At 36.4% G+C, this 72,089-nt stretch overlaps 1 protein-coding gene across 1 annotated transcript; it reads left to right on the top strand.

The window, feature by feature from the left end:
- Positions 1–20,029: 20,029 nt before the first annotated feature.
- LOC132310107 (histone H1-like) lies at positions 20,030–21,795 on the top strand. Its single transcript, XM_059808333.1, has 2 exons — positions 20,030–20,839; positions 20,997–21,795. The coding sequence occupies exons 1-2, from the start codon at positions 20,684–20,686 to the stop codon at positions 21,501–21,503; spliced, it is 663 nt and encodes a 220-aa protein (XP_059664316.1). The 5' UTR covers positions 20,030–20,683; the 3' UTR covers positions 21,504–21,795.
- Positions 21,796–72,089: the final 50,294 nt, after the last annotated feature.

The following is a 72,089-nucleotide window of genomic DNA, read 5'->3' as shown; positions in this document are numbered from 1 at the left end:
ATGGATTCCAATAAGCAACTCTTGACATCTTTGCAGCCTACTCTCCAAATGGTTCACTCCCATACTCAATCCATAGCTAAGCTCAAAAATCAAGTGGGCTAAATAGCTAATTCGGTGAACCAATTGCTCCAAAAGGACAAGGGTAAGCTTCACGCTCAACATTTTTGAAAATCCTAGAGGGATTTATGCAATTGACGAAACCCCTTCTCCGAGTGGGCCAAGTCTTGAGCATGTTCAAGCTATCACTACCCTTCGAAGTGGTAAAGTGATCGACAACAAGGTCGATGGAGACAAAAGTGAGGAAGTTTCTCCTTTGAAAAATCCAAATCCAAGCTCTTCTAATCCAAATCCAAGCTCTTCCAATCCAAATTCTTGTCCAAATACCATTTACGGAAATCCCACACATGTCACCCCAAATGTGGAAACTACTTATGAGCCAAAAGCTCCGTTTCCTCAACATCTTCAAGAGTCGACACATTTTGGGAACAATAATTGTAAAATTCAAGACATGTGGGAAGTTTTCAAGCAAGTGAAGATTAACTTGCCCCTCTTGGATGCTATCAAGCAAATCCCTCCCTATGCAAAATTTCTCAAAGATTTGTGCACTCAAAAGCGCACTTCTAAAAATCATTTGCCAAAAAAGGTGAGGTTGACTGAAAATGTTAGTGCTATCATTCAGCACAGCACTCCTCCGAAGTATAAGGATCCGGGTGCCCCCACAATCTCTTGCGTCATTGGTGACAGAAAAATCGAGAGGGCCCTCCTTGACTTAGGAGCTAGTGTGAATTTAATTCCATATTCAGTCTACCTACAACTTGGTTTGGGAGATCTTAAGTCGACTTCCGTGGTTTTGCAACTTGCCGATAGATCGGTCAAGCATCCACGAGGTATTCTCGAGGACGTTATCATCAAAGTGGACAAATTCTACTATTTTTAGCCTACCAAGGATCACGGGAATGTGCTTTTTTGGGTCATGGACCGGTTTCGTATCAAGAACCACAAATTCTACTTCCCGGTAGATTTTGTGGTTCTTGATACGAAACCGGTCCATGACCCAAAAAAACACATTCCCGTGATCCTTGGTAGGCCATTTTTAGCCACGGCTAATGCATCAATTAATTGCCGAACCGGGGTAATGGACATTACTTTTGGAAACATACAAGTCAAACTCCACATCTTTCATGCAACTCAACATCCCTCCAATGAGGATGATTGTTTTCTTGTGGATGTCATTGATGAAGTGGTCGAAGACTCTCTCCCCTTCATTCTAAGCAAAGATCCTCTTGAAACTTGTATGTCCCATTTTGACTTCTCAAACTTTGATGTTGATCAAGCCATTCAAGAAGTCAATTCCTTACTTGATATTAATGCTATCATGGATGTACCTCCTTGGAAAATTCCAAAAGAACCACTTCCCCAACTTTCCACTACTCCTCCGGTCCCATCATTGCTATCTCCGCCACAACTTGAGCTTAAGCCGCTCCCAGCCCATCTCAAGTATGTGTTCCTTGGTCCAAAGGAAACCCTTCCGGTCATCATTGCCTCGGACCTTCAAAAAGACCAAGAGACCAACCTTTTAGCGGTGCTCCAAGAGCATAAAGAAGCTATTGGTTGGACAGTGGCAGATTTGAAAGGAATTGACCCCTCTATTTGTATGCACCGCATTCATATGGAGGATGACGCAAAGCCTACTAGAGAGGTCCAGCGCCGGTTAAATCCAAATATGAAGGAAGTAGTCATGAAAGAGGTGATCAAATTGCTAGATGCGGGAATCATCTACCCTATCTCTGATAGCAAGTGGGTGAGCCCCACACAAGTTGTTCCCAAGAAATCCGGTCTCACCGTTGTTGAAAATTCGGCGGGTGAGCTCGTGCCACAACGAACTACCACCGGGTGGCGTGTGTGCATTGACTACTGGAAACTCAATTCGTTAACTAAGAAGGATCATTTCCCACTCCCATTTATTGATCAAATCCTAGAAAGGCTAGCCGACCAAAGCTTCTATTGTTTTCTTGATGGTTATTCCGGCTATAACCAAGTGGCAATCGCCCCCCAAGATCAAGAGAAAACAACATTCACATGTCCCTTTGGTACGTTTGCCTATCGACGCATGCCTTTTGGGCTTTATAATGCGCCGGCAACGTTCCAAAGGTGTATGATGTCTATATTCTCGGATATGGTTGAAAAGTTCTTGGAAGTTTTCATAGACGATTTTTCCGTATTTGGCTCCTCCTTTGACTCGTGTCTCAAAAATTTGTCTTTGGTGCTCCAAAGATGCAAAGAGACGAATCTCATTCTAAGTTGGGAGAAAAGCCACTTCATGGTCCAAGAAGGCATTGTTTTAGGACATGTCATTTCTAAACGGGGAATCGAGGTAGACAAGGCAAAAGTTGAGTTGATCTCTAATCTTCCTCCTCCGAATTCCGTCTGTCAAATCCATTCTTTTCTTGGCCATGCCAGATTCTATCGTCGCTTCATCAAAGATTTTAGCAAAATCTCACGGCCCTTGTGTAATCTCTTAGCCAAGGATGTTCCGTTCAATTTTGATGACGCTTGCATGGAAGCTTTCATTAAACTTCGCACTCTTCTCTCATCCGCCCCAATCATGAAACCGCCCAATTGGTCTCTTCCCTTTGAGATCATGTGTGATGCATCCGACTATGCATTAGGGGCGGTTTTGGGCCAACGTGTGGATAAACTTCCGCATGTCATTTATTATGCCAGCAAGACTCTCTGCGATGCCCAATTGAACTACACCACCACTGAAAAAGAATTGCTAGCTGTGGTGTACTCCTTGGATAAATTTCGCTCTTATCTTCTTGGTTCCAAAGTCATCGTCTTTTCGGATCATGCCACTCTTAGGCATTTGTTAGCGAAAAAAGAGACAAAACCCCGTTTAATTCGATGGATCCTCTTACTTCAAGAGTTTGACATTGACATCTAGGACAAAAAAGGGACCGACAATGTTGTCGCCGATCATCTCTCTCGCTTACTTATTGAAAAATCTTTCGAATTCGCAGCTATCCGTGATTCCTTTCCGAATGAGCAACTTCTTCAAGTGTCACATTTCAATCTTCCATGGTTTGCGGATATTGTCAACTATCTTGCGGTTGGCAAAATTCTAACTCATTGGTCCAAACAAGAGAAGGACTGGTTTTTCTCCCAAGTCAAGCATTTTATTTGGGAAGATCCGAAACTATTCAAGTATTGCCCAGACCAAATCATCCGACGATGCGTTCCTAAAACTGAGACCACAAGCATTCTAAATTTTTGCCATACTCTTGCTTGTGGAGGCCATTTCAGTGCCAAAAAGACCGCTAACAAAGTTCTTCAAAGCGGATTCTTTTGGCCTACCTTATTTCGGGATGCATACAATTTTTGCAAATCGTGTGAACGATGTCAAAAACTTGGATCCATGTCCCGAAGAGACATGATGCCCCTCACCAACATTTTAATTGTTGAAATTTTTTATGTGTGGGGGATTGACTTCATGGGACCATTTCCATCTACTTATGGCTATGAGTACATCCTTGTAGCGGTGGATTATGTGTCTAAATGGGTTGAAGCCGAGGCTACCAAAACCGATGATCATAAAGTCGTGATCCAATTCATTCAGTCCCATATCTTTAGTCGTTTTGGTACGCCCCGAGCAATCATTAGTGATGACGGATCTCATTTTCGAAATCGTTATCTCAAATCCGTCCTTACCAAGTATTCTGTCACTCATAAGGTTACTACACCTTACCACCCTCAAACGAGTGGTCAAGTAGAGATTTCTAACCGGGAGATTAAGCACATTTTGGAAAAAATGGTTAGACCAGACCGCAAAGATTGGTCATTAAGGCTAAACGATGCGCTTTGGGCTTACCGGACAGCTTATAAGACACCCATTGGCATGTCACCATATCGACTTGTCGTTGGCAAAGCATATCATCTCCCGGTAGAATTAGAGCACCATGCTTATTGGGCCATAAAAAGGTTCAATTTTGATCTCAAACAAGCCGGCTCTAATCGTGCGTTGCAATTAAATGAACTTGAGGAATTGCGTAATGACGCGTATGAAAGTGCAAAAATCTACAAGGCAAAGACTAAAGCTTTTCATGACAAACACATCGTCAAGAAATCTTTTGCCCCCGGACAAAAGGTTTGGCTTTTCAATTCCCGCTTGAAACTCTTTCCCGGTAAACTCCAGTTAAGATGGGATGGTCCATACATTGTCACTACTGTCTTTCCTCATGGAGCAATCGAACTTCATGATCCTGCAAAAGGATCACTCTTCAAGGTTAATGGCCAATGGCTTAAGCCTTGCATTGATGGCATAATCCCAACCCAAAAAGTTGAGGAAGTCCTCTTGACAGACCTAATTTATGAGGATTAGTGCCAACTCTAACTTCGACTAGCTATCAAGATTTTTGAGGATCAGTGCCAACTCTAACTTCGTCTAGCTATCGACATTAAATTTAGCAAAGCAAGGGAATAAATTCTTTCGATGTTCCAAGCTTCCCTACCTCCTTTCAATTGCCTGAGCCTTGAAATTTTCTGGGAAATGGTTTTGAAAAGCCAAAAATTTGATTTTTTTGGAATGCTCTTCAGTTGTGTTCCACAATTTTAGACCGGCTTCTTAGACCTTCTCAGCTTTAATTTTCATTCCCGAAAATTTCCATCACTTTCTAGCAATTTCATAGGATCTTTGGCATGCAACTCATGTGCACAACCTCTCCCTTTCAATGCATTGTTGGATCATGGTTCCCCAAAATTTTCCATGCATTGGAGATGAAATGCAAAGTTTGACAATTTTTCATCCAGGCCTTAGAAATGTTGAGCAATTTGACATTTTTTCCAAAAATATTCCATCCATGCATTACATTGGAATGAATTTACAAAGTTTTAAAATTTTTCTCCAGAAATTTCATTCATCCATGCTATGTGTGATGTTGTACAAGTTGGAAATTTTTCCATGCAATTGAAATTCATGCATGCATCATTAAAGGAAAAAAATTTACATGAAAAAAAAAAAAAAAAAAAAATTTCCATGAAAAATTTCAATTTTTCCATCCATGCAACATTTGAACTTTCAAGCCAATGCATCCAGGCAAATTGCAAATTGCATCATGTATACACAGTCTATCTATGCATAGTAATTTTACATGCATTCACAATGCATAAGAATAAAAAATTCATGCATACATCCATGATGAAAAATTTTGCATTCAATGCATAAGAAAGGATTCCTGCATGCATAAGAATAAAAAAAAATTAAAAATAAAAATAAATAAATTTTTAAGGTTAAAATTTTGCATGCATGCATGTATGAGAATGAAAAAAATGTTTGCATTCTACAATATGTATGCATAAGATATGTATGCATAAGTGCTTGGTTGGTCACTCATAATGTAAGGTTTAAATTTTGCATTCATGTATGCATAAAAATAAAAAAAAGTTTGCATGCATCCATGCATCCATGTCAGATGAAAAATTCAACTTCTATGATGCTCAAAATTCCAGCTTTCTGTGCTCATTTCTAGCCTACTGTCCTAATTTCGAGCATTCAAGATTCAAGTTAGAGTGCTCGTAGCTGCCCACCAATCTCAGCACATCATCCTGAGGCTACTGTCTCCATTTCGCGCACTCGAAGTCCATTTTCGAGTGCTCGAACACTTCATGCATCACAACCCGAGACACTGCCTTCAATTCGAGTGCTCGTAGGCTCAGTTCGAGCACCTAAATCTGCAACCCTCACCTCTCGGCACTTCTCTTTCCTCACCTCTCAACCAAACCACCCCGCAACCACTCAACCTTATTCCATGCACAACCTCACCCCCAAGCTCACCACCCTCTCGGCATTTACAAACCCAAACCTTCTACCCCTCTCAATCACCCAACTCATCATCCTCCATCCAACCTTTCTCTTTCTCTCTCACTAACAAACCAACAACCATCCAACCCCAACACAAGCCAACTTCCCAACACAAGCAACACAAGCAACCTCTCGGCATCTCTACAGCCCATCTTCTCAACACCAAACCAACTTCCTTCCCTGCATCAACCTCCATTCCCCAAACCAACCACTCTCGGCATATCTCTCTGCAACCCAAAACATCAACCCCACAACCTCATCTCCATAAACCATGCATGCATTTCAACACCACCCCATCAACCACAAACCAACCCATCCATGCAACCCCACTCATGCACACCATTTCCAACCCTGCATCCACCCAAGTCCCACCAACTCACCCTCCTTCCACCTCCAAACCAACCTCACCCACAAACCCATAACCAAACCACCACCTCAATACCATCACCCCTCTCAACCAACTCATCCCACACAAACAATGCAACACCCTCCATGCCTCAACCTCATTTCTCCTCTCGGCATCTCACACCCCATACCACCTTCACCCACGACCTCCAACCCCCATGCATGCCCGTCTCAAACAAACTCAACCTCATCTCAACCCATCGACCCCTCCCACACCAACCAACCTCCATGCCGACACACCACTTCTCTGCAGCCACCCCACCAACCTTCCCAATCTCACCATCTCTCTCTCTGCCAACATTTCGAGCACTCGAAGTGGGACTTCGAGTGCTCGAACCAAGCTCTCCCTCTCTCTTTTAAACCCCGAAGCCACACCAACACCTCACTCTCATCACCCCCTCTCAGCTGCAACACTACCCACCTCAACTCCCTCTCCTCCACCATCAACTCAACCCACATTGCCAACCAGCCACACTAACACCTCACTCTCATCACCCCCTCTCAGCTGCAACACCACCCACCTCCTACCCATCACCACCACTTATCCCACGCACCAAAGGCCCTTGGTTCTCCATTATTGGGTAAGTTTCTTCCTTCTCTTTCTCTTTCACATTTTTGGTATAAATGGAGGATGGGCTTGCATGTAATGGAGATTTGTGATTGTTTGGGAGTAGTTATTGCAATTGTAAGGCTAAAAATTTTTGGGTTTCATCATCCACCCCACTCATTTTCACCTTCTCTCTTTTGTGGTGCACGCCAGGTGCTCGCTGAAAGTCCTCAACCAAGTCCACCTCTCTAAATGTCTCGTGCCGGTCCTTCTCGCCCTCCTAGACCCTCTGCGGGTGCCCGTGCTGTCAATCGTGAGCGACCACATGATCCTTGGGATCGCAAACAACTCAACTACGAGCTTTCTTTTCCGCTCACGGATGCCTTTGACATTCTACCCACTACTTCGTGGGCTGTAGCCGAATTGACTAACCGGCGTCTGCAGCACATTTGCGCGCCCCTTGCCAGGGTTGCCTACCCCCGTGTAGTGCGCCTCTTCTACTAGAATCTCCAATGCCCTGAAGAGCCACCCATTTCTCTCACTACATCCATTGATGGCACCACCTATGCTTTCACTATGACTGACATCATTCAGGTTTCTGGTTGCCCCATTGAGTGCCCCGATGACATTGTCAATCGTAAGAATCTCCCTTTATATGAGGAGCTGGATACATTAACTGTGGAGCAGGTTGTCGTTGCCATTTGCAACGTGGATGACCCTCATAGGCCCCGGTCTTTTATCCGCAAAACCAATCTTCCGAAACGCCTCTGGTTCATTGACACTGTTTTCAAGCACAATGTTTGCCCTTTGGTGCATAGCACCGAGCGTAAGGGTCTCCTTTTGCAAGCCTTATATGCCATGGACCAAGGCCAATGGTTCTCCATCCCGGAGCTCATTTGGATAACATTTATGAAGTTTTGGCATGACGCTTATAATGCACGGGTTCCGCGAGTTAAAAATCAGAAATTGCCTTTGCCGTTTTTCATCACTCGGCTCCTTAAGCACAAGGGTTTCATTGTTCCTCCCCATGAACCAAAAGGCGAAAAGATTAAAAATTTTACCAAGCGCCGGTGGATCAATGTTCTTAGCCATTCTAGTACCCCTCAGCCTGCTGCCCCTCTGTCCCTCCAAGCACCACGTCCTCCTCCTTTTAAGGATGCTCCCATGGCAGCAGCCGCTGCAAGGCTAGCGCCTCCGGTTGACTCTCAGCAGGACCAGGCTTTCATCCGGGGCTAGCATTGCCGGTATTCATGAGCAGATGGATCGTTTTGAGAATTCTTTGTCCGCGTACACTCGGACTATGTGTGAGACTTCTTCCCGTGCCGAAGAAGATCGTCGTTTTGCTGCTAAAGACCGCCGTGTCGCAGCTGAGGAACGTTGTTTGGCTTCCGCCAAACGGCGTAAGACTCAATCTCTCCTCCATTCCATCCTCGCCCGTTTACCCTCTGGCCCGTAGCTTGTTGCGAGTGTTGGACCTTATCTTTTTGTTCATATGTAAATATTTCTCTTGTATCTTTTGTTTTACTTTTGAACTTTCAGAATTTGCTATGTATAGGTTGCTCTAGTAGACATGATCTATGTACAGCTCTTTTGTAATCATGTAAACTTCCTTTTGAATGCAAATTCTCTCTTTCTGTTAACTTTTTGTTCATTATTTTTTTCTGTATATGTGCTTGTGCTATTAATGCCTTTTGTGGTTGTTTCTTTTTGTTCTTCGTTGTACTATCCAGGTGGCGCAGTCCATTTCAAGTTTGGGGGTTTTGTCTCACCATGCTTTTTCCTCCCCCTGGGTATTTTTGTTCCTTTTTACTCTTTGTCATTTTTGTCTTTAACTTTAATCCATGTCCCACATTGAGGACACTGTGTCGTTCAAGTTTGGGGGTGCATTATTGCATTCTTGGCATAGTTTTGGTATCATATTTTTGTAAAGCAATGATAGTGTAACTTGGAACTTGTTGGAGATGAAGCATATGTTTAAAACTTTGTGTATAGAAACAATTGACATTTTTGAAAATAAAGAAAAATTTGAGTTGAAATGATCATGTGGATTCAAATTAATCTGTATAAATGTCTCAATTAGATTCTTGCTGGACTTTACACTCTTATAAGCTTCACAATGCACAGATGCACATTGGAATCTTAACTGTGAGGCATGCAACTTGATTGACCTTGATCTTGGCCTAGTTAATCTGATTTGATGAACATAATGGATGAATATCTTTGGCATGATTCTTAAAAAAAAAAAATTGAGAAAGATAGAAAATAATGACCAGTTGAAGTTCGTAGCCTTTCCAACTTGAGCTATTAAGCCCTATGGAGTGTCTCTACAGTTAGCACCCTAAAGCCGTTTGGTTTGGGAGTTGTTGGTCTAACGCTTGCTACATGGGTTGGTTAGAAAGCTTAAAAGACTTAAACATTGCACGGTCATTCAAAAAAAAATTTGTAATAAACATAGTTTGTTGGAGTTCGTAGCCTTTCCAACTTGAGCTATTAAGCCCTATGGAGTGTTTCTACACTTAGCACCCTAAAGCCATCTGGTTGGGAGTTGTTGGCCTAACGCTTGCTACATAGGTTGGTTAGAAAGCTTAATGGATTTCAACACTACACAACCATTCTATGTTTCATTTTTGAGCTTTAATAAATTGTCAGCAGGCAACAAAAGTTGTCTTGTAAATAAAATCATGCCTTAGGGACTTCATTTAAAGGGGAATTCAATGATTTGAAAACTTGTGCCTTGGAATTGGAAAAGAAAGTAAAAGCCGCATGTTGAGAATCCAATTCACTTTCACTGAAGTAGAGTTGATTTCTATTTAAGAGATGACAATTGAGTTATTTATATGGATGATGATGTTGATGCATGCATGTTGAAATGGTTTTTGTCAATTTTTGTATCAATACTTCATATATGCATGGTAGTTTTCCCAATGACACCGTCTCCAGCTCTTTGTCTGTTTCAAGTTGTATTTGAGCTATGTATATATTTATTTTTGCTATGGTTGTTATTTTTGTTTTAGCATTCCCATGTTTTTCATTCCATCAAGTTTTTCATTCTGGTTTTGCTAAGGGACTAGCAAAATGTAAGTTTGGGGGTGTGATAAGCGCCGAATATTGCATATTCAAGCGCCCTAAATTGCATTAGTTAAGTCCATTATTTGATTTTATTATGCAGATTATCTTCATTTGTGCATTTTTGTTTATTTTCAGGTTCATTGGCTTAAAAGAAGCAAGAATGATGTTTTTGTTGAAATTTTGAATGCAAAGTGCTCAATGCTGAAGCTTGGCAGCAGTGGAACCTGACTTTTGTTGCCATTTTTGACCTAGCAAACTCAAGAACTGAACTTCCATCATAACATGAAAGATTTAGAGCTCTGAATCAGCTTTCCAAATCTTTAAGCGGTTCATCATTCGGAGTTTGGAGCAGAGAGTTATGATCTTCTTATTAGAGGTGCTCAGAACTGCCTGGCAGCAATGAGTTTCTGCCTTGATCTTCAATTTCTACCAGCCATACTTGAGAATTGGATCTCCACCAAAACATAAAGTTTTTATAACCCTAAATCAGCTTTCCAAATCTTCAAACGGTTTGTCATTCGGAGTTCGGAGGACAAAGTTATAGCCGTTTTACCAAAGTAGGTCAGTGCTGAGCAAAAAGAGCATGTTGCACATTACACTAATTTCGAGTGCTCGAGGCCACCCTTCAAGTGCTCGAAAATTGACCAGAATGCAGCTCGGGGCTCCTCATTTTCAGCCACTTGCTTCATTGGTTTCCTCAATTTGAATCTCCCTCTTTTATGAAGTGGTTGGGAATGTTTTTGGAGGAGAGAGAGGACTTTGTTGAAGGATATTAGGCAACCAAAGGCCACACATATGCTATCCTTCACTTTTGGATCAGATTTTTGGAGAGAGAAAGAGGAGCAAGAAGAAGTGTTCTTCAAGCCTAAAGAGGGGAGCACGAAAATGGAGTTGGAGGCCTTGCTTCTTCCTTCATCTAGAGCTACCATGGGTAACTAACTCTTCCTCTAGGGAGGTGATGAAGTCCCTCCCTTGTAAGCATGTCCTAGGGTAGTCTATTTTGGGGGATTGCAATGTATATTTCTATAGTCTTTTTCATAACTAAGAGCCTTTCATTTGTTGTAATGAATGTTTATATATGTATGGTTGATTTCTTCAAGTTCATTATCTTGATTGTTAGGTGATGTCTTGTATGAATCTTATTGCTTGAGTTTTCATGGTGAGAATGGGAACAAGGTTATGAAATGGTTTCATGGCATATTGATAGGTGACTTTGATAGACCATTGCTTAGGAAATCCTTTGATGGTGTATGCTTAATCTCTAGCTCCATGTGCTTCATCATTTTGTCAAGAACTTGATAGTCTTTCATTTAAGTAAATGTGTATAAGCTACACCTTAGTTAGGTAGTCTAAGCATGTTTACCCTTTCGATAGATTATACTTGTTTGAGACTTAATGTACTTCTTAATCAATTACATGGCAACCATGTGTTGTTATGTAATTCTTGACCATTATATGTTATTTTTCCCCTTAATTAGTTCTAATCTAGCATGTGTATAGGGATGGAGACGGATTCATCTCCCTAGTCTTCTCTATTTGCATTTCACCTCTTTACATTCCTTGCAATCTACTAGTTTATGCATCTTTACATTTCTAGTTTAGTGACAAACAAACAAACCCTTATTACCCCTTATCATTCTAAGAATGATTCTAGACACTTAGGTTGCCATAGACTAGCGTAGTCCCAGTGGTTCGACTTACCCAACCAATAGCCCTATTTTACAATGATTCGTGCTATTGCGAAGGTTGATGTATAGTTGATCAACCGATCAGCCTAACTCGTCAAAATTCAAATCCCCACTTAATATGGAACAAACTTTGACTTATTCAAAATGGAAGCTCGTAGGCTTGCGTCCGGACGCGAGGTGTAGCTGTTTGGCATCCGGACATAAGTTGGTGTGTCGGGACGCGAGGTCCTGATACTTGGGCTTCTCATTCTCTTATGTAGTGCTGATTGTATCCATTACATATTTGGGCCATCTCTTCTTGAAAACCACTTGATATTTAGGCCCGATATGACTTGTTCTTCAAAAACCCTTAAAACCTTATTTTTATTCCTTTTTAGCAATTAAACCTGCAAAAATACAAAAACACAAAAATGAAGATAATCTATATACAAAGATCAAATGGGCTTAACTAATGCAATTAAGGACACTTAAATATGTAATATTTGGCGTTTATCAATAACTATTTGAAAATTGAATTGAAACTGATTGATTAAATTGTAAAACTGTGTATCATGCTACCTATATGTAAAGTGACTTTCAACTTGTAACTTTTTTCATTTAAAAATATATTGTCATTGGTTACTAAACCTCAGTTTTTTTGTAGAACTATATGCAAACTAAATTGTAACCAAATTGATCTAGTTGTTTAAACTGTGTACTATGCTACCTATATGTAAACTGACTTCCAACTTGTAACTTTTTTTTTCATTTAAAAATCTTTTATGATTGGTTTTTAGTAAAATAATATTTCTTCTTATACTTTTTATTTGTACTGAACCTCATACTTTTGTGTATAATTATATTGATCAAATTGTAAAACTGTGTATCATGCTACCTATATGCAAAGCGACTTCCAACTTGTAACTTTTTTTTCATTTAAAAATATGTTGTCATTGAACCTCAGTTTTTTGTAGAACTATATGTAAACTGAATTGAAACCCAATTGATCTAGTTATTTAAACTTTGTATAATGCTACCTATATGTAAACTGGCTTCCAACTTGTAATTTTTTTTCATTTAAAAATATTTTTTGATTGGTTCTCAGTAAAACAATATTTCTGATTATACTTTTATAACCATTTTGTTTGTTAGATGGATCTTAATCCCAATAATCTATATGAATATGCCAATGAAATAAGCTTGGGTGATGAGGTGCAAGTAGATATGATAGACACGGCAGATGATGGGAAATATATTTGGGATGACTATTCGGAAGAGAAATTCATTTTGCTGATGGGGGAAGAGGTTAGGCAAGGAAATCGTACAAATGCAACTTTTAACAATGTTGGATGGAAAAAGATAATAGAAGGAATAATGGTTGAAACAGGCAAAACATAAACCATTAAACAACTTAGAAATAAATTCAACCAATTGTGAGGGCAATACACAAGGATTTCAAAAAGTTGTTGTCTAAGACGGGTGTGGGCTATAATGCTGAGAGTGGAATGATTATAATGGAAGATGAGAAATGGGTAAGGTTGTCAAAGGTTAGTGATAAATAATGCAATCTATTGCAGTATTATTTTTACTATTTTTGGGATGCACATGTTTTTATAATAAGCTTATTATAACATGTACGTAGGTTCTTAATTATGGGAAAAAAAATTCGCAAGAATGGTTGTAAGCACTTTGACAAGTTGTCTGCCATCTTTGGAGACACACATGCAATAAGATCTCAAGTTCGTCCTTTTAATAAATCTCACACAACGTCGCATGTGTCCATAAATATGGCTCACATTAATTCTCTTTATAATACTATCAATGAGGAAGGAAATGATGTACAAGGTAAAGCGATGATTCCATCACCTGAACCTCGACCTAAGAAAGCTAGGAAAGATAGTTTTGCATCCACAATGTCTGCAGTCATGGCAACCATCACTGAGAATTCAAAGAGGAAAGTTGAGGCAATAGAAAAAGCCATAGCTGCTACCTCTTCCAATCATATAGCATCCCATAAGGCAGGTGATTGTAACTCTCCTACCCTAAGGGACAAGGATAGGGAAGAAGTGCAATGTTGCATTAGGATTATGACTAAATAAGAAGGACTTGTTATTGCCCATTATAATAAGGCCCTAGCGATGTTCCATGACTCACCATTGTGAAGGGATATCTTTCTTAGCATTCCTGATGATAGGAAAGCGGGATGGGTGATGGGCCTTGACGTTCATAGTTGATGTACTTCTTTAGTTGTGTGTTTGTTTTAAAACTTGGATGACTGTATAACTATTATTTCTTTTATTTTCCTAGATGACTATAATAACTATGTTTAACTTTTTTGTTGGATGACTATACTAACTGCTATGTTTTACGTATTTGCTATCTAAAACTGCTATGATGCCTATTGTTTACTTTTGCTTTAATTATCATTAGTTTTTTAACCCTTTCTTCATTGATATGTTATTTACTGCTCTTTTTTAATTATTAGCTTTGTAATTTTTAATGTTATTATCATAACTTGTATGTCGTCATGATGTGATATATTTGTTTTCCATTAAAATAGGTTTCTATATATGGATGTAAGGACATTAATTGAGTTGATTGATTTTGATGAAGAAGACAATGAAAATTTAGTGTTGATGGACATTGTGTTTAACTATTATGTAAAGTATTACGATAGACGACTATGTAGGGATTCCTGTTTGAAAGGTCAAGACTACGTAATAGAGGTTTTAACTGGTTACCCTAATAGATGTTATGAGAACTTTAAGATGTAACCCCATGTTTTCATTTCATTGTGCGAGGAGTTAAAATCTTTAGGATTGAAACATTCAAGATTTTTAACTGTATAAGAACAAGTTGCAATATTCCTACTTACACTAGTGCACAATGAAATGAACCGTGTGGTAGCCAAAAGATTCCAGAACTCAACTTGGACAATTTCAGTACATTTTCATAAGGTCTTAAATGAAGTTTGTGAGCTAGGCACAAAGGTCATTGTCCCCCTTGACTTAACTATCACTCCTCCAGAGATTAGATTCAATCCAAAATATTACCCATTCTTTAAAGATTGTGTCGGAGCCATAGATGGAACCCACATCCATGCATGCCAGCTGATATGCAAATTCTATTTTATGGGAGAAAAAATGATACAACTCAAAATGTCATGTGTGTTTGCTCGTTTGATATGAAATTCACTTATGTATTAACAGGGTGGGAAGGGTCAGCTAATGACTCAAGAATTTTAAATGAAACCATGAACAATGTGGAGCTTTAATTTCCAACACCTCCTTTAGGTAATAATAATTGGAAAGCCTTACGAGTTATATGTATGTATAAAATATATTATCTAGTTGTCTAAAAAGCTAAAAAAAAAAAATTACAGGAAGTTTTACTCGGTGGACTCCGATTATGCAAATCAACCAGGTTACTTGGCTCCATCAGGGTCAACGGTATCACTTACAAGATTACTGTAGGAATACGAGAGGACCACGTTGTTATGAAGAAGTATATAATCATAGACACTCATCGTTGAGGAAGGTCATAGAACGTTGTTTTGGTTTGTTAAAGATGCGATTCTCTATTTTGAAGTAGATGCCTCCATTTAGTTTTGATGCTCAAAAACTTATTGTCATAGCGTGTTATATGATACACAATTTTATAAAAATGTAGGGTCAGAGTGATACTATCTTTGATGATAATGAGTTAGGGGATGACCCAGAATCCTCTGCTTCGTAAAATGAGCCCTACGTAGAGGTAAACACTACGCCAGGTTAGGTACGAGCAATGGATCGCGTCCGTGATAGTATTGCTGATGCAATATGGAGGACTGTGCAACGCCGTTGAGAATATCCATTTTAACCTGATTTATATGACACTAGATGACTGTAACTTTATTAGTAATTCTAACTGACTTGATTTGCTTTTAGTTTCACTTATAACATTGCGATATGACTGTATGTAATGTTGTAGTATATTTGTTGTATTTGTGGTTTTTGTTGCATGTTAACTCTATTTGATGAATATGCAGTCATGTATCAAGTATAGGGACCATCGTGTGCATATGGTAGAGGTACCATGAATCTTTACAGGGCAGGAACTCCGAAAAATAAAGGACATTTCTTCTATAGATGTCCAGAATGGGAGGTATGGTTAAATGTATACATCATAATTGTTATGATTAAATGTATACATTATAATTGATATGATTTATTATGTTGAATATGTTATCAAATTTCTTGTTATAATTATACACATCTTTCACTATTGTTGTCACACCCACGTGCATTCATATGGTTGGATGCTTTGCACCAAGATGCACACGTTGAAGGAAATATGGATGATGAGTTGGAGGATATAATTTTAGCAATGCAAGCTGAACAAACTCAGTACAAGTACATGCTATATGGTGGTTGTGGGTGTATTACATTGACCATACTATTTATGGTGGTTGTGATGTTGTTCTTGCTCATTGTTGTTTTTGAGAAATAATGTGTGTAATATATTTACATATGATAACTATGACACTCATACGATATGTTTTATTTTGGAACTGTAATATTCTAACTTTAGTAGCTTATGCTTTTTTTTGGGTTTGTAATGTTACTTTAATAAATGAGTTAAACATGGTTGTGGTCATTTTTTACTTGCTACTGTTTGGAACAAGTCTAAAAAAAGGTATATATTTTCTAACATTTTGCCTGAAGTTGTTATACATTTATATGAGTATATTCCAATGCTCCTCTTTTTATTTATTTATTTTTTATTTTTTTTTTCTATGGGTAATGCTACGTCTACTGAGTTGAACATGGTTGTAGTCATTCTTTGTTTGCAGCTGTTTGGAACAAGACAGAAAAAAGGTATATATTTTCTAACATTTTGCCTGAAGTTCCTATATATTTATATGAGCCTATTCCAATGCTCATTTTCTTTTTCTTTTTTTCTATTTTTCTGTGGGTAATGCTACTTCTACTAAGTTGAACATGGTTGTGGTCATTCTTTGTTTTCTGCTATTTGGAACAAGTCTGAAAAAGGTATATATTTTCTAATATTTTGCCTGAAGTTTTTAAACATTTATATGAGTCTATTCCAATGCTCATTTTCTTATTTTTTTTGTGGGTAATGCTACTTATACTGAGTTCAACGTGGTTATGGTCATTCTTTGCTTACTACTATTTGAAACAAGTCTGAAAAAAGGTATATATTTTCTAACATTTTGCATTAAGTTGTTATACATTTATATGAGTCTATTCCAATGCTTTTTTATTTTTATTTTTATTTTATTTTTTTGGGTAATGCTACTTCTACTGAGTTCAACATAGTTGTGGTCATTCTTTGCTCGCTGCTATTTGTAACAAGTCTGAAAAAATATATTCAAGGACTAAGACTTGGGTTGACGTTGTAGCGAATGTTTTATGGATTACAGTGCCATGATATGAGTCTATTAGAAGATGAACGTTTATCTTCAATCTTAAAAATCCATCTCATCTATCTATTTTATTGTTCTTATTGGTACATCATGTGTTATGTTAGTATGTTTCGGTATTTATTATGTCTATGCTTGCAAAACATAGACATATATGCTGAATTCAGTTTTTACAAACTATGAACTGAGGTGATTCTTTTTGCTTCTTATGTTTACTGTTCTTGTATTCCCGGTGCAGAATACCGTTATACCTTGGGGTGTTGGTTCTTTGTTTGAATGTTCTCTTCTTCCTGTATACTACTCTGTTAGCATGAGGTGTTCGAATGTCAAGTGACAAGTGGGAAAATTTGACTATATCTGCCCTGCCATTGCAATGCTCGGGCTCATCTCCTTTTGCTTGTAAGAGGAACTATATATATTGTTGGAGGAAGAGGATCGGGTTCAAGTTGAAACAAAGCCAAATTTCTTACAAAATGAGCTGTCATTTCTCTTGAAGCTTATACAAGAACTGATACAATGGCAGAAGTCTTCTAGACTGTCATATATATGTGCTTGTCTTTAATTTCCCATGTCTTCACATTTCTATACTCTACAAGGACCTCCATTTATGAACCAATACTGTAATGATAATTAATGGTAGTCTTGGTCTTACCGCAATGATAATAAATCCGACCAAGTTTATTATTTGTCTAGTGGGTTCTTCATATCAGAAAAGAGCTCAAACCAAGGTCACATCTCATTTTGACCATTTAGACTTGGTTTATGTAGAACATTAGTTTTATTGCTAGTGATTTATTAATCTTACCTGATTTTATGTTTTGTGGTTTTCTATTTTTGTCAGCAACCAATATTTGCTTGCTGCAAAATATTGTACAAAAAACCCATTGGTTGCCCAAGACAGATTATATGCATATGGAGTTCTAATTGTACGCCTTCTCCTAGTCTTTGCGCAGTTCTCCTGGTATGTAGTTTACTTGTAATTTAAACACAGTTGAAGCTCAATATGTATGGTGGGTGCAATTTAAAAAGTTTTTTCAACTCAAGTTTTTACACTTGTCCAAATCCTGATTTATGCTTGGTGTGAAATATTTCAAAATGCCTTACTTATCGATATCGAGTGACAAAAACAATGTAGGAGAGTGATAAAAAAAATAAAATAAAATAAAATAAAAGGTTTCAATAAATTTCCAATTATTCAATTCTTTCCCTCTATGTCCTTTATTTTTTTTTCAAAAAATAATACCAATGATACAAATATTTTAAACTTTAAAATAGGAATATAATTTATACAATTACAAACTTGTTTAAATTTTAAGTTTGAACTTCATTTCATAAGCACAAATCTACCTTTCTAAATTGGATTTATACTAATATACACACTTGTGTTTTGAAATTTTTGTTGGTTGTTGAAGTACATTTTTACGAAATATTAATATTATTTATATAATTTAATATTATTATAAAAAAATTTTAACTAATATTATTATAAATAAAATATTATTATTATTTAATTTAAATAATAATTTTATAATTTAATTTTATTATAAATAAAATACAAGAATACTAACTGTCATTGCCAAACATGTTTTTTTTATTTTTGTTTCCATCCATTTTCCCAATACTGACATTACCAAACATGTTTTCATGTTTTTGCTTCCGAAGTATAGACGTTACCAAACATGTTTTAATGTTGTCTTCCAAAGTATGGACGTTACCAAACATGTTTTCATATTTTTGCTTCCGAATTTTAGGACATATTTTTATGTTTTTTTCTTTCTAAAATCTTACAATAAATTTACGTTACTAAACAAGTTTCAAAACAGTATTCAACACACTATAAAAGCAAAAGCATTGATTCTGCTTCGGGTCAAAGCAAAAGTACAAACCAACTGTGATTGCCAAAAGGCTCTAAGCAAAGTAAGAAGCTTCTCTTGTAAGCTAATATTTGAGATAAATATAAGTGGACCCCACTTACACACACACACACACACACACACACACATATATATATATATAAAATAAAAATGATATTTATTAACACTTGTTGTTGTTAGAATTTTGAAAGCAAAAAATAATAACAGTGTTTAATAATACATATTTGTTACTGATGTACATAACATATTTTGATTATTTTATTTTAATTTTAATTTTAATTTTTTTCATTAGTACAAAAAAGACTTAAATATATATGCAATTCAATTATTTCACAAAAATTAAAAAGACACAATACAAGATAATAAAATATAATGTTCAATGTAAAATTACAAATCCTAATAATACCCGTGCAAAATAAGATATATTACGACAAAAATAATCACACCAATTATGTATATAAGTGTATGCATCATCTATACATTTATTATAAAATATATAATATATTTAGCATATATTGTATTATAATAAATAAAATATATTAAATAATATAACTATAATATAATATAATATAGGTATTGTATATAATAATATATTATATATGTTGCATAATAATTTAATAATATTATATAAAATATATAATAAATCCTTTTTTGTCCCAAATATTATTTACACTATTATATAATATATTATATTTTAAATATATATTTTTATTAAATAAAAAATAATTTACACTTATATATAATATAATATAACTATATATTAAAAATATAATTTTTATTAGTATTTAATATGTAGCATTAGTATATAACATGAATAACATACATTTTATTTGAAATAAACAATGTTTATGTAATAATAATAGTGAAAACGTTTTTAGTCAATAATCTCAAAAACATGAGAAATAACTTTTTTATATTTTATCCTTTCTTCATAAAAATAGAAAACGTTTTTTGTTACAAAAAATCAAAAATATATTATTAAACATACTTTTTGTTTTTATTTTACCTTTTTAGATGCTCAAAACAGAAAATAGAAAACGTTTCATTACTAAACGCAGTCCTATTTGACTATCCATCAGTATTAAGTATTAAGGGATGTTCGTGTTACAAGGTTTGCTTTTTTGGGGTGGTCAGAGTAATATTTGAGACTATAAATATGTATTTGTAATTATTGTAAACCTCAAGGGAGGACTGTGTAATTTGCCCATTTACATTGTATACATTTTATAGATCGGATATAGATTATGTTTACAGAATTCGCTACAAATTTGAATTTCAGTATAATTCATAAATTTACTTCATTTTATGCGTGTGAAATATGAAAAGAAAAAGAAAAGAGAGTAAAAAAAATAAAAAATAAAAAATAAAAATTGAAAAAATGAAAACAAATAAATATTATCAATTCTGGTCTGGAGAACTGTAAATTCGGAGTCTTTAATCACCACTCTTATAAGTTTCAATTACGGTTTGATAACTGATTAATTGTCAAGTACAAAATGTATTTATAAATGGATGCTTCATGCTTACTCGTACCACAACAGAATTAGGCTGACTTCTCTTATGCACAACTTTTTATCTAAAATGTTGGATGAGTATATATCAATTTGCACAATAAATTCATGGCAAGGCCAACTAGGTTTTGCAGTCATTAATTATCCTTTCTTTTTTTTTTTTTCTTTTTTTTTTTTTTAGATTGCATTATATTTTAGAATAGACCACTAACCCACGATCCACACCAGCTTCTTCTAGTTCAACCCACTACCCCACGACCACTTGCTGTTGAAACATCAGCCATTAATTAACCAATAAAAAATATCTAAAATTTTAAATTTTACACCTCTTATGTACATAAATTCCTTCTCTCTCTATCTCACTGGCTCCCATATATATATACACACTAATAAACATTTCTATATGAAACAAACCATGGCTTCTGCAAAAAAGGCTCCCACCAAGTTCACTAATACACCTTCAATCCTCCATCCACCCTACTTCCATGTGCATTCTCTCTCTCTCTTTCTCTCTCTCTCCATTTTCTGTAGGACATTTTTTTTTTCTTGGCAAGATCGAGACTCACACCCATTTTATGTATGTTGTGTTATTTTTTCAAATTTTGATTCTTTGAATTGTAACGATTTATTTGCATTGTTTATAGATGATATGTGAAGCGATAACGTCATTGAAGCATCGAAAGGGTTCAAGCCAGCCTGCCATTGCAAAGGTCATGAAAGACCAGTACCAGAATCTGCTTCCACCAAATTGCAAGAAGACACTGTCCGTTCAGTTGAAGAAGTTGGTGAAATCGGGGAAACTAACGAAGATCAAGAACTCCTACAAGATCTCTGCTTCCGACAACGTGAAAGTGATGGCTGCTGCTCCTGTCAAAAAATCTCAGAAGAAGAAAGATGTGTTGAATGCGACGAAACCGAATAGTAAGTCATTCAAGATCAAGAAATCCCACAAGGTTTCTGCGTATGAGGAGGTGAAAATGGTGGCTGGTTCTTCTACAAGGGGGTCTCGTTACAAGAGTAGTGTGAGTGAGAAGGCTACAAAGAAGGTCGAGAAGAGCAAGAGGTTGAGTCAGAAGGTCAAGACATCAATGGCTTTAAAGAAGAAGCGAGAGGCTAAGAAGGGTAACAAGAATGCGAAAAAGCAAGGGTAGGAGAAGAAGGTGTCTATGCCAGTGAAGAGGAAGGCTTCCAAAACATTGAAAACTTCGAGGGCTTAATTTGTCAATAAAGGCTAGGAAATGATCTGTGTCATATGGCTTTATATATTCCTAATAGGTTATTAAGTGAAAAATGAAAATACTATAAATTGCAATTGTAGGAATTTTTTTTTCTATCTTTTTCTAATCAAAATTGCTTGCTCAATTAGTGTGTTGTTTTTTCATATATAGTGATAATATTATAATTTGCATGGATCAGTTTATGACTAATGGAGGGAAATGGTTAACCCTTATATATACCAATTAGTCTAAATTTATTAGTGAATTGAATGATATAACTACGTATAAATTAATTAAGAGTAGTGTTACTCAACTAAAAACTCACATAGTTATGCGAGACTTCATCAAATTAGGAGTGGTGTTAATCATCAAAAAACTCACAAGAGTTGTGGGAGACCGAATCAACTTAGGTCGAACACAGAGAGATGATAAGTCATTCTTTTGTTGACAAAATATACACGACACAATTCTTGTAAGGTTCGAATCCCTCACCTCCTCTTTGAGGATAGGAAGGTTATACAGGTGATGGATCCCATTTACAAATATCTAAGTGGTAAGCTCAGCCCAAATTGGTATTTTCCTCGAAGATATATTGTATAGATACTTTATTGTAGCATGATTAAATCGATTGGCCATTCTGAGTTGATTGTTATTATTGAGAAAACTTGCACTAAATATAGAGGTAGATAACCATTTGAAGGCCTCAAAACTAAAATAGTGATTACTATGATACGTACATGAGTAGTTATTATATTGTCCAAAAGAGAATATCTTTTGTTATATAAATATGATAATACTTGAATAAGAAATCATACTTCTTCCGTAGGCATAATATACCAAAGAACATATTTATTGTGCCAACTGCCACCATAACATCTTATTGATACGCTCACTAAATAAAAATTATGTGTGGCTTTATATATGCCTAGTAGGTTATTAAGTGAAAAATGGAAATACTTAAGAATTTTTTATTTTATTTTATTTTTCTTCTTCTTCTCATATGTAGTGATAATATTATAATTTGCATGGATAAGTTTATGACTAATAAAGGGAAATGGTAAACCCATTTATCTATCCACCAGTCCAAATCTAGGAGTGGATTGAATAATATATATTACAGCATATAAATTAAGAGTAGTGTAACTCAGCCGAAATCTCATAGAGTTGTGGAGACTGAATCAACTTAAGTCGAACACTGATTAGTGTTAGCAGAGATATGATAAGTCATTCTTTTGTTGATAAGAAATACACTCATAAACACTTTTTGTAGGACTTGAATCCCTCACCTCCGCTTTGAGGATGGGAATGTTCTACAAGGGTTGGGTCCTATTCACAAATATGTAAGTGGTAAGCCCAGCCCAAATTTGTACTTTTCTTGAGAATTGTATAGATATTTTTATTGTAATATGATTAAATTTATTGGCCATTCTGAGTTAATTGCAAATTTTTGATTGCATGCATACGTTCCAGATTATTAAGAAAACTTGCACTGGTGAGATTTATTATTATAAATATAGAGGTAGATAACCATTTGATGTCCTCATGACCTAAAATAGTGCAGTAATGACCCGGTATTTTTCCTCCTTTTTCATTTTTTGCGATATTCTTTTTTCGTCTTTTTTTTTATTTTGTCTTTTCCTTATTTTGTCTTTTAGTCGTTTTTCATTTTTCCTTGCATAACCTCACTTGTTGTGCTCGGACTTGATTCTGTTTACATGCATTCATGATATTTGATTTCCATGACATTAGTGTTTTTACTTTTGTTGAAAAGCATGCTATTTGCTTACTTTATTCATAAAGGGCATGAATGCATACTTTAGTGTAATTATTCTTAACTTTTGGGGTTTTAGTGTAATTATGTAAAATAATTATTTTCTGTTTTGGGGACCTTTTTGTAATTTATTTTGGAAGATATTTTGAAAAAGGACTATTTTGTAATTTTTGAAAAATGTGACAAGTGTCACATTCTCATGGTGCCACTTGTTGGCAATTGGGTGAAGAGACCTGGTACCATAGTTTCTTGACAATTGGAAGGTGGAGAGTCATCCATGTGTTGGACTAGGATTGGTGCACATGTAGCCATTAATTGTTGACAAATGTAGGTCTAGGATTAAGTCTTGAAGGAGGCATTAGATTAGTGACAAGTGTAGGATCAAGATTTAGTCTTGCATTGTGTGTGTGAGAGAGGTAGTGCAAGAGCACATAGTGAGTGGAGGATTTCTAGCCCTTCCACTCACCATTTTACACTTTACTTTTTCATTTCATTGTCTTTCATGAACCTTAGCCAATCCACCATTGGAGGAAAGCTTAGTTCATAGCTTATCCCATCAATTTGGCTCACTTCCATTCACCTTAGAGTAAAAACCTTGGGAGACAAAAGATTCCTCTCACTCTCCTCTTCGATAACCCTAAACTTGTTTTTCATTTTGCGCTTGGTAGCTTGGATTATAGAGATTCAATTCTCTATTGAGGTAGGGGTGGTTGTATGTTTATCCTCTTTGGATTTTATATATATTGGAGCCTGATATATATTGATTACATGCTTTAAAATTCTTGTATTTGCATATAAATAGAGATTTTATATGCTTGACTTAGGATTTGTGGATTAAAGCATGTATATGACTATTAAAATGTATAGGTAGGTTATTGTTTAATGATTTACCTAATACTTGCGATTTCATTGAGGGTTTGTGATGAATATCTTGAAATTACTCTTGTGTTGTTAAGTAATATGGATTTCATTGAAAGTCTTGTACGTATCACTTGAAATTACTTGTAGGTAAATTACTATATTGCATAAATAGTAATTGTGTGGCCTACATTAATATTAAATCCATGTGGCATCATGTGTAGTATCATAAGCTTGCCACTTTAGACATGAAACTTTAGGGCATAGTTTGTGTGGTTTTACCCTACTTATGCTTGGTAGGTAGTTCATGCATTGAGATTGTATAAATGTCATGAACTTGTTGATTTTTAGAAGCTAGTAAGGATATGAAATGTTTGATGGCTAGAGTTTGGCTCTAGTACGGAGGAAAGGAATTCTCCTAAATCATAGTGCGCACTAGGTAGTACCTTATGGGTCATAATTACCCAAAATAACTTGTATGGTCTCGTGGCCACATATCCTAGTCTTTCCATTACTTGACTTCGCATTACTTTCCAAGTTGTAAATCATGGATTTCTTGTAGCTTGTGATTTGGTAAATCTTAGTTTTAATGTGGTTAGTGTACTTGCTTATGTATACTTGGATGTTACGTGTTTACCGTTTCAACATTTGTATAGCTTGAGATGATCCCTTAGGGCACCATGAGAACATAGACGTTAGGTGGAATGCATCCTTGTGATGGTTTATATTTGGTTCACATTATACTTGAAACTATAGGGTATGCGCATGCACCACATCCTACGAGTAACTTGATTACTCACCCTAGTGGTGTGGGTTGTTTTTCAGGTAAAGAGACTATGTTCTTAGAGGCTCATCATCCTTAGAAGCTTTTGAGCTAAATGAAGGATTTTTGTATATTGACATGCAAGTGTTTAGCATTCCTTTCTTTTAATATCATATTTTGAATGCCATGAGTATATGGTATTTTTGGAGCTTCAGTTGCTTTCTTGATATGTAATAACACTCAAACATTTGCTTTGGACATTATAAACATGTATGTAAAGAGGCCAAGGGCCAAACATGTGTGCCTTTGTACTTAGGCACTTTTGGTATCAATCTTTGCATCAAAAATGTATTTAAACCAAAGTTTGAGGTTTAACACATGAAAATATTGTAAATGAAGTGCATAAGGCCATGTGCCATTATTTTACATTCAAGTACTCATATCAAAGTTGTTGACATGTTCGCATTATCAAAACTCATGAAAAATCAGTTTTACATACTCATTGTGAACCAAAACATCATGGGATTCAAAGTTAAGGTTGAACCTTAACACCTTGGGCTCATAGCAGCTTTTTGTGGTATTTTAATTGACTGAAACTCTATTTCGGTCGACCGATGGCAAATGGAATTGCCAATGCATAGTAAAATCACATTCCTGTAGCCAAATCAACTGTTCAAAGCTCATTTCGGTCGACCAAACCCTTATTTCGGTCTACCGAAATGAATTGCATCTTTTCTTCATGATTTCAGGTCTCAGCATCTTCATTTTGGTCATCCAAACCTTTATTTCGGTCGACCGAAATAGCTTGAACCCGAGCCTTGCTTCTGTTGAGTTTTAGCACTGAACTTCCAACTTCATAGGGTCATAACTTCTTCGTTTCTAATCCAAATGGTGTGATTCTTCAGCCTAAACTTAAGGATTTTGAGTAATATTTCCAATGGTACCAATCCCATTCTTAGATTCCAAACATAGTGGAAGTTATTCATGTTTTAGTGAAGTAGTGTCAGTTTTCACTTCAACCGGGACGGGGCATTTTGTGGGATTCTTAGCCAATGTTCACGGAACCTCTTGGAATGTTTCAAAATGATTAGATTAGGTTGTATTAACCTTTTTTGACATGTTTTGAGTCAATTTTCTCTCTTTTATTGTGAATTGACCTTTTTACCCCTTGGATAGCAAATTTTATCATTTTTGACCCTTACTACCGTTTTTGCTTTCTTTAAGTTCCGTGATCTCATGGGAAATCACATTGCTGTCTCGGGAGTGACTCTTATCTTTTAAGACCTTTGTTTATCATTTGCTTCTGCATTTCGGATCCGTTATTGGATTAACTTTCGGTTCATCACTGACATACCGGGTTGAAAAACTTGGGCCGTTACAAGTGGTATCAGAGCTCCTAGGTTTGAATACCTTAGGACGACAGGTTTTGGGTGCATATCATGCTTTTGTTGATATATTTTGATGCATTCGCATGCTTTTAATTACATGTTTTGGCATTATAACATGTTTAGGTGTTTCATGATAACACGCTTGGTAGTATGATATATGTCATACCCTTCGATTCTAGAGCCACGGGTGATCAAGTCCGAGCACAGATCCGAGGGATATCAGACAATCAATATGTAAACAAGCAGAAATTAAAAACTAAATTTAAAGATAAATTAATAAAACGCTGAAAGACATCTAAAATAAGAATCCTCAAACTTGAAATAATAAATTAAGTATAATTTAAAACCGTACAACTTGGGAATCCACCTAGTGGACCCCTAATCCCAAATCCTTGAATAAATTTACAGAATTAAAATTCAACTAAAAATAGAAAGGAAATCCTATGTAATCGGAAGAGTGAGTGTTTGTATCTGCATCAACACGATCATGCTCTAAGCCTGGTACTGTCAACCACCTGAAAAATAATAAAGTGGGTCAGACCCACATGCAAGTCCTGATCTACTACGATCCAAACAGGAATCCGATACGCAGATATATCTTAGATAGACTCAACAATATCTAGAGTAGTCCATATATGTCTATATATTACACACTATAGGATGCTCACTAGTCCAATAGGTATATCTCAGCCTGAGTAGAGATACCATGCAAATCGCACGTAATGTGGTCATGTGTATCTAGACCTACCAGGGAACCAAAACCATTGTCCAGTTATCCATCCTAGGCGATATACGCACCCTAACCATAGTCCTGAGACTCAAACTCATACCATGGCACCATAACATAAATATATAAAGTCCGTTCAAGGTGTGTCATTCAAAAAGTTTATTGACTTGACATATAGTTATAAGTAAGACTTAACCTTTGTAGTTAATCCATCTTATTTTAGAGTAGGTAGGTCTTAGTGTTTGAACTAAGCCATCCCTAATATGCCACCGTCCCATACCGGTACATATACATCCATATAAGTAGGACTTAACTTTTATAGTTAATCCAACTTATTCCAAAATAGGTAGGAGTTAGTATTTTAACTAATCCGTCCTTAGTATGCCACCGTCCCATACTGGTGCATACAATCCTCCCAAGAGCACAGTTTATAAAATAACACTATGCATTCAACAACCATTCTCCAAAATATGCATCAATATAATTTAACACATATATATGAATATTAGGCATTCACTATAGGGCCTAAACATAACATTCTAATAATATAAACTGCTAAAATAATCTAAGCATTTACATTCTCCAACTTGCCCATAAATTGATGCTGTTAAATAGCAAACATATATCAATTTTTAATCCAAACCAAGCATAAATAATTTCAGGTAAATCTCTACACTTATAACTCCACCTAAATATGATTTACAGTATTAAATCATAAATAAAACAATCTCCAAGTACAGTAAATAGGTTTCTTAACCACAACAGTGCACCACCTACAGGTTTTCCCCCAAATTCAACCTACCCCATTCCTTAGTCCAATTATGAATTGATGTTTCCATATTGTTTAATACAATTGGAGTACCAATTAAATCTATACTAAGTATAGTTGATTTAATTAATTCACCATACTTATAATACTATGGAAAACATGATTATATCTATAATTAAATCATATTTAAAAGCCTTGATAAGTTCCAGTATATAAACCTAGCAAAACAGCTGCAATACTACAAGGTTTCTTAAACTGAATGCTACTACATCTCCTAATACCATACTGTACCAATGTTTTCCAATAGTTTTATAAGTTCCTAGTAATTAATTACATCCCATAAAATCAATTAAACCATTTAAGAAAAGTCTGTGTAACCCAAATAGTCCCTAAAACTCGTTCCTGTGCGTTTTAAGAAGGAGCAGGCTCTCAAAATTGGGAGCCTGCTCTACTTTTCATCTAAAGCCGGCTCTAGGCTCTTAGAGCCGGCTCCAAGAACACCAAGAGCCAGCTCCCCCCTTTGGGAGCTGGCTCTAAGAGGTTTGGGAGCCCTCTCTCCCTCCTCTTAGCAGCCTCTGTTCGTTTCATCTTCCTCCTCTCCGATTCTGATGATCACCAGTCCTCTGTAGTAGTTTTTAATACATGTTTTAAAGTCCACCCAGATTCCATATTGGTCACAGAACAAGAACATACAACCAAAACTTGAATTGAAACCCAAGTTGTTACACAACAGCAGCAAGGTTTCAAGTTAACATTGTAAAGCAAACTAAGAACAGATTTATTTCATGAATTTAAATACAAATTAAACATGCATAACAGATGTAATTAAGACTTAATTTAATCCCTGCAGCTATCTAAGCATGCACAGAACACAAATTCCTGGGAAAGAGAAGATCAGAAACTTGCCTTTGAAACTCAAACTTGCAAAGCTAATTCCACGTCTCTGAGTGTTAACCATCCTTGCTGCTCCTATTGTAGTCTAGTAACACACACCAAACTTCCCTCCGTGATTATGTTTTGTGAACCACTCAACCTCCCACTCTGGTTCTCCCTGTATCTCTCTTGTTTTCACTACCAATTTAGGGCTCTGTTTGTGGTTTACAGAACGTAGTTTATTCTGTTCTTCAAACCCTAAACCATGTCTTGCTTTATATTTATAGGTGTATATGAATACCCTTGTCCACGAATAATCAGAGACTAAGCCCTAATCCCCATCCTAATCGGCCCATGAACTATCTTAGTTCTAATCTACAGCGGCTCACCTATACGTGAATTATAAGCCAAAAATTATAACTGTAACCATAATTTACCATACAGAAAATAAATACACATTACATTAACTAAATAAAACAATTAAATAAGTATAGTAATTAAACAGGTAATGAATCCAAGTTACATATTACTAAGGTAATTAATTTAAATAAATTCAGATAATATAATTAAAACAATCATAATTAACATGTAAATTAAATACACACAAATATTAATTAAATCAATTAGACAAACACAATTAATCACTAAAAAAACAAAACAACAAGTCACACAACTAAAACAAGAAATCAATGAAAAATAAAATAAAATTTCCAATTATATCCTTTTGAAAACTAGGGGTATTACAATATGTCTTTATGCTTATATATTTATGTGGTTAAGAGCATCCTTGTTTGACATGTATGCTTAATTACTTAAGTGCTTAATTATTTTAAGAGCTTTCTTTAATCACTTTAGCATGACAGCATGTTGCATGCCTTGTCTTGCTTTGTGTTTCGTGCATTCATAGGGTGAGTTACACTTGGTCATAATAACTTGTGTTATTGTTGACCTCATTTCTTTTGTACATTCAGCATCATGGTTGTCACACGTGGAGAGTCTTCACGTCAGGGCACTAAGGAGCAGGTGGCTGACACAGAGTTCACACGAGGTCCGGGGAGGCCCAGGATTCCAGTTCGTGGCGTAGATACTAATCCGCCACGGGCACTGACTTATGAGGAGCGAGTGGCTCAGGGAATCAATTAGGGGATCGCTGAATCCTTACAGGAGTTGATACGTAGGCAGGTGGCAGGGATACAGTTAACGGCACAGGCACCGATAGTCAATGAGGCATTGGAGTACTTTATGTGACTACAGAGGGTCAAGATTGATCCATTTGCGGGGAGTTCAGATCCGCTAGTCTCGGAAGCTTAGTTAGACCTTATGGTTCGCAAGTTAGACAGTATGGCGGTACCCACAGACAGGTTGAGGATTTCCTTGACTATTTTTTTGTTCATGGGGGATGCAGATATTTGGTGGAGGTCTATGACCAAAGTTCACAATGTTGAGTTGATGACTTAGAATAAGTTCAGGGGTTTGTTCTTCGAGCGCTTCTTTCCAAGGGCTATGAGGCAGGAGATGAGGACACAGTTCGCAGGTCTTTATCAGGGCACTATGAGTGTCATTGAGTATGGATATAATTTACTTCTCTCTCTTGTTATGCAGAGGATATGGTAGCGACAGATGAGGCTAGGGCAATGAAGTTTCAGGATGGGCTACATCTTGACATCAGGCCACGGGTCTCAATTCTTGATTTGATGACTTATAGGGAAGTGGTCCAGAGGGATATGCAAGCAGAGGCAGAGGAACAGGATCAGTTACAGATCAGGGGTTCATACAAGCAGCCTCGCGGCTACACTTCGTCATCTTCCGGGAGCCAATGGAAGAAGGCTAAGGCCGGGGACAGTTCACGCACTCAAGAACAATCACAGCAGGCTGGGTCTGTATCTGCAGTTCCAGTATCTTTGGGGTCGGCCCGAGGAGTGATTTGTCACCATTGTCAGCAACCGGGGCATATTAAGCCTCACTGCCCATAGCTTCAGCCACAGGCCAGTCAGTCACAGGTTAGTAAGCCTACAGCTTCGACGAAGGGGGTTCGCGGAGCTTATCATTATTACAAGAAACCAGGTCACTTCAGGAGAAAGTGTTCGAAATTGCATGGCGGGACACAGAGTGGCATAAGTTCACAGGTCATACTAGTACAGTCTGCAATGGTTCAGTCTGGTTTCAGAGTTCCTCAGGCACCACAGCCAGTGGCTCCAGTTGGCACTTATCCAGCCAGGGGTTCTACACCAACTGTTTCTACACATCAGTCAGGCTATCAGGGCAGTTCACAGCAAGGCTTAGGGACTCAGGGACGAGCCTATGCTCTTCCGCAGGCGGATGTTTCTGCAGGCACCTCTTCAGTTCGAGGTATCTTTCCAATTTTCAATTCTTGGGCATTCTTGTTGACACGGGTGCATCGCATTCTTTTATTTTTGCATCATTTGCACATTCATTGGGTCTGGAGGTCACAGTTCGGGACAATTTTCTCTGTGTTGACACACCAGTTGGGGGTCCAGTGTCTTTAGATTGTGTTTATCGGGGTTGTGCTATTGAGATAGCTGGGCGGACCTTAGAGTTCGATTTCGTTGTTCTCGACATGATGAGATTTGACGTCATTCTCGGGATGGATTGGTTGTCATTCTTTCGGGCTACGATCGATTGCTTCCGCGAGAGGGTGTCCATTTGCACTCCCAACGGAGATTATTTCCATTTTGTGGGAGATCAGAGTGATTCCCACCCGGTGATGGTTTCAGCATTGGTGACTGGAATCGCTACAGATCTTTTTTGGCTAGTTTGCCAATTGACGAGGATTGCAGTTTGAGCTGTGTTTTTTCGGCAGTTGTTGAGGATTTTGTTGATGTCTTTCCAGAGGAACTAACAGAGTTACCTCCGTTAAGGGAAGTTGTTTTTGCCATTGATGTCATTCCCGGTACAGCACCCATCTCTATGGCACCATACCATATGGCACCGGCAGAGCTTGATGAACTAAAAGGTCAGTTGGATGATTTGAAAGCTAAGGGCTTTATTCATCCTAGTGCTTCACCATGGGGAGCACCGGTTCTTTTTGCGAAAAAGAAGGATGGGTCTTTAAGACTTTGCATCGATTATCGGAAGTTGAATCAAGCTACGATTAAGAACAGATATCATTTGCCTAGGATTGATGACTTGTTTGATTAGTTGAAGGGAACGACATGCTTTTCGAAGATTTATTTGAGGTTGGGATACTATTAGTTAAGGGTTAAGGATGAGGATGTATCCAAGATCACTTTTCGTACACGGTATGGTCATTATGAGTTTCTGGTGATGCCATTTGGTTTGACCAATGCTCCAGCAGCTTTCATGGATTTAATGAACCGTGTATTCAGTGACTATCTTGATAAGTTTGTGGTGGTGTTCATTGACGACTTTCTCGTGTACTCAGCTTCGAGGGAAGAGCGTGGGTATCACTTGAGGACAGTGTTGCAAATCCTTAGGGATAACCGATTATATACCAAGTTTGAGAAATGCGAATTTTGGCTACCAGAGGTGAAATTCCTTGGACACGTTGTGTCAGGGGGTGGTGTTGCAGTGGATCCATCGAAGATTGAGTCTGTGACGGATTGGGAGCGTCCGAAGACAGTGTTTAAGGTTCGGAGCTTTCTTGGCTTAGCCGGCTATTACAGGAGGTTTGTTCGGGATTTCTCTCGTTTAGCGGCACCTATGACTCGACTTACTCACAAGGGAGTCAAGTTCATATGGAAGGAGGCTTGTGATTTTGCTTTTCAGGAGTTAAAGGTCAGGTTGACATCAGCTCCAGTTTTGATCATGCCTGAATGTGGTTTGGGTTACGTGGTCTATTATGATGCTTCTCGAGAAGGTTTGGGTTGTGTTCTGATGCAGACTGAATGGGTGGTTGCTTATGGGTCTCGACAGTTGAAGACTCATGAGTTGAACTATCTAACACATGACTTGGAGTTGGCAGCAGTTATCTTTGCCCTGAAAGGGTGGAGCCATTATTTGTATGGGGAGAAGTTCAAAGTTTTCTCCGATCACAAGAGTCTCAAATATCTCTTCTCTCAGAAGGATTTGAATTTGAGACAGCGCAGATGGGTTGAGTTCATAGAGGACTATGACTTTGTGTTGCAGTAACATCCGGGGAAGGCCAATATGGTGGCCGATGCATTGAGAAGGAAGTCACGGGGTACTCTTGCTAGCATTTCCATTCACAGATGGAAGATGTTAGAATAGCTTGCAGATCTTGGTTTGCAGTTGTATGAAGATATGTCACCGGCTATTTTGTTTAGCCTTGTGGCTCAACCGGCTCTTGTTAGTAGAGTTATTGAGGCACAATAGGAAGATGGGGAGATGAAGTCCATCCACGATCAGATTTCAGGCAATGGGAATGTAGAGGTACCTTACATTCAGACAGTGGTCTCAGGTACAGGGGAAGGATGTTTGTTCCTTTATCTTGTCATGACGTTGTTCTTCGGGATTTTCACCATTCTCGACTCGCAGTTCATCCTGGTGGTACGAAGATGAATCACAATTTGCAAAGATAGTTTTGGTGGAAAGGTATGAAATAGGATGTTTCTCAATTCGTGGCTAAATGCCTTACTTGTCAACAAGTGAAGGCAGAGCATCAAAGACCGGTAGGGTTGTTGCAACCACTACCAGTGGCAGAGTAGAAGTGGGAGCACATCACTATGGATTTTGTAACGGGACTTCCGAGATCCAAGGCAGGGAATGATGCCGTTTGGGTCATTGTTAATAGATTGACTAAGACGGCTCACTTTTTGCCTATGGCAGTGACAGATGACGCAGAGAGGCTTAGTGGACTGTATGTGGGGTAGATTGTCAGGCTTCACGGGGTTCCAGTATCCATTGTTTCGAATAAGGATCCCAGGTTCACGTCTCACTTTTGGCAGAGTTTTCAGGAGGCTCTTGACACGGGGCTTCATTTCAGCACGGCATTCCATCCTCAGACTGATGGTCAGTCGGAGCGTACCATTCAGATATTGGAGGATATGCTACGGGCTTATATTTTGGATTTTGGGGGTAGTTGGGAAGACTACTTACCCTTGGTTAAGTTTGCCAATAACAACAGTTACCAGACCAGTATTGGCATGGCACCTTTTGAGGCGTTGTATGGCAGACCTTGCAGATCTCCAGTTTGTTGGACCGAGTAGATAATACAGTCGCCTTAGGTCCTGATATTGTCTTTGAGACTACAAAGAAGATCAAGTTGATTCGGCAGCGGTTGGTTATAGCTCAGAGCCGGCAGAAGAGTTACGCTGACAAGAGGAGGAGATCCTTGTTCTTTGAGATAGGGGACCATGTCTTTCTCAAGATTTCTCCACGGAAGGGACTTCTGAGATTTAGATAGATAGGCAAGTTATCTCCTAGGTTCAGTGGACCATTTTAGATTTTGGAGAACGTTGGTGAAATTGCTTATCGTTTGGGATTACCGCCAGACCTGGATAGGGTTCACGATGTTTTCCATGTATCTATGTTGATGAAGTACGAGCCGGATCCATCGCATGTTTTACGGAGGACAGATGTTGTTGTTGATAAGGATGTGACCTACGAAGAGGGTCCGGTCCAAATTCTTGATTCACGGGAACAGGTTTTGCGGACTAAGACCATTCCATTGGTTAAGGTCTTGTGAAGACATCACGGCGTTGAGGAGGCTACCTGGGAGCTCGAACGGGAGGTTCGCTCTCGATATCCCCATTTGTTATCTCTTTTAGGTACGACTCAATTTCGTGGACGAAATCCTTTTAAGGAGGGTAGGTTGTAGTGACCCGGTCTTTTTCCTCCTTTTCCATTGTCGGCGATTTTCTTTTTTCGTCTTTTTCCTATTTTGTCTTTTCCTTATTTTGTCTTTTAGTCGTTTTTCATTTTTTCTTGCATAACCTCACTTGTTGTGCTCGGACTTGATTCTGTTTTTGCATGCATTCATGATATTTGATTTCCATGACATTGGTATTTTTACTTTTGTTGAAAAGCATGATAGTTGCTTACTTTATTCATAAAAGGGCATGAATGCATACTTTAGTGTAATTATTCACAACTTTTGGGGTTTTAGTGTAATTATGTAAAATAATTATTTTTTATTTTGGGGACCTTTTTGCAATTTATTTTGGAAGATATTTTGAAAAAGGACTATTTTGTAATTTTTGGAAAATATGACAAATGTCACATTCTAATGGTGCCACTTGTTGGCAATTGGGTGAAGAGACTTGGTACCATAGTTTCTTAACAATTGGAAGGTGGAGAGTCATCCATTTGTTGGCCTAGGATTAGTGCACATGTAGTTATTAATTGTTGACAAATGTAGGTCTAGGATTAAGTCTTGGAGGAGGCATTGGATTAGTGACAAGTGTAGGATGAAGATTTAGTCTTGCACTGTGTGTGAGAGAGAAGTAGTGCACGAGCACATAGTGAGTGGAGGATTTCTAACCCTTCCACTCACCATTTTACACTTTACCTTTTTCATTTCATTGTCTCTCATGAACCTTAACCAATCCACCATTGGAGGAAAGCTTAGTTCATAGTTTATCCCTTCAATTTGGCTCACTTCCATTCACCTTAGAGTAAAAACATTGGGAGACAAAAGATTCCTCTCACTCTCCTCTTCGATAACCCTAAACTTGTTTTCCATTTTGCGCTTGGTAGCTTGGATTATAGAGATTCAATTCTCTATTGAGGTAGGGGTGGTTGTATGTTTATCCTCTTTGGATTTTATATATATTGGAGCTTGATATATATTGATTACATGCTTTAAAATTCTTGTATTTGCATATAAATAGAGATTTTATATGCTTGACTTAGGATTTGTGGATTAAAGGATGTATATGACTATTAATATGTATAGGTAGGTTATTGTTTAATGATTTTCCTAATACTTGCGATTTTATTGAGGGTTTATGATGAATATCTTGAAATTACTCGTGTTGTTAAGTAATATAGACTTCATTGAAAGTCTTGTACGTATCACTTGAAATTACTTGTAGGTAAACTACTATATTGCAGAAATAGTAATTGTAGCCTACATTAATATTAGATTCATGTGGCATCATGTGTAGTATCATTAGCTTGCCACTTTAGACATGAAACCTTAGGGCATTGTTTGTGTGGTTTTACCCTACTTGTGTTTGGTAGGTAGTTCATGCATTGAGATTGTATGAATGTCATGAACTTGTTGATTTTTGGAAGCTAGTAAGGATATGAAATGTTTGATGGCTAGAGTTTGGCTCTAGTACGGAGGATAAGAATTCTCCTAAGTCATAGTGCGCACTAGGTAGTACCTTGTGGGTCATAATTACCCAAAATAACTTGTATGGTCTCGTGGCCACATATCCTAGTCTTTCCATTACTTGACTTCGCATTACTTTCCAAGTTGTAAATCATGGATTTCTTGTAGCTTGTGATTTGGTAAATTTTAATTTTAATGTGGTTAGTGTACTTGCTTACGTATACTTGGATGTTACATGTTTACCGTTTCAACATTTGTATAGCTTGAGATGATCCCTTAGAGGACCATGGGAACATAGACGTTAGGTGGAATGCACCCTTGTGATGGTCTATGTTTGGTTCACATTATACTTAAAACTATAGGGTATGCACATGCACCACATCCTACGAGTAACTTGATAACTCACCGTAGTGGTTTGGGTTATTTTTAGGTAAAGAGACTATGTTCTTGGAGACTCATCATCCTTAAAAGCTTTTGAGCTAAATGTAGCATTTTTGTATATTGATATGCAAGTGTTTAGCATGCCTTTCTTTTGATATCATATTTTGAATGCCATGGGTGTATGGTACTTTTGGAGCTTTAGTAGCTTTCTTGATATGTAATGATACTCAAACATTTGCTTTTGACATTATAAACATGTATGTAAAGAGGCCAAGGGCCAAACATGTATGCCTTTGTACTTAGGCACTTTTGGTATCAATCTTTGCATCAAAAATGCATTTAAACCAAAGTTTGAGGTTTAACACATGAAAATCTTGTAAATGAAGTGTATAAGGCCATGGGCCATTATTTTACATTCAAGTACTTATATCAAAGTTGTTGACATGTTCACATTCTCAAAACTCATGAAAAATCAGTTTTACATACTCATTGTGAACCAAAACATCATAGGATTCAAAGTTGAGGTTGAACCTTAACACCTTGGGCTCATAGAAGCTTTTTTAGCAGCTTTTCGTAGCATTTCGGTCGACCGAAACTCTATTTTGGTAGGCAGATGGCAAATGGAATTGCCAATGCACAGTAAAATCACATTCTAGTAGCCAAATTAACTATTCAAAGCTCATTTCAGTCGACCGAACCCTTATTTCGGTCTACCAAAATGAATTACATCTTTTCTTCATGATTTCAAGTCTCAGCATCTCCATTTCAATTGTCCGAAACTTCATTTCAGTCGACCGAAATAGCTTGAACCCGAGCCTTGCTTCTGTTGAGTTTTAGCACTGAACTTCCAACTTTAAAGGGTCATAACTTCTTCGTTTCTAATCCAAATGGGGTTATTCTTGAGCCTAAACTTAAGGATTTTGAGTCATATTTCCAATGGTACTAATCCCATTCTCAGATTACAAATGCAGTGGAAGTTATTCTTGTTTTAGTGAAGTAGTGTCAGTTTTCACTTCAACTAGGATGGGGCATTTTGTGGGATTCTTAGCCAATGTTCACGGAACCTCTTGGAATGTTTCAAAATGATTAGATTAGGTTGTATTCACCTTGTTTGACATGTTTTGAGTCAAGTTTCTCTCTTTTATTGTGAATTGACCTTTTTGCCCCTTGGATAGCAAATTTTATCCTTTTTGACCCTTACTACCGTTTTTACTTTCGTTAAGTTCCGTGATCTCGTGGGGAATCACATTGGTGTCTTGGGAGTGACTCTTATCTTTTAAGACCTTGGTTTATCTTTTGCTTCTGCATTTCGGATCCGTTATCGGATCAACTTTCGGTTCATCACTAACATACCGGGTTAAAAAACTTGGGCCGTTACAAGTGCTTAGGACTATGATACATATATGTGTAGTTATTTTATTGTCCAAAAGAGAATATCTTTTATTATATAAATATGATAATACTTGAATATATAAGAAATCATATTACTTCCATGAGATGATCATATCTTCATTGTAGCCTTCAGTCCCTTAGTGGAAATTCTAATTACGTCATTTTCGCTCTCACAAATATACACATCCATATGCATAATGTTATGATAAACTCAATGAACCCAAGTTGAATCAAGAATCACGATAGAAAAGTAAACACACCACACAAAAGAACACGAAGATTTGTACGTGGTTCGGCAACAGCCTACATCCATGGACGTAGGTCGATTTTAGCTGAACCATATAGTGTGACTGATCAAGAAACATATAGTGTGGACAATCCGAGTTTTGCTGGAGTATCGTCAAGATTGAAGCTGCAAAAGAATTGTCCTAATCAATGCCGTGAAAGTAATGATTGGCTAAATGGAATTTGAGCCAAGGTGGAGATTGTTGGAATTTGTGTCTCAAATTCCTATTATAATTATATTTCTATTTTAGATTTTGTGATACCCCCCCTTGATTCCAAAGCTATGGGTTGATCAAGTTTAAGCACAAAACCAAGGCATATCAAACAATTAAAGTAATAATCGAACACATAATACAAAAGATAAATAAGAATAAATAATAAATTTGAAAAGAAAACTAAATAATAAATCCTCCAACAATAATCCCATAAAATATATCCTCCATTAATAATCCAAAACCTCTAATATCACTAACCATCTAGATTATAACTCGAGAATCAATAAAGTTGACCCCTAATAAAATCCAAAACTAGAAATACTAACTGAAATAAAACCAAATCCAAAGACTGAAACATAAAGAAGAATTTTATATACATAGAGTCAGAAGAGTGAAGTAGACTGTCTCTGCTCAGCACGAAGAAGCTTTAAGTCTGGAACTAACGAACACCTAAAAAATAATAGTTGGTCAGGCCTACAAACAAGTTCTACCCTACTACATCCTAAATAAAGGCACGATACACGTATACATTCTAGTCAACTCAACAATAACTACATAGTCCATATGTATATAGATACACACTAAAAGACTCTCACTGGACTACTGGGCGGCCTCAACCTGAATAGTAGGTAACATGCAAAATGCACATATAGTAGGCATGAATATCATGATCTACTAGGGCACACAACTATCCACTATATTCAGCTATGTGTCCCAAGTAATATACGCTCCTTAACCACTGATGCTGAGACTCAAGCTCATATCATAGAACATATCCGTATATATATATGTATATATATATATATATATATATATATATATATATATATATCCATCCTATCCATAATATAAACTATCCATTATAGTCTTTCAATGGTATGTCATCCAACCAGTTCTGTGGCCTGACACGAATAGATAGGACTTAACTTAATAGTTAATCCATCCATTTTATATGCCCCCATATCTTGACAATGGTGCATTTAATCCATAATCCAACAATTGATGCAACATCTATATTTATACATCAAATAATCTATATTACCATGGTATAAATCATACAAATATTTATTGCATATATTTAAGCAATGATGACAATTTAGACAGCATGTAGTTAACTTGCACCATAAGTAATTAACCTACATCTCAATTAAATTTTATCAATCCTCCTATTCATGATTAAAATCAATTAAACACTTATTTCAATTGTTAAAACAATTTAAAAAAATCAAAACATCCATTAAACAACTTAGAAGTTATTTATAAATCCACATTGTCTAATTCCTTAGCACATTAAAGTATATTATACATTTTGGGAATTTCCCAAGTCCAATTAACCCATAGAAATTATTTAAAATAGGTTAAAACAAATTTTGGGTAATTAAAACGTCACCCCCAGGTTGCAGCCCAACTAAGTCGGCTTCTTCTTTGAAGAAGTCAGCTCAATTACCAACTGAGTTAGCTCGTTCTCAAACGAGTCGGCTCAATTACCAACTGAGTTAGCTCGTTCTCAAACGAGTCGGCTCATTCATCAATCCAGTCGACCCAGTTCCAACTGAGTTGACTTGATTTGTAACTGAGTCGGCTCAATTGGAACTGAGTTGACTCGTTCCTATTGCGAGTCATTTTCTTCATTTTCGGTGACCTCTGTCTGCTCTGGTCTCCTCCGTTAAGGGTCCTATGTGTATGTACTAAGTCCCATACGATCCCCAATATTTATTTTAAGCCTTTAAGCATTAAAAGAATGAATTAACACAATAATTCATGCATAAAGATTCAAGAACAAACAACATATACATATAAACATAAACATTATATTTAATCCTTTTAAGCATACATACATAGTCGATTTTACTGTTTAACAACCCTAGAATTGTCCTAGGCATGTATAGAACACGAAATCAAAGGTGAAGAGATAGAAGAAGAAATTGCCTTAAATTTTCAGATTGAAAGCCTTAACCTTCTTCTTCCTTAATTTTTCCGCGACCCTTGGGTTGCTTTCAAACCTCTCTGCTACTTAGTCCTAGTCCATGAGTAAGCCTTCTCTCCTTCCTCCTTGGTCCAGCCTTCTCTCCTTTGGCCAAACCCTATCTTTCCACTCTCGGTTTCTCTTTTTCTCTCTCGCCTCTTGTGTCTGCGTAATGGGTTTCCAACCCTTTCACAGACACAACACATATATATATATAAAATCCTAATCTAACCCCAACTCTCTTACCTTAAGGATGAAGAAAAGAGAAGGAAAATATATATATATATATATATATATATATATATATATATATTACAGATCTTTCCATAATTATTAATATTCATAATAATAATAATAATAATAATTACAACTAACAATATCCATATATGTATATAAATACAATCAATATATATAAAAACTAATACCCATGGGTTATATCCTTACCCATTTAGGCTTCTTATTTAAGTAGTCCATGTGACCCAATTGATTGGTCCATTACTATTATTCACATCCAACTCCTTTAACAATAAAATAAAATAATTCAATCATTTAATCATAACACTTAAATACAAATAATTACACATCATTTAAGCAAGTAAAATCATACAAACAAATTAATTAAAACACACCAATTTAAACATATAATTCATTTAAACAATTAATTCAATTAAACATATAAACAATTAGCCACGTAATCAAATAATCAATTAAAAATATAATAAAATAATTAAATAAATCCTCAAACTATCCTTTTAAAATTAGGGGTATTACAGAGTTCTATTCTGCTTGGTAATTTCTTGTTTGGCAAGTTTTGGCCTCTAAGAAATTATAATCCTTGTCTAACAAGGAATTTATGTTTGTAACTCTATAAATAGGTACATATGTTGTAGGTTGAGACTGAAGAGATTGAGGGAGAGAGACTCTGGAATTCGTACATAAATAGAGTGAGGGGCTAAAATATTGCAATCGCTAATTTTACACATTGTGAAAACTTTTGCCGGATCTCGACCGTGGACGTAGGCTATTGCCGAACCACCTATAAATCTTTTTGTTCCTTGTGTTGTGTGTTTACTTTTCTATCGTGATTCTTGATTCAACTTGGGTTCGTTACATTTGTCATAATAAACTGGTATCAGAGCTTTCGGTTTGAAGCAAGGATGTCATCCAAGCTTCTGGAAATCGAGAAGTTTAACGTCAGAAACGATTTTAACCTGTGGCGGATTAGGATGTAGGCTTTGTTGGTTCAATATGGGTTATCCAATGCGCTGAAGGGGAAGGATGCACTACTAGAAAAGATCAAGGACAAAGATGAAGTTATGGAAAAAGCACACAATATGATTTTGTTGTGCTTGAGTAACAAGGTTTCGCGAGAAGTTGTTGGAGAGACTACGGCGGATGGGCTGTGGCAGAAGTTGGAGTCCCGGTATATGACGAAATCTCTTGCGAATCGCTTGTATATAAAGAAGTGGTTATTCACTCTTCAAATGCACGAAGGGCCATCTCTAAAAGGCCATCTTGATGAGGTAAATAGTATCATCATGGATTTGAATAATATTGATGTCAAGATAGAGGATGAAGATCAGGCTATTATTCTGTTGTGTTCTCTACTACTCTCGTATGAGAACTTTGTCGATACAATGATATATGACAGAACTGCCTTGTCCATAAAAGACGTGAAGGCAGCTTTGAATTCTAAGGAGTTGCAGAAAAAGGGCATTTGAGGGCAATATAGAAAGTTTGGCAGATGGGTTATTTGTTAGAGGGTGAACGAATTAGAATAGAGGGTCTAACAACAAAGGTCATTCTAGTCTAAAAACAAAATGAAGTTGTTAAGATGCTTCATCAGTCATAAGGAAGGGCACTTCAAAAAGGATTGTCCGGAGAGTAAGAAAGAAGGTAAAATCCTCTGAAATTGAAAATGTGGCTGTTGCAGAGGGTAATGATTCAGATGGTGGTAATGTTCTCATAATTTCAGTCGGCAGCTTTTGCAATGAGTGGATTCTTGATTCTAGTTGCTCGTTACATGCTTATCCAAACAGGGACTGGTTTACCTCTTATCGATCTATTGATGGAGGGGAAGTTCTGATGTGGAATGATGCGGCATGCAAGGTTATAGGTATCGGTATAGTTCCAATCAAGATGTATGATGGCATAGTGAGAAACTAAGTGATGTCTGGTATATACCAAAACTAAGAAATAATTTGATTTCTCTGGGTACGCTGGATTCCATCCAGTGCACTTATAATGCTAGAGGTGGAGTTATTCAGGTTTCCAAGGGTGTGCTCTTGTGGTGATGAAAGGACTTAAGAAGTCTCAATGTTTGCTGCAACAGACTTCAGTTGTAGGTGGAGTCAATCGGATTGGTTACATGGTGTGGAGCTTGAGTAGTCAAGGTGGAACTTTGGAGGTTTAACTAATTGTCCACACTATATGTTACTCGATCAGTCAAACCTTTAAGGCTCCACCTTGACTACTTAAGCTCCATGCCATAAAACGAATCCGATTGACTCCACCTACAACTGAAGCCCGTTGTAGCACATATTGAGACTTCTTATGTTTTCTGGATCTCTTTCACCTTTAGCTCTGATACCAATTTGTTAGGGCAGCGGAAGCACGCGAATAAGAAAGATTTAAAGATAGCCAACAAAACAATCACACACAAACATAATATATACATGGTTCAGCCAAAATCGGCCTACGTCCATGGATGAAAAGAGATTCCACTATGATTTGTAGAAATATTACAACAATAGAGTACCAACACCACGTACAAGTCTTTTTACCATGTACCACTCCACGAGGCCAATCCTTCGCTATCAATGTTGTCAGTGTTTTCCTACTCTACTAATCCGTAAACTACCTCTACCCATCAACTCCCTCATGAAATTACATCTCTCTCATTCTCATAATTCTCAACCTAAAGCCTATGTATCTATTTGTAGAATTCCAAACTCAATTCCTTGTTGAACAAGGATTATAATTTCTTAGAGGCCAAGACTTGCCAAACAAGAAATTACCCAGCAAAATACAACTCTAAAATAGAAACATAATTAGAATAGGAATTTGAGACACAAATTCCAAAACATAATATATCAGAGAACATATTTATTGTGCCAGCCGCCACCATAACATCTTATTGATACGCCCACTAAATAAAAATTATGTGTGGCTTTATAGATGAGTAGTAGGTTATTAAATGAAAAATGGAAATATTATAAATTGCAATTTTGAGACTCTTTTTTTATATCTTTTTCCAATCAAATTTGCATGGTCAATTTGTGTGTTCGTTTTTTCATATGTAGTGATAATATTACATTTTGCGAATAAGTTTATAACTAATGGAGGGAAATGGTTAACCCATATATCTATCCACTAGTCGAAATATATGAGTGGATTGAATGGTATAAATGCATATAAATTAAGAGTGGTGCTACTTAGCTGAAAACTCACAAAGTTGTGGAAGACCGAATCAACATAGGTTGAACACTAATCAGTGTTAGCAGAAATATGATAAGTTATTCTTATGTTGACAAGAAATACACTCATACACAATTTTGTAAGGCTCGAATCCCTCACCCCCCTCTTTGAGGATGGGAAGGTTATACGGATGATGGATCCCATTCACAACTATGTAAGTGGTCAGCCTAGCCCAAATTAGTACTTTTCTCGAGGATTGTATAGATATTTTATTGTAATATGATTAAAACTATTGGTCATTATGAGTTAACTGCAAATTTTTGATTGCATACCTACTTTCCAGATTATTGAGAAAACTTGCACTAATGAGATTGATGATTATAAATGTAGAGGTAGATAACTATTTGATGGCCTCGTGACTGAACTAAAATACTGATTAGGACTATGATACGTATATGTGTAGTTATTATATTATTCAAAAGAGAGTATCTTTTGTTATATAAATATGATAATAATTGAATAAGAAATCATACTACTTCCATCGGATGATCATATCTTCATTGTAGCCTTCAGTCCCTCAGTGAAAACACTAATTACATCATTTTCACTCTCACAAATATACACACTCATTGGCATAATATACTAGAAAATATATTTGTTGTGCCAACTGCCACCATAACATCTTATTAATATGCCCAATAAACAAAAATTATGTGTGACTTTATATATGCCTAGTAGGTTATTAAGTGAAAAATGAAAATACTAAAAATTGCAATTTTAATACTTTTTTTTTTTTTATTTGTATCTTTTTCCTATCAAATTTGCATGTCAATTTGTGTGTTTGTTTTTTCATATGTAGTGATAATATTACAATTTGCATGGATAAGTTTATTACTAATGGAGGTAAATGGTTAACCCATATATCTATCCATTAGTCCAAATCTATAGTGGATTGAATGATATAACTGCATATAAATTAAGAGTGGTGCTACTCAGCTAAAAACTCAAAGAGTTGTGGGAGATCGAATCAACTTAGGTCGAACATGATAAGAGCTAAACTTTGCACATTCGAGCCCTTAGATTTACATATTTTGATACCTTAATAGTATTTATTTCATGTTACTTGTGTTATTTTCATAATTTTTATTATTTTTATGTAATCTCCAAAAAATCAGTCAATTCTGTTGCTTTTAAGGTATTTTACTTCAATCAACGGATGAAGACCCCGAGAGCTAAAGTATCCAAGGTGACCCAATGGTCAAGATCATTCAAGGATAATTTTAGAAGACTTTTAAACGAGTTTCCAGGAAAGTAAATTAATTTTTGGGACATTATATGAAGAAAAGAAGGTTTTCTATTCCAATAAGGAAACAACTTGAGCAGGAAATTCTGGCACTTCAGTATTTTGGGCATACCATTTTACCCAAAACTTTAAATTGGGAAAACTCAGCGGCATTAGAAAGAAGACTCGAAGTCTGTTATTTTTGTGTCTAATAGTAGTTTCCAGATTCGTACTCTAAATAGATCAAAATAGCGTTGCAAACTGACGAAAATATAAAAACATGTTTGGGTTTCTTTCCTTTGCTGGACCTTTTCTATTTCCTTTCTCTAGGAGTAAAGCCTACAACATGTGGATATAAAAGAGAAATATTTAGCAGAAAAAAAAATGGAGATTACAGAGGATACAAGAGAAAGTTCATGATAGTTTTTAGGGTTTTGGAGTTCTCTTTGAAGATTGAAGAAGAAGATCCAAAGGAATTTTTGGTGGTCCACAGAGATGGCTTTTACAACATCAATGGTGACATCTTTCTTCTCCATGAGTAGCTAAAATCCAACTTAGGGCCTTGATATAACCCGAATCTGAATAAGATGGTTTGATTATTATTTACTTTGGGGATTTTAATTATTTATGTATTTTGATTACATGATTAAAAGCAATTGACTTAGGATTTCTAAGCAATTGGAGTTTTAATGAATAAAATTGATTTTTGATCAAATTAATATCTTGTCTTAGAATTGATTTTACTTTAATCAAATCTGAACTATTCTTATTGTTTGAAATTGGCAGCTAAGGACTTCTCATAACGATCTAAATAATGATCATGCAATAGTGCTTAAATTGTATTGTGAATAAATGTTTTGATAATTTATCCTTAGGGAAGACGAGTTGTACTGCACCCTAAATTAGAGTAGTTAGGTAGACAATTCATGCCAACCGAATATATGTTATTACTTAACGTAAATTCATGATTTATCTTCTTGAAATTGAATTTTAATTCATTTAATTCCTAATCATTCATAAATATTGAAATCCTTAAGGTTGAATCAATTGACTATATTACGAGGTTCGTGGTGAAGTCAAGCCCTAAGTATTCCTTCTCTTGATCTCAATCCTTATTTTTATTGCTTACTTTTATTTTTATGTTATTTAGATATAAACAAAAAAACAAATCCTCTCTCTAAATTAAATTAGTAATTAATTTTATACTTGACAATCCACTACAGTCCTTGAGGTTCGACAGTGTGACGGCCCTAGTTTTTCAAGCCAGTGACCTTATAGTCAAAGTGACCCGATAATCGATCCGAATGCGGAAGCGAAAATAGAAAACAAGAATCTAAAAAGTCAAAGTGACCTTCCATGAGGTCGTGGAACTCAATGAGAACTGATGCGGGAACGAATGATCAGAAAAAGACCGAACAGGCCCCCAAGGGCAAAATGGTCATTTCTGAAAATATAAATTCGGGTGCTATCGAGCACACCACTAGAAAGATAGAAAAATTTTAATCAAATTAGACCTAAGAATCACTTGATTCGGAGTCCGGATGAAAAAGATATGAAACTCCAAAGTTTCATAAAAATCATTTTTTTGGGTTTGAAATCAATGCAGCAAGGGTACTTCGCAAGGGGTAAAATGGTCTTTTCAGACAAAACTGGATGTAACTGAGCATACCGTTAGATAGAGCATGAAAAATTAATGAATCTAGACTCAAGAATCACTTGACTCGGAGTCCGGACGAAAAAGATATGACACGTCAAAGTTTCATAAAAACCAACTTTTGGGTTTAAAATCAGTGTGGCAAGGGTACTTTACAAGGGGTAAAATGGTCTTTTCAGATAAAATTTGATGCAACCAAGCATACCGTTATATAGACCAGCAAAAACTAATAAACTTAGATTCAAAAATCACTTGATTTGGAGTCTAGATAATAAAGATATGAAGCCTCAAAGTTTCAAAAAAATCAATTTATTTTCCGGATAAGAAATCTAGGCAGGAATAGTGTTTTTACAGCAAGCAACATTTGATTTTTTTCTCGGAACTGAGGCAAAAAACGGACAATTAAACGAGTTTTCCTGGAAAAACACAAAGAAGAAACCCCCCTTAAAATGACGTTTTCTACCTGGCAACACAGAAGGAATAGAGAAAAACATGCAGTAAGATCCCTAAAATGCCCCTAGATCAGCCTAGGTCAAGAGGGACCCAAAAAGCTGCTACAAGATTTGTTTTCAGAATATGTCCGCATCTGAGAGCAAAAACGGGCTAGAATATGAATTTTTCTGGAAAAACACGAAAAAGAAACCCCAACCAAAATTGAGTTTTCTATGTGACTCGCTGGAGAATTAAAAAAAAACTTAATGTAGAATGCCCAAAATGCCCCTCCATGAAATCTAGTCATGAGGGTCATAAAGCTGCTAAATGTAAGACTGGAAGCTGAACTTTATAATGGATTTCCGGTAACAAGACGACATTTTCTAGAAAAACACAAAGAAGAAACCCCCCCTAAAATCACGTTTTCTAAGCGACCATGTCAAAAGAAGAAAATAAAACTAATGTGAAAATTCTATAATGCCCCTAGAACAGATTATGCAACAAAATTAAAAAATGGTTCCATAGGAAGCTCAAATCACAAAGGAAAGGGTTTTTCCCAGAAACGATCATGCACGCAGACGTAAATGGTGATTTTGAGCGCACGGGAATGGTCCGTGGCTCTTAAAAATGGCTGAGTCAAAATCCGACCCCCCAACAGCCAAAAAGGCGAAAATGAACTTGAAATTGAAAATATGAAAACCAAAATTAACAAATGATTTCAAATTACCGTTTGGCCCTTGGCCACACTTCAAACATGATAAATGAGACCCTACGAAAGAATAAAAATGAAATTCCCACTCCCGATGCAAAAGTTATGACACAATGTCTAAGCATTTTTCAACATTTTCATATTAAGCATTAAAAACGAAAGTGCATAGACAGCAAGATACATGTCATTGGCTTCCGACCTCATTTCATACATGTCAAATACATTGTATACATGGCACAAGTTTACAAAAATGAAATCCACACACACAAGACAAGCATAGTAAGCGTAAATACACTAGATAGAGTTTAGATACACCAACAAGGATACAAATTCAAGTATACAGTTTCAAGTATACTAAATGAGATCAAAATACATAGGCAAGCACCAATTCTCAAGTTACAAGTAATCCATGATTAATAACTTAAAATTGAATGCGAAATCAAAGTAGAAAGACTAGGACATGTGGTCACTAGACCAAGCAAGTGTTTCCGGGTAATTACGACCCACAAGGCACTACCTAGTGCGCACATGCATAAGTTATTTCGAGCAATTACGACCCACAAGGTACTACCTAGTGCGCACTTATGACTTAAAAGACTTTTGTGTCCACACTAGAGCCAAACCCTAGCCATCACGTGAAATATATCCTTATAAGCTTTCCAAAATCAATAAGTCCAAAACTTATACAAAAATCAATAAGTTAGACCAAACTTATACCAAATCCACTAATCCATAAAACCATCTTCCACGCATAAATAAGGTTGAATCCACACAAACCATGTCCTATAATTCAAGTCTAGATAGCATATGACATGTCAAGCCTCCAATATGCAATTTATACACCAAAACAAGAATATTTTACAACAATTGAACCACATTACCATACTAAGCCACAAGTACTAAATAAGTCCCAATTTAGTAACTAGCTTTCAAGATAAACAATTGTAATATTCTAACAAGTTATACACCTACACAAGATATATCTAAACAAGTTATGCAAGTCAATGCTATCCTATATCATGCTAAGTCCAATTACCATTTCAAGAGGTCTCAAGTACTAATTCTACATCAAATTAGTAACATGCTCACAAGGTGATTAAACAGACTACATTTCAAGGGATTATCAACCCATTACCTCCAATATCAATTTAAGTGACCAACACACTTAAAATAAAATTAATTGAGCTCATTAATTAATTTTTCTCTAGATTTTCAAACATACCCAAATGTCCTCAATTTAATATATGTTAAAGAACTCACCAGGGCCTACTTTAATATCACATTACAAGTTGGTTTCATACTTGATACTACTATGTGAATTAATCTTTCACAAAAGATAAATATTAAATAAGTTTTGCAATTCTTACTCAAATGCTCCAAATTTAATATATGTTACACAACTGACCAAGGCCTAATTTACTAGCATGCCACAATTTAATTCTAAACTATATATCATCATTAGAATTAAATCCTAAACAAAGAAAATAAATAAATTAAATTCTAAAAACTTGAATAAGGCATGCTCACAAGTTGTATATGCTTATAAAACAATCAATACAATAATAATATAAACCTAAGACATCCCCTACCTCAATTTGAGATGAAAATCTCAAAAGCCCACCGAAAAAACAGTGCTCTGAATCCGACGATACCGAAAGGTTTTGTCGGGGACAACACGATCTACATGAACCCACAAGAAGCCCCATCAAAATCACACACAACTTGACTTCAAACCCAAACTCAAAATTGGCCAAAAACGGGTTCTAATAAGGGTGAAAGAAGTGCGTAGTCAACAAGAACACAAAACGCAAAGGCAATATGACTTTATAACAAAGGGAAGGAGGTTTAAATGAGAGGAGAAGGGTGGCAGCCCCCCTTGGGCTGCCATGGAAGATCCAGATCATGCATGGAGAGGGGAGAAGATTACTTTTTGACTTTAAGTCCCCCTATTTACAGAAAATCTCAAAAAGTGCCCCGAACGGGTCCCGCCGAGTCCGGAAAAGTAGATTTTGAGTAAACGCACTCAAAAGGCAAAACTCCATGAACAAAAAAGGTTCAAAATAAGAAAATATGAATAACGGAAGAAACGGCGTAAAAAACTGAGTCCCGAGCAGAAAGATATGCCCCGAACAAGTTCAGCGGCAATTAGGCCAAAAACCCTAAAACTGGAGAAAAACGACCAGAAGAAATTTCTAATAGTACACGACTCGACGAAATGTGAAAATGAATCCTGTATGAGGATCTAGGCTCTAGACGAGGTATTTTGCAATAACATTCATTAATTGCACAATGGCCCCTCCAAAAAGTGAAAACTGCACCAATGACCCAAAATGAAAATATCTTCCGAAAATATTTTCTTAAAAACCCTTGAAATAAAATATCTTCAAAAGATATTTATGAAAAATACCCGAAGAAAAGAAAAAGATTCTGAAAAACTATGCGTCCATGCCCCTATAGACACCGGGAGCAACCAAAGTACTTTTCTAGAAAAGTAAAGATATGTATTTCGTGGAAACCACTTAGAATGAAAATACGTGAAGTCAAAAACCAACTCCGAACACAAGGAGTGAGGTTTTGCCAACAAAGTGACAAACTGGGAAAAGACAAAATAGGAAAAAGGATGAAAAGTGAATAGTGTCAAAAAAGGAAAAATGTGAAAATGACTCGGTCCTCAAAGGAAGTTGTCAATCCAAAGGAAAGAGTCTCAAAAACCATTTCTGAGCACTCTAGACGACACTAAGCGATGACAAATTGAACTTAGAAAAGGAATTTCAACGAAAAAAATTTATCCGTAAAATTCTAAGGAAAAATGAAAGGAAGGAAATGACCGGGTCATTACAACCTGCCCTCCTTAAAGAGATTTCATCCCCGAAATCAGGAACATTCCCAGAAGAACCGAAGAAGGACCGTACACAAGGTCACACCAAGGAATAGATCATAAAGTACCCAAGGACAACTCCAAAGGTCTCGAGATAGACGAAGAGCTACGAAACCGTGAATTATAAGACACCTCTCCAACAAATTGACATACCAACCCAATGTCAACCATCCAAAGGAGATCAAGGAAACTACACATCGAAACAAGGAACACAATCAGAAGCAACATGACAGCACGAATACTGACTAGAACCCGCCCACAACGTACCCAAGGTGTGGTAGCATCCATAGTGTTAAGTGCCTGCCCACACTCACATTACTAGCTAGGTAATGCAAGGTAGCATCGACGGCAACTAGTACTCACCCACACACAACTTGTACAGTAGCATGACAGTATAAAGCCCTAATTCGTCACCTGCCCCCAACAAGCTCACCCATGAAACCTATCGATACAAATGACATCAATGTCAAACAATCATTACCAAAAGCACCACGGAAACCAAGCATTCTGTGAGAGTTGCGATATGGTCCAAAATGTCCGGCCAGACCATTCTGGCCAATCTAAAACCCTGACAACAATGTCATAGGCACCGCTACGCTTAAGGCCTTAAATCCCCAATACTGGAAAAACTAACAACCCCAAGTCTCAAAACACTGCTGTCAACAACACCAGCCACGAATCCAAAGCCTGACAAGTCTGTGCCCTCAAGCCAATGGATCGGACTTTACAAATCAAACAACATCATCATCGCCCTAGCCACAACGACTTCCAACCAGACAATGCACCCAAAATCCTCTACGTCATCCTAACGCTGACCTACTACAAGGCTACGCCTAGGAATCAAAACATCGGATCAAGCTCACACACACAATCCCGACAACCAAGGTCACACAACCCCAACAAAGTGCGGAATGATAAAGGAAATGAACTAATAAAGTAATTAGTCATGCAACATAGATGTATATATACACAAGTATACATTCACAAGTATACTAAACAGTACTAAATCCATGGTGAACAAGTATACAGGCTCAAGTATACTAAATCAAAGTGAAATGAAATAAACAACGCGTAAGTATGCTAGGTACAAGTATACTAAACGTCTACGAATAATTTCATAGAAACAATATCGCACCATACAACAAAACACATAGTGTACAAGGGTAATCAAATATACTACATATCACATAGGGGTCAAGCATCAGAGACATACTACACATCACCTATAACGCTAGCATGACAAACAGATATAGTAAATGGAAAACACACCATCTATACCAGCACATAGCCATCAAATAGTCACATCCCCTAACATGTTTCTAAGGCATGCTCAAAACGACAAGGCATATAAACATGTAAGAATGACTATGCAAATAACAATCCCACAAAATCAAAAGCAAAAAGGGATGAAATGCCTCTCAGAAGGACAAACTCACTAAAAGTGAATCCCAAAAACCCGGATGAGTCTAATCCCTCAACGCAAGGAAGTGAATCATCTCCTAGAATGAACACTAGGGTTCCTGAAACAAAGTGTCTACAAGTCTTTCCCAAGACTAGCTCAAACACAAGGTGGAATTCTAACGCCACACAAGACAAAACCACTACTCTAAGAAGAAAGGGCATGGGAACCTCGCCGTTAAGGCCTACAAAGATAAAACTTCCAAGCCCCAGGACTAGAGTCAATCCGACTCGTCGTCCCATGACGTTAGAAACAAGACCCCAATGACGTCACCACATCAAGGTTACCACGAAACCCCAAGAGATGATGCCCTAGCATTAATCTCAACCAACCAAGCTGGAACAACCCACAATGCCTAAACAAGACATAAAAGTAAGCAGTTGACATGTAACATAACAATAGACTACATACTCACATAACTAGTAAGGTCATATAAGGCATGTCAATGTATGCATCATACTATCATACTAAGAATAACAAGTGCATGCAGTATGCTAAAGTAGACAAGCATAACTAACATGCTAAGCAGACAAGCGTAAGTCAATATGCTAAAACAAACAAGCATATACAATGTACAGAAGCCGACAAACATATACCGTATGCTAAGGCAGACAAGCACATACAACATGCTAAGATCTACAAGTGTATACAATGTACTAAAGTAAACAAGCATATGTATCATTCTGTGATAGTTAAGGTAAACTTCTACACATGCGTCCACATAAGCACGTAAACAAGTTATCAAGAAGCAACTAAACACATAGAGCATGGCAACACAAGCATAATATGTACTCAAAACCTGTCGTCCTAAGGTTTTCAAACCTAAGAGCTCTGATACCACCTGTGACGGCCTTAGTTTTTCAAGCCAGTGCATCCTGTGATGAACCGAAGATTGACCTGATAACGGATAAGAATGCAGAAGCGAAAATAGAAAGCAAAACTCTAAGAAGTCAAAGTGACCTTCCATGAGGTCGTGGAACTCAATGAGAACTGATGCGAGAACGAATGATCAAAAAAAGACCGAACAGGCCGCCAAGGGCAAAATGGTCATTTCTGAAAATATAAAATCGGGTGCTACCGAGCACACCACAAGAAAGATAACAAAAATTTAATCAAATTAGACCCAAGAATCACTTGATTCAAAATCTGGATGAAGAAGACACGAAACTCCAAAGTTGCATAAAAATCACACTTTTGGGTTTGAAATCAATGTAGCAAGGGTACTTCGCAAGGGGTAAAATGGTTCTTTCAGATAAAAATTAGATGTAACTGAGCACACCATTAGATAGAACAGGAAAAATTAATGAATCTAGACTTAAGAATCACTTGATTCGGAGTCCCGACGAAGAAGATATGAAACGTCAAAGTTTCATAAAAACCAACTTTTGGGTTTAAAATCAGTGCGGCAAGGGTACTTTACAAAGGGTAAAATGGTCTTTTCAGATAAAATTTGGTCCAACCGTACATATCGTTATATAGACCAGCAAAAACTAACAAACTTAGACTCAAAAATCACTTAATTTGGAGTCCGGATAATAAAGATATGAAGCCTCAAAGTTTCAAAAAAATTAACTTATTTTCTGAGTAAGAAATCTGAGCAGGAATAGTGTTTTTACAACAAGCAACATTTGATTTTTCTCTCGGAATTGAGGCAAAAAACGGACCCTTAAACGAGTTTTTCTGGAAAAATACGAAAAAGAAACCCCCCTTAAAATCACGTTTTCTACCTGGCGCCATGGAAGGAATGGAGAAAAACACGCTGCAAGATCCCTAAAATGCACCTAGATCAGCCTAGGTCAAGAGTGACCCAAAAAGCTACTACAAGATTTGTTTTCAGAATTTGTCCGTAACTGAGAGCAAAAACGGGCTAGAAGATGAATTTTTCTAGAAAAACACGAAAAAGAAACCCCTGCCGAAATCTAGTTTTCTACGTGACTCATGAGAGAATTCAAAAAAAACTGAATGTAGAATGCCCAAAATGCCCCTCCATGAAATCTGGTCATGAGGGTCATAAAGCTGCTAAATGTAAAATTGGAAGCTGAACTTTGCAATGGATTTCCGGTATCAAGACGACATTTTCTAGAAAAACACGAAGAAGAACCCCCCTTCCCCTAAAATCACATTTTCTAAGCGACCATGTTGAAAGAAGAAAATAAAACTGATGTGAAAAGTCTATAATGCCCCTATAACAGATTATACAACAAAATTGAAAAATGGTTCCATAGGAAGCTCAAATCACAAAGGAAAGGGTTTTTCCTGGAAACGATCATGCACGCAGACGTAAATGGTGATTTTGAGTACGCGGGAATGGTCCACGGCTCCCGAAAATGGCCGAGTCAAAATCCGACCCCCCAACGGCCAAAAAGGCGAAAATGAACTTGAAATTAAAAATATGGAAACCAAAATTGACAAATGATTTCAAATTACCATTTGGCTCTTGGCCATACTTCAAACATGATTAATGAGACCCTACGAAAGAATAAAAATGAAATTCTCACACCCGATGCAAAAATTGTGACACAATGTCTAAGCAGTTTTCAACATTTTCATATTAAGCCTTGAAAACGAAAGTGCATAGAAAGCAAGATACATGTCATTGGCTTCTGGCCTCATCTCATACATGTCAAATACATTGTAAGGAGTGTACTTATGTACATATTACAAAAATAGAATCAAATTTACACATTTTGAAATATAAAGCTATAAATGGCATTTCAAGTCAACATTTACAAGAAATGAGAACTTCAAGTCTACAAATCATCCAAGCATGATGTGAATCCCAAATCTTGATCCCGGTACCTGAAAAATGTCCCCACTACGTGGGTGAGTAACATAAAGCTACTCGTAGGAGATGAACATGCATCGACCTAGTATTTTACAATTCTATTACCTTAAGGTGAAACATGTTAGAGGGGCTCATGCCACCTGATGTCTATGTCAAAGTGAGACTCAAGGATCATCCTAAGCTACTCATGCTATTGAAATGAACTACGGCATACAAGTATATATACTCAAGTACACTAAACCGTATTAAAACATGATACACGACATTCAAGTACACATGCTCACAAGTATACTAAATCATGTTAAACGGGATGAGCAATATCTAGCATACATACACAAGTATAAGATATATGTATAGAGTACTCATAAATCAAGTATACAAACACAAGTATACTAAGCTAAACACATACACACAAGACAAGTATACATGGCACAAGTATACAAAAATGAAATCCACACACACAAGACAAGCATACTAAGCGTAAATATACTTGATAGAGTTTAGATACACCAACAAGGATACAAGTTCAAGTATACAATTTCAAGTATACTAAATAAGATCAAAATACATAGGCAAGCACCAATTCTCAACTTACAAATAATCCATGATTAACAACTTGAAATTGAATGCGAAATCAAAGTAGAAAGACTAGGACATGTGGTCACTAGACCAAACAAGTGTTTCCGGGTAATTACGACCCACAAGGCCCTACCTAGTGCGCACATGCATAAGTTATTAAGGGCAATTACGACCCACAAGGTACTACCTAGTGCGCACTTATGACTTAGAAGACTCTTCACTATAAGAAAAAATGGCTTCCACGAGGGGCCAAAAACGCCGTGGAAACCTATTCATGGCGTATTCTAAGCCCTCGTGTATGAAGGTTCCGTAAATACTTAATTTTTTTTACGGGAAAAAATCTATCTCATAAAAAAATAATAGATACGCCGTAGAAAATAATTTCATTTATATATTAAATTTATTTACGACATGGATATTTTCCCGTTAATAATTAACTTACGAGGCACTGGAGCATGCCGTAGAAAAGTCTTTTTACTTATTCACGAGACAAAAAATATCCCTTAAATGTTATTAAATATCCACGAGGATTTTAAAAGGCCGTTAAAATAATAATAATAATAATAAATATAAATAAAATAGAGTGCAATTTTAATTGGGCTAGGTAAAAATTTACTTATTCACGGGACAAAAAATATCCCTTAAATGTTATTAAATATCCACGACAACTCTAAAACGCCGTAAATGTAATTTTTATTGTGCCCCGTTTGGCGGGAGGTTAAAAAAAAGTTGGGGAAACTCTTTTTACTTATTCACGGGACAAAAAATGTCCCTTAAATGACAAATTTTAAAATAAAGTGCAATTTTAATTGGGCTATGTAAAAATTTACTTATTCACGGGACAAAAAATATCCCTTAAATATTATTAAATATCCACGAGGACTCTAATATGCCGTAAATGTAATTTTTATTGTGCCCCTTTTGGCGGGAGGGTAAAAAAAAAGTTAGGGAAACTCTTTTTACTTATTCACGGGACAAAAAATGTCCCATAAATGTCAAATTTTAACATTTTATTAACAAAGGTTATTTTTCTCGTTAAAGTTGAACAAGAATGCCCTTAATATTTTTAAATATCCACAAGGACTTTAAAACGCCGTAAAAAACATTTTCAACGAGGATCTTGCTAAATCCCCGTGAAAACTTGTCCTTTATACACCAACCAGGAGGATCCTCTCATAATCCCCATCAAAAATAGTTTCCACAAGGCAAAATAAAGAAACCCCGTAAATAAGATGTCGTAAAAACTCACTTTTCTTGTAGTGCTTGTCTCCATACTAAGCCAAACCCTATCCATCATGTGAAATATGTCCTTATAAGCTTTCCAAAATCAATAAGTCCAAAACTTATACAAAAATCAATAAGTTAGACCAAACTTATACCAAATCCACTAATACATAAAACCATCTTCCATACACAAATAAGGTTGAATCCACACAAACTATGTCCTATAATTCAAGTCTAGATAGTATATGACATGTTAAGCCTCCAATATGCAATTTATATACCAAAACAAGAATATTTTACAACAATTGAACCACATTACCACACTAAGCCACAAGTAATAAATAAGTCCCAATTTAGTAACTAGCTTCCAAGGTAAACAATTGTAATATTCTAACAAGCTATACACCTACACAAGATATATCTAAACAAGCTATGCAAGTCAATGATATCCTATATCATGCTAAGTCCAATTACCATTTCAAGAGGTTTTTTTTAATTTGCATCTTCAAGTGACTCAATAGGATAGATTTATCAATCTCTCAAATTAGTAACATGCTCACAAGGTAATTAAACAGACTACATTTCAAGGAATTATCAACCCATTACCTCCAATATCAATTTAAGTGACCAACACACTTAAAATAAAATTAATTAAGCTCATTAATTAATTTTTCTCTAGATTTTCAAACATACCCAAATGTCCTCAATTTAATATATGTTAAAGAACTCACTAGGGCCTACTTTAATATTACATTACAAGTTGGTTTCATACTTGATACAACTATGTGAATTAATCTTTCACAAAAGATAAATATTAAATAAGTTTTGCAATTCTTACTCAAATGCTCCAAATTTAATATATGTTACACAACTCATCAAGGCCTAATTTACTAGCATGCCACAATTTAATTCTAAACTATATATCATCATTAGAATTAAATCCTAAACAAAGAAAATAAATAAATTAAATTCTAAAAACTTGAACAATGCATGCTCACAAGTTGTATATGCTTATAAAATAATCAATACAATAATAATATAAACCTAAGACATCCCCTACCTCAATTTGAGATGAAAATCTCAAAAGCCCACCGAAAAAAAAATGCTCCGAATCCGACGATACCGAAGGGTTTTGTCGGGGACAACACGATCTACATGAACCCACAAGAAGCCCCATCAAAATCACAACTTGACTTCAAACCCGAACTCAAAATTTGGCCAAAAACGGGTTCTAATAAGGGTGAAAGAAGCGCGTAGTCAACACGAACACAAAACGCAAAAGCAATATGACTTTATAACAAAGGGAAGGAGGTTTAAATGAGAGGAGAAGGGTGGCAGCCCCCCTTGGGCTGCCATGGAAGATCCAGGTCGTGCATGGAGAGGGGAGAAGATTACTTTTTAACTTTAAGCCCCCTATTTATAGAAAATCTCAAAAAGTGCTCCGAACGGGTTCCACCGGGTCCAGAAAAGTGGATTTCGAGCAAACGTGCTCAAAAAACTCTATGAACAAAAAAGATTTAAAATGAGAAAATACAAATAACAGAAGAAACGGCGTCAAAAACTGAGTCCCGAGCAGAAAGATATGCCCCAAACAAGTTCAGCGGCAACTTAGGCCAGAAACCCTAAAACTGGAGAAAAATGACCAAAAGGAATTTCTAAGAGTACACGACTCGACGAAATGTGAAAATGTATCCCGTACGAGGATCCAGGCTCCAGACGAGGTATTTTGTAATAACTTTCATTAATTGCACAATGACCCCTCCAAAAAGTGAAAATTGCACTAATGACCCAGAATGAAAATATCTTCCAAAAATATTTTCTTAAAAACCCCTGAAATAAAATATCTTCAAAAGATATTTATGAAAAACACCCCAAGAAAAGAAAAAGATTCTAAAAAACTATGCGTCCATGCCCCTATGGACACTAGGAGCAACCAAAGTACTTTTCTGCAAAAGTAAAGATACGTATTTCGTGGAAACCATTTAGAATGAAAATACGTGAAGTCAAAAACCAACTCCGAACACAAGGGTGAGGTTTTGCCAACAAAGTGACAAACTAGGAAAAGACAAAATAGGGAAAAGGACAAAACAGGGAAAAGGACGAAAAGTGAATAGTGTCAAAAAAACAAAAAATGTGGAAATAACTCGGTCCTCAAAGGAAGTTGTCAATCCAAAGGAAAGAGTCTCAGAAACCATTTCTGTGCACTCGAGACGACACTAAACGACGACAAACTGAACTTAGAAAAATGAATTTCAACGAAAAAAATTCATCCGTAAAATTCTAAGGAAAAAGGAAAGGAAGGAAATGACCGGGTCATTATAGACACCTTCAATATAGCCCTGTACTATAAGGTTTCATTTTATTACGAGTGGTTTTTATCATTGATAATGTACACATCAGAACACTGATCAGTGCTAGTAGAGATATGATAAGTAATTCTTATGTTGACATGAAATACACTCAGACACACTTTTTGTAGGGCTTGAATTCCTCACCTCTTCTTTGAGAATGTGAAGGTTATACAGGTGATGGGTCCCATTCACAAATACGTAAGTGGTAAGCCCAGCCCAAATTGATACTTCGCTTGAGGATTGTATAGATATTTTTATTGTAATATGGTTAAGTCTATTGGTCATTCTGAGTTAATTGAAAATTTTTGATTGCATGCTTACTTTTCAGATTATTGATAAAATTGCACTTGCGAGATTAATGATTATAAATATAGAGGTAGATAACCATTTGATGGCCTCATGGCTAATCTAAAATAATGTTTAGAACTATGATATGTATATGTGTAGTTATTTTAATGTCCAAAAGAGAAAATCTTTTGTTATATAAATATGATAATACTTGAATAAAAAATCATGTTACTTCTATGGGATGATCATATCTTCCTTTTTGCCTTCAGTCCCTTAGTGAAAACTCTAATTACATCAATTTTACTCTCACAAATATACACACCCATAGAAATAATACATCAGAGAACATATTTTTGTGACGGCCAAAGTTTTGCAAACCCGGTGCGCCAATAGTGACCCAAAGTTGATCTTTTACAAACCCGATGCGTTAATAATGACCCAAAGTTGATCCGATATCGGATTTGGAATGTGGTAGAAATTGATATAAGTAAGGTCTCTAGAGACGTACATCATCTCTAATACACAAAAGTGACTTCTCATGAAGCCACGGAATTCAAAGAGAACAAAAGCGAAAAGTAGGGTTGAAAATAGACTAAGTATAACCCCAAGGGTAAAATAGTCTTTTCACACATAAACGGGTGCCACCGGGGACACCATTGGAAAGAGGACAAAAATTCAATAAGTGTAGACTCAAGAATATCTTGATTCGTAGTTTGAATGACAAAAATATGAAGACAGAACAAAGTGACATCCTCCGATTAAGAAATACCACGATCCTATCTCACTAAAACTATCATAACTATCATTACCGTTGGATTTTTTGTATATTGTTGGTATCATTGGAAATCTAACTTCAAGCTCTTGAGAATGGACTCAAAAATCACCTAATTTAGTTTCAAAACGAGTTAGATATGGCTGTTCAAAGTCAGCGCAACAAAGCTATCCTTAAAACTTAAAGGGTACTGAGAAAAATAGAGGATAGCAAAATGACGGTAAGGATCAGCTAGCTAAAAATGCATCTTCAGCCAATAGCAAGGATCAACTCACGAAAACGCCCTATCAAAGTGCAAACTCTCTGTCAAACCAAAAAGAGAGCTATCAGCCGGCTAATGCACCATATAGCAGTAGAAATGAGCTACTGCAAAGTATGAAAACTTAACTCGGTCCAAACCTAGTCTTATAAATGCATCCCAAGTGTCCCAAAATAAAATTCATAACGTCCCAAGGTACCAAACCACCTTTCACAATGTGGAAAAACCAATGCAAGTGCATAATGTATAATTTGCCCCAAATGGAATCGAAATGAGAAAATGGCCCCGAGGCCTTGTTTTAAACCTGTCCGCAAACATATCTTAAGTAAAGAAATGCATTACAATGGCCTAAGGCCTCATTACATGTCAAATACAAAATTTCACCTATCAAACCTCCAAAATATGTAAAGTTACTTTCATAAGTAAAACATGAAACCAAAGAATATACATGTAAACTAAAAGATGTTTGGCCCTTGGCCACATATCATACATATAAAAAGTGTCTCAAAAGGTGTACTTATGTACACATTACATATTCCAAAGTAAAAACGACATATTGAAACCAAGTTAAATATTACAATTTCAAAAGAAAATAAAACATGCTAACACTTGCATGCATCAGAAATTACACAAAAGGATATCCAAAAGAGCAAAGACCAACTAGGGATGTTGTGCATCCCAAAACAAAGCCTTATTACCTGAAAATGTCCTAAACAACTAGGGTGAGTAAACAAGTTACTCGTAGGAAATGAACATGCGTATAACCTAATGTTTTAATGGTACTTTTTGCAAGTTAATATGAATAGATTCATGTGGTTCATGCAGTTTAACGTTTATCTTCAAGTGGAGCTATAGGATCATCCTAAGCTACTCTAGAACATTTTCAACATAAACCACAAATATAATATAATTAAACAACATTGGAGAAGCAAATCTATAATGACAAGTTACAACTTTATAATGTTATCAACTTGAATTTAAAATACGAAATCAACAAGTGAAATTACAAGCTACAACAATTTAGTATTATCAACTTGAAACCAAAATGCAAAATCAAACAAAGTTGGATATACTTAGACATCACGCCAGATCAAATCGGGAAAAAGTAGTTATTTTGGGTTACTAGCCTGCTAGGAACAATCCTAGTGCGCACGTGTGGGGAGAACTCTTATCTCCCGCATTAGAGTCGTACTCTAACCATAGTCAAGACAACGACATCCCAAGTTTCCAAAATCAACATATTGCGTAACAACGTATTTATATACACCTATACACAATGTACTTAGCCACTTATCATGCACAATCAATTTTGTTGGAAACACACAATATATGCCCAAAGTCCTCAAGCTATAATGGCATAAATATGTCAAGTTCACAATGTGATAAGTTACAAAAACAACATCAATACATGAAATATAATTATGTAAGTATACAACAAGTTTTAAATCCATGATTTAATCATCAAAGCAACATCTAATACATACTTAAATTAATGGAAACAATTACATAGAGTTCAATAAAGTCTCACAAATAAAATCTCTAGATTTTAAAACATATCCAAATGAAGTAAGCTTAATCTATGTTAAAGATCAAGTCTAAGCCTTACACAGTATCAAGTCCTAAGTTAATTTCATGTAAGTTACAACTATATACAAGCTTAAAGTTGTAAAGGAAACATGTATACAATTCATATTAAACTTCAAAAACACTTAAAACACTAAGACTATAAACATAAAAACACCATCTACCTCAATAGATAATAGAATCTTTAGAATCCAAAGAAAGCAAAAGCAAATGGTAAAACTGGAAAAGGGTATTGTAGAGGAGGATGAGGGGAAGCTTTTGTCTTCCAAGCTCTAAGTCAAAAGGTGGGTGGAAGAGGCTTGCATGTGAGCTTATAAGTCTAGGGTTTTAAAGGTTTCAATGGAGGCAAGGAGAGGAAAAAGGTAAGAAAGATGAAGAGATAGTGGAGGAATGTGTATTCCTCCACACACATTTGCACTATGTGTGCTAGCACTACCTCACACACACACACAACTCATCTCACCCTTTCACTTGTCAACTAACTAAGCCTTCTCACAAGATCACATCTAAAGCTTACACTTGTCACCATCTTAAACCTCCTCACAAGGCTTAATCTAAGCCCTACACTTGTCTTCATTATAAGCCACCAAGTGTACCAATCCTAGGCCAATAAGTGGGTGAATCTCCACCCTCAACATGTCATCATCCAAGGCTTCTAAGTGTCACCACTCACAAGCCAACAAGTAGACCAATGAGAGTGTGACACTTGTCACACTTTTCAAAAATTACAAAAGGTCCCTCCTCTAAATATGTCACAAAATAAATTACAAAATGGTCCTTAAGATAAATTTCTAAAAATAATTTAATTACGAAAAACACCACATAAAACAAAAATGATTCCGAAGAAACTATGCATCCATGCCCCTACTGGAAAAGTAAACAAGTGGCATGGTTTTCAACAAAAATAAAGCTATGCATTTCATGGAAATCAAATGTAATGAATGCACGTGAAGTCGGAAGTCAAATCCGAACAACAAACCGAACTCAAAATCCTACCTCGGGTCTCAAAACCCTAAGGTACGGAAAAGAAAACGATAAATGAAAAGGAAGAAATAAAAGAAAGAGTAAGACGCTGAAATGAGAAAAAGATGACATGATCATCATAAAGATGATACCAATTTCCACAAGAAAAAATGTCATGAACTATTCCCGAGCACTCGAGATGACCCGAAGGGACAAAGACCTGAACTCAGAAAAGAGACTTTAATAGAAAAAGAAAATCCGTGAAAATGGGAAAAAGAACCGGTCATTACAATCTACCCTCCTTAAAGAGATTTCGATCCCGAAATTAGGAACATCCCAAGGAGAACCAAACTAAGACTGGACACAAGGTCACACCAAGGAACAGATCATAGAGTGCTAAAGGACAACTTTTAAAGCCTCAAGATAAGGCGAAGGAACACAAAACAATGAACCGTGAAACACCTCTCCAAACGAATCGGCGTACTAACCCAATGCCAAACACCAAACGAATCCCCAAGATAACAACACGTCGAATCAAGGAATATATCTAAAAGTGACATGGAAGTATGAATAATGACTAAAACCCGCCCATAACGTACTCAAATGTGAGTATCGACAGCGCCTAGTGCCCACCCACAATTACTCGTCAGTAAGGTAGTATTGACGGCAACTGGTACTCGCCAACAACACACATTTTTGTACGGTAGCATGACAGTATAAAGCACTAATTTATAACATACCCCCACTAGGTCTACCCGAAAAGCCTCTCAAAACAGATGACATCAATGCCATAAAACAATCATTGCCAAAAGCATTGTGGTAACCAGACATCCTGAGAGAGTTGGGGTAGCTAATCCCAAAACACTAACAACAATATTATAGGCACCATCATGCTTAAGGCCCTAAATCCTTAATGCACATGAAAAAAACATTTCCTATGTCTCAAAACACTACTATCAATAACCTCTAGTCATGATTCCAAAGCTTGACAAGTCTGCGCCCTTAAGCTAATGGATCAGACTCCACAAAATCTGGAAGCGTCAACACCTCCCAATCACAACGACCCACACTATAAGACATTACACCGAAAACCTACCGAAACGGACCTAATCCTTCTCACAAAGCAAAACAGAAGATTATTTAACCTAAACTACATACAGGTATGATCTAAACTGGAGCCGATGTCAACTTGACCTTCAACTCCTAGTAAGCAAACTCACAAGCCTTATTCCATATGAACTTGACCCCCTTGCGAGTAAGTCAAGTCATATGTGCCGTTAGACGAGAGAAGTCCCAAAAAAATCTTCGGTAATAGTTGGCTGGGCCAAGGAAACTCTGAATTCTGAACACAGTCTTTGGATGTTCCCAATCTATCACAGATTCAATCTTTGATGGATCCATTACAACACCATCCCCTGACACTACATGTCCAGGGAACTTTACCTCCAGTAGCTAAAACTCGTATCTCCCGAATTGGCGTACAACCGATTATCCCTAAGGATCTACAAAACTGTCTTCAAATGATACTCATGTTCCTCCACCGAAGCTAAGTACACGAGAATTTTTTTGACGAAAACCACAACAAACTGATCGAGGTGGTCACTAAATACACGATTCATCAAGTCCATGAAAGCTGCTGGAGCATTGGTCAAACTAAATGCATCACCAGGAACTCATAATGGCCATACTGTGTACGGAAAGCGGTCTTAGATATGTCCTCATCCTTAACCCTTAACTCATAGTAACCTGAACTCAAATCAATCTTTAAAAAGCAAGTGGCTCCCTTAAACTGATCAAACAGGTTATCAATCTTAGATAAAGGATATCTGTTTTTGATCGTAGTTTGGTTCAATTTGCAATGATCGATGCTAGTCTCGAAGACCTATCCTTCTTCTTCGCAATAAGAACCAGTGCTCCCCATAGTGAAGCACTAAGACGAATAAAGCCCTCGACTTTCAAATCATCCAACTGACCTTTCAGCCTATCCAACTCCGTCAATGCCATATGATACAATGCCATAGAGATGGGCATTATACCGAGAATGACATCAATGGCGAAAATAATTTACCTTATAGGAGGCAACTCCGTCAATTCCTCTGGAAAGACATCGAGAGACTCATCCACAACTGCCGGTAGAACATGGCCCAAACCTTATCTTCCTCGACTAACGGACTAGCCAAGTAAGACCTGTGGCGACTCCAGTCACCAATGTTGAAAACCATTGTCTGGTGGGGATCACTCTGATCCTCTATAAAATGAAAACAATCTCCCTTGGGAGTGTAAACAGACACACCCTCCTCGCAGAAACAATTAATCGTAACTTGAAAGAATAACAACAAGTACGTCCCAAAAATGATGTCAATGCCCATCATATCAAGAAGGACAAAATCAAACTCTAGATTCCACCATGTCGTGAAAACTGGGCGGATAGCACAACCCCAACAACCTCGGTCCAAGGACACTAGAACCCCAACTGGTGTGTCAAGTGTCAACACAAGGAAGCTACCCCAAAAAACAGCCTCAAGGCCCCATGAATGAATAGAAAAAGATAAAATGAAAGAATGGAGTACATGTGTAAAAGGAAAAACTTTAACTCAAAAACTAAAGGAAAAAATGTACTTTGAATAGTAAAAGTCCCCGTCGAGATATCCACCTACGAAAAAGAATGAACCATTCCTCCTAAAGGTCCCAATCCCTGTTGTCCTCTAGCTTACTGCGTGGAAGCACTAAAGATAGAGTCCCAAGTATAACATAGAACGTGAATCGAAACAACTTGATGCGGTGACAGCACAACCCTGAATCTTGACTGTGCAACTGAAGATTGTGCATGTCCTACCTATAGACCTAGACCACCACGTACCCTATTCAACATTCTTGGGCACTCCCTCCTAATGTGCCCTGGCTACTTACAATAATGACAAACTACGTGTCCTGCCTGAAACCTCGTGTCACGACGTGACTTTCCCAACAACTTTGGGCATCCCTTTTTGAAGTGACATTTACAGTAGTTACAAGCTCCATGAACCTCATTTATAACAATAGCAGTATACCGAATAATTTGAGCCTGAAGCTGCATGCAATAAGGCATGGTGTGCCTTGGCTAATGGCAATGGTAGCATATTATCTCACGAGCGAACCCCGCAATCGAAAGAACTATGGTCATAGAACGAATTTTTTGTGATGGTCCTGGTGAGCAAATATCGCCCCCAACTTTAGCCCTTTTTGCCTGCATCCCCGAAGATGATGCCTCATTCTCACATTGCTCCCTTGACTTCTTAACCCAAACTGCATCCCGACCTTTCCCTGATAAGTATAGCCCTCTACACTATATCCTTATAAGTCCTCGAGCTCGGAAGTGGAGACCATAGCCTGACACCAAGTTGCAATCCATCTCGAAGTCCCCTAAGATACTCCTAAGCCTCAGAGACTGCCGCTACCGACACCAGAATTTGCAACCACACAATCTGTCGGCGTGCCAACTCCTATAGTAATTTAGCAATCCCTAATGTCACCACATGCAAAATCTGCTCCTCAATCGTAGAAGCCCGTGGTGAATTAGCATCCACACCTCCAATATGAGCCATGGGTTCCCCTGGACCCTAATGAGCTTATTGTCAACAACCTGCTCCTCTATAACGTGATGCGAAGACTCACTATGAGTCATGACCATGATGCTATAAGTATGAAAAAAAAAAAAAAAAAAAAAAAAAACAAACTAGGTCGGTATAAACGTACTATTGATCGTCTATACATGTAGGACCACATGCAATAGAAACAATAAAGGCATATAAACACATAGCATTGTAACATATGCAAAAAGAAAAGAAACATACGGCATGAAGACGTATGTTGCATACAATCATGGTAAAGCAATTAGAGAAAACTTCTAAACACTTAAGCTCATAAGCAAGTAAACATGTGATCATATCAAACATATTAGCAAGAAGTGAGTGAACATATCAAAGCAAGTCAATGAAAGCATGATATGCACCCCAAAATCCATCATCCTAAGGTTTTCGAACCTAGAAGCTCTGATACCACCTGGGACGGCCCAAGTTTTATAAACCCAGTACATCAATATTGACCCAAAGTTGATCCGATATCGGATCTGTAACACGGAAGTAAAAGACATAAGCAAGGTCTCTAAAGATGTACGTCATCCCAAAGACACCAAATTGACCTCTCATGAAACCACGGAACTCAATGAGAACAAAAGCGGAAAGTATGGTTGAAAATGGACTAAGTATAACCCCAAGGGTAAAATAGTCTTTCATATAAAAATGGGTGCCACCATGCACACCATTTGAAAGATGACGAAAATTAAATAAGTGTAGACTCAAGAATCTCTTGATTTGGAGTTTGGATGACAAATATATGAAGATAAAACAAAGTGACATCCTTTGATTAAGAGATATCACAACCCTATCTCACTAAAATTGTCATAACTCTCACTATGGTTGGATTTTTTATATGTGGTTGGTACCATTAGAAAGCTAACTTCAAGTTATTGAGAATGGACTCAAAATCACCTGAATTGGATTAGAAAATAGTGAGATATGGATGTTCAAAGTCAGCACAACAAAGCTATCCTAAAAACTGAAAGGGAACAGAGAAAAATGGAGGATCAGCAGGCCGACGGCAAGGATCAGCAAGCCGAAACTACATCATTAGCCGGCAGATGACAAGGATCAGCCAACCAAAATGCCCTGTCAAAGTGCCAACTCTCTACTAAACCAAAAAGAGAGCTATCAGCCAGCCAAAACTCACTGCCAGCCGACTGATGCACCAGAATGCAGCAGAAATGAGCTGTTGTAGAGTATGAAAACTTGACTCGGCCCAAACCTAGTCCCATACATGCATCCTAAGTGTCCTAAAACAAAATTCATAATGTCCCAAGGTACCAAACCACCTTTCATAATGTAGAAAAACCAATACAAGTGTGTGCATCATGCCATAGTGTACAATTTGCCCCAAATGAAATCAAAATGAGAAAATGGCCCCGATGCCTCATTTTAAACATGTTTGTAAATGTATCTTAAATAAAGAAATGCGTTACAATGGCCTATGACCTCGTTACATGTCAAATACAAAATATCACCTATCAAACCTCCAAAACATGTAAAGTTACTTTCATAAGTAAAACATGAAACCAAAGAGTATACATATAAACTAAAATATGTTTGGCCCTTGGCCACATATCATACATATAAAAAGTGTCTCAAAAGATGTATTTATGTACACATTACATATTCCAAAGTAAAAACGGTATGTTGAAACCAAGCTATACATTACAATTTCAAAAGAAAATCAAACATGATAACACTTAGATGTATATGAAATTACACAAAAGGATATCCAAAAGAGCATAGACCAACTAGGGATGTTGTGCATCCCAAAACAAAGTCTTATTAACTGAAAAAGTTCCAAACAACTAAGGTAAGTAAACAAGTTACTCGTAGGAAATGAACATGCGTATAACCTAAAGTTTTAATGGTTTTGCAAGTTAATATGAATAGATTTATGTGGTTCATGCCGCCTAAGGTCTATGTTCAAATGGAGATATGGCATCATCCTAAGCTACTTTAGAACATTTGCAACATAATATACAAATATAATATAATTAAATAACGTTGGAGAAGCCAATCTACAACAACAAGTTACAACAATTTAGTGTTATCAACTTGAAACAAAAATGCGAAATCAAACAAAGGTGGATATACTTGAACATCACGCCGGATCAAACCGGACAATAGTTGCTATTTTGGGTTACTAGCCCACCGGGAACTACCCTAGTGCACACGTGTAGAGAGAACTCTTGTCTCCCGCATTAGAGTTGTACTCTAACCATAATCAAGACAACGACATCTCAAGTTTCCAAATTCAACATATTATGCAACAACATATATATATATACACCTATACACAATATACTTAGCCACTTACCATGCACAATCAAGTTTATTGGAAACACACAATAAATGCCCTAAGTCCTCAAGCTATAATGGCATGTAATATGTCAAGTTCACAATGTGAATTCAATATAAGTTACAACTACAACATCAATACATGAAATATAATTATGTAAGTATACAACAAGTTTTAAATCCATGATTTAAACATAAAAGCAACATCTAATACATACTTAAATCAATGGAAACAATTACATAGAATTTAATAAAGTCTCACAAATAAAATCTCTAGATTTTAAAACATATCCAAATGAAGTAAGCTTAATCTATGTTAAAGATCAAGTCTAGGCCTTACACAACATCAAGTACTAAGCTAATTTCTTGCAACTTACAACTATATACAAGCTTAAAGTTGTAAAGGAAACATGTATACAATTCATATTAAACTTCAAAAACACTTAAAATACTAAGATTATAAACATGAAAACACTCCCTACCTCATTAGATAATAGAATCTATAGAATCCAAAGAAAGCAAAAGCAAATGGTAAAACCAGAAAAGGGTACTGTAGAGGAGGATAAGTGAAAAATTTTATCTTCCAAGCTCTAAGTCAAAAAGTGGGTGGAAGAGGCTTCCATGTAAGCTTATAAGTCTAGGGTTTCAATGGAGGCAAGGAAAGTAAAAAGGTAATGAAGTAAAAGAGACAGTGGAGGAATGTGTATTCCTTCACTAACATTTGCATTATGTGTGCTAGCACTACCTCTCACACACACACAACTCATCTTACCCCTCCACTTGTCAACTAACTAAGCATTCTCTCAAGATCACATCTAAAGCCTACACTTGTCACCATCTTCAGCCTCCTCATAAGGCTTAATCTAAGCCCTACACTTGTCTTCATCACAAACCACCAAGTGTACCAATCCTAGGCCAACAAGTGGGTGAATCTTCACCCTCCACATGTCATCATCCAAGGCTTCCAAGTGTCACCACTCACAAGCCAACAAGTAGTGTCACACTTTTCAAAAATTGTAAAAAAGTCCCTCCTCTAAATATCTCACAGAATAAATTACAAAATGGTCCCTCAGATAAATATGTAAAAATAATTTAATTACTAAAAACACCATATAAAACGAAAATGTTTCCGAAGAAATTATGCATCCACGCCCCTACGAGAAAAGTAAACAAGTAACATGTTTTTCTACAAAAGTAAAACTACTCATTTCATGGAAATCAAATGTAATGAATGCACGTGAAGTCGGAAGTCGAATCTGAACAAGAAACCAAACTCAAAATCCTACCACAGGTCTCAAAACCCTAAGTTATGGAAAAGAAAATGACAAACGAAAAGGAAGAAACAAAATAAAGAGGAAGATGCCGAAAGGAGAAAAAGATGACACGATCATCATAAATTGATACCAATTTCCGCGAGAAAAAATGTCGAGAACTATTTCCAAGCACTCGAGACAACCCGAAGGGACAAAAACCCGAACTCAGAAAAGAGACTTTAACAAAAAAAGAAAATCCGTAAAAATGGGAAAATGAACCGGTCATTACTATTTATTGTTCCAACTGCCACCATAAAATCTTATTGATACGCCCACTAAATAAAAATTATGTCTAGCTTTTTATATGCCTAGAAGGTTATTAAGTGAAAAATGAAAATATTAAAAATTACAATTTTAATACTCTTTTTTTTTTTTTTTTTTTTGTATCTTTTTCTAATCAAATTTGCATGGTCAATTTGTGAATTTGTTTTTTCACATGTATTGATAATATTACAATTTGTATAGATAAGTTTATGACTATTGGAGGGAAATGCTTAACCCATATATCTATCCACTAGTCCAAATCTATTAGTGGATTGAATGATATAATTGCATATAAATTAAGAGTGGTTCTACTCAGCCAAAAACTCATAGAGTTATGGGAGACTGAATCAACTTAGGTCAAACATTGATCAATGTCAGTAGAGATATGATAAGTCATTCTTTTTATTGACAAGAAATATACTTAGACACACTTTTTGTAGGGCTCGAATCTCTCACCTACTCTTTGAGGATGGGAGATTGGTCCCATTAACAAATATGTAAATGGTAAGGCCAGCCCAAATTGGTACTTTTCTTTATAATTATGTAGATATTTTTATTATAATATGATTAAATCTATTGGCCATTATGAGTTAATTGCAAATTTTCAATTGCATGCCTACTTTTTAGATTATTGAGAAAACTTGCACTAGTGAGATTGATGATTATAAATATAGAGGTAGATAACTATTTGATGGCCTCATGACTGAACTAAAATAGTGATTAGGACTATGATACGTATATGTGTAGTTACATATGTTAGGATATGTATGCCCTAGCATAGCAAATTCTTATTTGGATTGTAAAAGTCATGGTTCCTTATCTGAATATTATTATTAAGGCATTATACAATTGGTGAATGGAATGTATTATTTTTTCGATTCATTATGGAATTGATTATGTCCACTTCATTACAAGATATATTTATATATGTATGTAATGGCAATTAATACTAAGTTATAAATTAGTAATCATAAATGGTTTAAAGTCGATAATTATGGATGAACATTTAATTAACTAAGACTTGAATTGAGTCCATGATAGGTTGAGATATATTGTGAGAGCCATCGTATGTAATTGCTCTCTATCACAGTCATAGCTTTTGACTCTCAAGCATGAGAGAAGTATAGACTCTTTTATTAGTTAATAATTACTTTGATTTGTTCGGCGGATACTTTAAGATCCATAGATCGGCACTTTGGGTAGTTATGTAATTAATAGTTAGAGGGTTATATTCTCAATATTTGCATCAGTGCTACTTGTATTTATTTTGTATTGATTATGGTTGATCACAAATTAAACTCAAAGGCCTTCGTATGTTTTAGACAAAATATTTTCTATATATGTATTTAGTATTTATTATTTTTGTCAAACAAATATTTTATTGTGATCAAGCCAAGAATAATCAAAGGTAACAAATAATTATATTAATTATGTTGTCAGATTGATAGCTTTATAATCCGATAAATAATTATGCATAGAGGGGTCAAAATACAGCATTGAGTTAGAGGTTATTTAGTATTTAATTGGAGTGTAATTAATTTCTTTTAGTGGAGTAGAAATTAATTTATGAATTAATTGAATTGGGTCCATGGTTTAATGGACCAGACCAATTATTAATTTATAGTAGCCAAGAAAATAATAAACCCAAAAGGATTCTCACCCATAGCCCAAGTTGATATTGGAGTCCTATTAGAATTGAGATATTTAAATTAGAGATTGAGAAGGATTTATTATTTCATTTTCTTATCTTTATTTCACCTATATAGACATGGGTCCATG

Source organism: Cornus florida, unplaced genomic scaffold (assembly GCF_030987335.1).
Source record: "Cornus florida cultivar Cherokee Brave unplaced genomic scaffold, ASM3098733v1 CherokeeBrave_3.0.0_Hap2_Chr05, whole genome shotgun sequence".
NCBI classification, from domain to species: Eukaryota; Viridiplantae; Streptophyta; class Magnoliopsida; order Cornales; family Cornaceae; genus Cornus; species Cornus florida.
This window is presented reverse-complemented; position numbering and strand designations above follow the sequence as displayed.

Excerpts from the sequence above, each read along its gene's own strand:
- LOC132310107 (XM_059808333.1), top strand. The coding sequence starts at position 20,684 with ATGTACATAAATTCCTTCTCTCTCTATCTCACTGGCTCCCATATATAT. Across the intron at positions 20,840-20,996 it reads TCCATCCACCCTACTTCCAT|ATGATATGTGAAGCGATAAC; the intron begins GTGCATTCTCTC and ends CATTGTTTATAG.